The sequence below is a fragment of the Canis aureus genome, chromosome 12 (assembly GCF_053574225.1).
Source record: "Canis aureus isolate CA01 chromosome 12, VMU_Caureus_v.1.0, whole genome shotgun sequence".
Classification (NCBI taxonomy): Eukaryota; Metazoa; Chordata; class Mammalia; order Carnivora; family Canidae; genus Canis; species Canis aureus.
The window spans coordinates 49590188-49661174 of NC_135622.1; the positions used below are offsets into that span (position 1 = coordinate 49590188).

The 70987-nt window shown below is 47.3% G+C and overlaps 2 protein-coding genes across 10 annotated transcripts; both read right to left on the reverse strand.

Annotated features, from left to right (window-relative positions):
- Positions 1–8751: 8751 nt before the first annotated feature.
- On the reverse strand, positions 8752–10898 carry RHOB (ras homolog family member B). The gene has a single exon (XM_077844007.1). It carries the CDS (start codon positions 10816–10818, stop codon positions 10228–10230), a length of 591 nt encoding a protein of 196 aa, XP_077700133.1. The 5' UTR covers positions 10819–10898; the 3' UTR covers positions 8752–10227.
- A 25159-nt stretch (positions 10899–36057) lies between these two features.
- On the reverse strand, positions 36058–51269 carry LOC144281173 (b(0,+)-type amino acid transporter 1-like). Of its 9 annotated transcripts, none has more exons than XR_013349657.1 (7): positions 50467–51269; positions 45919–46052; positions 45614–45743; positions 44296–44443; positions 42612–42699; positions 37754–37820; positions 36063–37121 (listed from the first exon to the last, which is right to left on the reverse strand). XR_013349657.1 is itself a non-coding variant. In XM_077844013.1 (7 exons), exons 1-6 carry the CDS (start codon positions 51217–51219, stop codon positions 37779–37781), a joined length of 1272 nt encoding a protein of 423 aa, XP_077700139.1. In that variant the 5' UTR covers positions 51220–51268; the 3' UTR covers positions 36668–37121; positions 37754–37778. The 9 variants fall into 9 exon arrangements, 8 of the variants coding, with proteins under 8 accessions (XP_077700141.1, XP_077700137.1, XP_077700139.1 ...); XM_077844013.1 differs by having other exon boundaries at positions 36668–37121; positions 44319–44443; positions 50467–51268; XM_077844010.1 differs by lacking the exons at positions 36063–37121; positions 37754–37820 and adding an exon at positions 41857–42099 and having other exon boundaries at positions 44319–44443; positions 50467–50562; positions 50686–51266.
- Positions 51270–70987: the final 19718 nt, after the last annotated feature.

A 70987-nucleotide genomic window follows, 5' to 3' on the forward strand; every position in this document is an offset into this window, starting at 1 on the left:
CCTGGGCCCCACGTGGTGGGTACTTCCTTCGTGAGTGCCAATCCATCCTGTGCAATCCTGAGAATCCCCAGTTTATCAACGACCCTCTGAGCTCAAGCTATTATTTAGTAACCTCTCCAAGCATCTACTATGTACCAGATCCTACACCAGGTGCTGGGGTTGCAAAAATGGGTACAATGTGATACCTCGAGGAGCTTACAGTTGAAAGAGTCCCTGACAAACAAAAGAGTTATTATTATACATCCATTTATGCAGCAACATTTATTCCAATTCTGCTTGGCGCTTACAGTGCTAAGATGAACCCACAAGAGGGAACGTAACCAAGATTTATTGAGGACTTAGGATGAGCTGGGCTCTGTGCCGAGTACTTGGGTTGATCTTATTTAATCTTCAAAATTATTTCCATCCTACAAATAGAAAACCTGAGGTGGGAGAGAATAAAAGTAATTGGCCCAAAAATGCACAGATGGTATAGACAGAGCTGGAGTTTCTGCCTGCAATCCTTGATTTTCCCACTAAACACACTCCTTGTCCTGCTGCTGGGGTGGTGGGGAGATGAGCAATAGAGCGGGGCAGGTGCTCTGACACACCTTGAACCACTTCCCCCCACCCCGTCCCCTCTTTGTTGAGGTTCTCGGCCAGCTCCATGAGCCCCAAGCTCCTCCAACACCCAGCTGAGGACGAGAAGGTGACACATGCCCAGGAGGGTCCATGGCCCTCACTGAGGCTACTTCTGAGGCCTCCTCTGCATCCCGCTTATGACGGTGCTGAGCCTTCTGACTTTTCCTGGCTCACTGGGAGGCTCCTTGCTAGTTGGCCACCGCGTCCTGGGAGGAGGCTGGACCACACTAGCCTGCTGGAAAACTCAGGGCTTTCTAAGTCTGATTAGCAACCCTTTTCCCTTTGAGTTGTTTCTGCCTTCCTTGCAGTTCATCTTGATTTGTTCTTTCCAACTTGGCAGGCCACCAACTATACAGTCTGTGCTTCCTACCATTACCCATGAAGTAAAAACTTTGAACAATTCTCCCTTGGCACAGCGAAACGCACCTTCCGAGAAACCAGGCTGGCTAATTTATGTTGGTGTTATCTTGTGCTTGGAGTCTGGCTCTCCATGTGGCCTACAATTCTAGACTTCCTCAGAGGAAGTTTGTAGCCACAAGATGGCTCAGCCTAGAGACGGGGGATGGATGGTTAGATGGACCCTACCGTGGACAGAGTCAGCTCGGTTATGTGACCAGATATTACCCTTTCCCTTATTTGGCCATTGCTGAAGAATGTGTATTTTACAAGTGACTTTTTGTTAGCACTCATATAAATAATACTTTTTATTCTGTCAGAGTCTCATTTATAATCTTTCTACCATTAAATAGCAAATGCATTCCTGCATTCCTTTTAGGTGCCTCCAGAAGGTTCCAATTGTTTATCCAAAGGTCAAACAAGTTCTGGAATGAAATGACATCAATCATTAACAAAGTGATGAGAAACTTGCTTCTGGTAACATTTGTTTCTTCCCTTTTCAGCATTCAAGAGAGAAGGAAAATAGCTCTAAATGACGACCAGGGGACAGAAGTCAGAGAGTTCTAGAAGCCCAAGGTTTGGTTCTATAACCTTTAGAATGGTACTTTCAGGTCACGATTTCTAAATTGAAAAACCTGGGCCAGTCGTGCCAAGCTCCCAACCCAGAGTCCAAAATGACCCAGCTTCCTCCAACGCTCCAAGCTCAGCCTACAGTGACTGTGGTTGAGCACATCCAGCCACCCAGGCGGTCCTGGAGAGGGTGGCCCACAGCCTTGGAAATGTGCTCCAGCTACTGCCAGCTCATCCCAGGATCCCTGGGAGTACTTCCCCAAGAGCTTGTTGGGCCAAGCACCCTGTGGGATCCAGAGAAGGCCTTCTCTCAGTTGGTATTGTCAGCACCCAAAGCCCTGCCTTATGGGAGCACTTTCTTAACCTCCCTGGACTCAGCCCCTGTGAAAAAATAGTAGGTCACTCATCACTGCTGCGTCACATGAATTCATGTCAAAACAGCAATTTCCCTGCTTCCTTCTTTTCCTGGCACCTGAGGACCGCTGGAACCTCCATGCACCCCAGCCACTCTTTAACAATCCTTCCCCTAGATCCCCACAGCAGCTGTTTCCAATCTCTGTCACTTCCTTGGCTCTCTTAAAAGTTGGTGCTCCCTAGGGAGCAAGGCCTGACTAGCACACACTGAGGTGGTTCAGTCAGTTAAGCATTCAACTCTTGATTTCGGCTCAAATCATGATCTCATGGCCATGGGATGGAGCTCCACTCTGGGCTCTGTGCTCAAAGGGAAGCCTGCTTGAGATTCTCTGCCCTGCCTCTAAAATCGATCAATCAATCAATCAATCAATCTTAAAAAAAAAAGTTAGTAATCCCTAAATTTCTGTCATTTCCTTCCTTCCTTCCTTCCTTCCTTCCTTCCTTCCTTCCTTCCTTCCTTCCTTCCGCTGCTTATTGGGGTACCAGTATGTGCTAAACATCATACTGGGTGTTAGGGACACAGCAGGGACACAGCAGACATGGGCTCTAGTCTCACTATGGAGATTCTGATCTCGTTTACAGAATCTTCCTCTACATACTCTTCCCAGGGCATCTTATCCCTTCTCCAAGACTTCTGCTGCCACTTGTGCTCTGGTGGCTCTCTCTTTGCTCAGCTGACCCATAAACCCATTCAACTATGTGCCAGACAGTGCCACCTAGGCATCCTGACTTGTGGCTGGCCATGAGGAAACCACTCTCCATGTAGAGAAGGACAGTTGACCATCACGACCACAAATCTTATCCCAGAATTCTTTTATCCTGAGGAGACCTGTTCTGATTCCAGATGAAACCACCATGATGGGAGCCCCCAGATGTGCTGCCTCTCTTTTCCACCTGCCCAGACATGAATGACGTTCTTCACAGCAGAGCTAAAGCCAGGCTAGAACATTTGGCCAGACTTTGTTGAAGGTTCTAAAAGAATAGAAGGGAATTTGAGGCACTAGTGGTTGAGCGCCTAACTCTTGGTTTTAGCTCAGGCCATGATCTCAGGGTCATGAAATCAAGCCCCATGTCAGGCTCATCACTCAGAGTCGAATCTTCTTGAGATACTTTCTCCCTTTCTCTCTGCCCCTCCCCCCACTCACGCACACTCTCTCTCCCTCTCAAATAAATAAGTAAATAAAATCTTTTTAAAACAATAAAAGAACAGGGACGCCTGGGTGGCTCAGTGGTTGAGCGTTTGCCTTTGGCTCAGGGCGTGATCCCAGGATCTGGGATGGAGTCCCACATCGGGCTCCTTGCATGGAGCCTGCTTCTCCCTCTGCCTATGTCTCTGCCTCTCTCTCCCTTTCTCTCTCTCTCTGTCATGAATAAATAAGTAAAATCTTCAAAAAAAAAAAAAAAGATAAAAGAACAGAGGGAACTTTATAATCTACCAGTTTTAAGTTGCAGTTGGCTGTTGGCTAAAATTTCTCCTGAAGCCTACTGACCTGGATGGCCCATAGGATCTCTGTCTATCTTGGCCACCCGCTTAGAGCAGAAGCCTCCTTCTCTCCCCACATCCCATCGTCACACAGCAAGACCTTAAAATTACCTAAAGCAACTCCTCAGGGAGACAAAGGAGCTCCCTTTCCTCATGACCTAAATTCCACTTTCTAAAACCTATCTTCCTTCCACAGAAGTTTGATCTGATGAATGTCTCTTCCCTTCGGGGGAGACTTTTCTCATCCATGTCGATGGCAGCCTTTCCTCATGGCCTGAACAGCACACACTAGTCTAACTGTACAGAAAGTACATGGATTGTGGTCTGAGAAGGAAGGTGAGAATGAGAAGGATAGTGTTCATCCAAAGGTACCCCATACTCTGTGCATATAAGACCATACTCAACACAGCCATCTGGTGCCCTGCCTCCAAATCTGCCCATTCTCTGTTTATTTTTGCCTTAACTAATAGCATCAGCATCCTCAATGGCACCCAAGCCAGAACGCTGGTGGTCAGCATAGCGCCTCCCACTCCTATTCCCATACCTTCTACCTCCTGGATGCTTTTCCGATCTACCCTCTCCTCCTGTTGGTGCCTTGGTTCAGGCCTTCTCATCTCTATCTGAAACAGGGAAAAGTCTTCCTCATTGACCTACTTGCCTCTGGCTTTCCCTGCTCTAATCCATCCTCCACACGGCAGTCAGGGCGATTTTTCTCGAATCGTTATTCCACCATATATGTGAGGTTGTCGTCCTGGACCCAGACAGCCTGGATTCAAATATGTATGAGTTCTATGACCATGAGCAAGTTGTCTAACCTCTTATGGCTCAGTTATCCCACCAGGAAGTGAGGAAAACAGTACCTACCTGAGCACGGTCATAGAGATTGTGGTATACTGCTTCTAAAATGGCTCCCAAGGATCCCACCTTCTTGTGTGCATGCCCTTGGGTGATGTCTTCCCACCGAGTGTGCTTTAGACCCAGTTACTTGCTTCTAATAAATAGAATACAGCAAAAGTAATGGGATGTCACTTCCAAGATTAGATTATAGAAGATTTGGATGCCTGTCTTGCCCCTACTCTCCCTTCCTCTGGCTCTTCTCTCTCACTTGCTCTGATAGAGCGAACCTCCATGTTGTGATTGCCCTACGGAGAGGCCTACATGACAAGGAGCCGAGTGTGGCCTCAGTCAGTGAGAAACTGAATCCTGCCAGCAACCAAGTGAGTGTGCTGGAGAGCAGATGCTTCCCCAGGGGAGTCTTGAGATAAATCTAGCCCCAGCCAATACCTTGGTTACAGTTTTAGGAGGAACCCTGAGCCAGAGCACCCAGCTAAGTAAGCCGTGTCAGGATTCCTGACTCATAAAAACCGTGAGTAGTAAATGTTCTGAGCCACTAAGTTTTGAGATGATCCGTGATGCAACAACAGATAACTAATACAGAGATTACATAAACCGATACAAATTAAGGGCTTGGAATAGGACCTGATGCAGAGCTAAGAAATATTAGCTCTCACCATCATCATTATTATTGCTTGTTCAGACCTCTTGCTAGACAGAAAGCTCTAGAAGGGGATGGAGGATGCCTGCCTATTTGTCTACTGAGTCCTAAGCTCCTGGCATAATGCTAAGCACAGAGAGAGACTTTTCGTCAACAGGAAATATTCATTTTTTTTAAAGATTTATTTATTTACGAGAGAGAGAGAGAGAGAGAGAGAGAGGCAGAGACACAGGCAGAGGGAGAAGCAGGCTCCACGCCAGAAGCCTGACCCAGGACTCGATCCGGGGACTCCAGGATCGTACCCAGGCCAAAGGCAGGCACTAAACCGCTGAGCCACCCAGGGATCCCCTCAACAGGAAATATTTATAAGTAAAGAATAGGCAGGAAGAAATGAACTGGGTGCTCCAGATGCTTGCTTACCTCTCAGGCCAGGAAAGGGGATTCTGAGAGTTGGGGGCGGGGGGCGGGCAGCCTGAGTGCCCAGGTGCTCCCTCCGAAAACGGACCAAGGAAAGTAGGGAGGAACTGTCCCCCTACAGGCTGGAATACAAGGTCCCTTTGTGGCTGGAGCCCAGGCTGCATGTTTCCCGGGAGCAGTTACCACAAAGCTCGCCCTTGTTTCAGCCCCACATCCCTGGAAGGCACAGAGAAAACAATGAAACGATCATCACCAAACTTCTCTCCTGGCCTGTGTGTGGACAGCGAGGGCAGGGGAGTGGCTCTGTGTGACTTGGCTGGGTCACATCATTTTTCTTTGCTGAAGAAATATACGCCAGAGGGCCTAAAAGTAAAAGGTAGTTCTCACCCAAAAGAGCTTTATCCCCCAGAGGTTAGGCCCCTTAGTAATACAAAGAAGCTGCATCTCCTACCTGGTACACATTACTGGGTCCTGCTTTAAGACTCAGATCCAATGCTCCCTCCTCCATGAAGTCCTCCCTAACTTCCCAGGCTTCTGTTGGATCCTGGGCCTAATGCCATTTGAGCAGGCTGTGTTCAAGGTACTAGCAAATGCATTTCCTGGAACTGCCAAGCCCACCAGGCCCAGGGCCTTACCCTATTTGCCTTTGTGCTCTCATCTCGGCAACACTGACGAAGTAGGTGCCAACGTTGAATGAATTATAGAGAGCAGTTGCATTTTGAATTCAGGAGTGGCAGAAATAAATCTCTAGGAGGGCGTGAAAAGCCCTTTGCACAAGAATGTAAAGAAGATAAGGGGTGTGTGTGTGTGTGTGTGTGTGTGTGTGTGTGTGTTCGGTTTGTCCTAGAAAGAAATCACTGGGAAAGTGCTGCACTCTCTGGGGTAAGGAAGTCTGGACTGCAGGGAGAGCACCCCAAATCTGAGGAGTTCCAGCTACTTTCCTACTAGATGACTTCCCTCCTCTGCGGGTGGACAAGGACTCTCCCTTATGTCATGCCAGTAGTTCTCAAAGTGTGGCCCCCAGACCAGCAGTGTCAGCATCACTTAGGACCTTGCTAGAAATTCAAATTTTTTGACCCCACCTTAGACCTACTAGATCAGAAACTCTGGGGGCTAGGCCTAGCCATCTGGGTTTTCACCAGCCCTCCTCCACGTCATTCTGGTGCATGCTGAAGTTTGAAAACTGCTATTCTAAGTACACTATTAAAGAAGTACTCATGTGTGAAAAAAAAAATTTAGAAATACAATCCAGATTTATTTAGAATTAAGATTAAACGAAAACCTGCACCAGTGCCCCTTGCTATGAAATGCCCAGGATCAATGAAACACCCTACTATTCTCTATGAAACAGCTCAACAGGCAATTAGATGAACTCAGCACATTTATTTTAAATGTGCAAAATGAATTTTCATATCCTAAGAGTAACACCAGATGTTTTACCTCTTTTTCCTAATTGATTTTCCAGCCTACAGCAATTCGTCTTTATATTTTCCAGTTGGATCCTAATGCAGCAAGAAGAGTGTGTTCCGGCAGGATTATTAAATCCCATGCATTTTAAAACAAGCATAACTCAGGCCGCCATGCGTCATCTGGGTGGTTGTCTCCCCAAAATATTCAAAAAATAAAAAAACCAGATTATAGGTACCAGGCAGATTTGAGCAGCCAGAAAACCCAGAAAAGGCCCTTTCAGAGGGCTGGGTCTCCAGGCTCTTGGCTGGATACAAAGCTGAGTCCTGGGCATTGAGCCCAAGCCTGAGCTCTTCACAGAGTCCTGCACTCCCTGGTACAGAGGATTTGCTAGCTGTAAAACCCGCAAATCAACATTTTGTTTTTCAGTGGGAAGTTCTGTCTTTAAAATGAAGAAGGAAAAGAAGGCTCTGGGGATGGAGGTTGAGTGGGGCTAAGGGGCCAAGGAAGGGGGCAAGCCGTAGCCCAGGGAAGAAGCCAGCCTGGGGACCATCTCCCACTCTGCACTTGGGAGAAGCCCAGACAATTCCTGTCTGTTGGCTGATGGGCCTGGCTGCGCAGGAGGCCCTGTTCTGGCCAGGTTTAAGTGGGTGAAAGGCCACCGGCAACCAGGTTTGCCTCACACAACAAAAGCCCTTGGGAGTCTGGGGAGAAACAGGGAATAGAAGCCCCAAGCTTTAAAGCAAATGACTTCAGGGACGCTTGGGTGGCTCAGTGATGAGCACCTGCCTTCGGCTCAGGGCATGATCCCAGGGTCCTGGGATCAAGCCCCACCCACATCAGGCTCCCTGCAGAGAGCCTGTGTCTCTGCTTTTCTCTGTGTCTCTCATGAATTAAAAAAAGAAAGAAGAAAAGAAGAAAAAAGAAGAAGAAGGAGGAGGAGGAGGAGGAGGAGGAGGAAGGAGAAAATGACTTCAAAAAGAAACTTCTGGGTCTCTGCCCTGAGTGGAGAGGGAGATAGGGAGAAGTAGCAGCTAAGTGCAAGAAAGCCAGAAAGTGCTGATTTCAAAAACAAAACCACACCTCTTAGGTAGATGGGGAGGGGAGCCACTTTCCCTGGCAGCTGCTGAGAGTTGGCAGGTTTGAGCCATCACACCCAGAGCAGGATTCTCATGTGGCCTCCAAATATAACTGCCCTGCCCCACTGGTTCTGAGACCCCCTGCAGCTGGCTAGGTGTCTGAAATTGGAGCTCATCTTGATCAAATCTCTAAATGTGGCTGCCCTAACCTTAAATAACAGCCACCCCAAACATCCAGTGTTCCGTCCATGATGTGGCCATTCTCTGAACTTAGAGTACAGCATTCTAGGTTCTGTATAGACATACACGCGGATCAAAGTTCAACGATTGAAGAATCCGGTCACGATTGCGGCTCTCCCCCAACTTCCACCCCAGAGCTCCAGTCCCAAAAGCAACCACCTATAATCTTGTATGAGGTGCTGTGGAACCCTTTGAGGATGTGAAGGGAACCCCATAACCAGCCTCCTAGACAGGCCCCACACCTGTGATTAAGAAAAAAATGTGAATTAAATTTAAAGTGCAAAATTTTAAAAATTTTCAAGTTTCAAGAAGTAGGAGGCAAAGGCCCCACAGATTTAGACGCGGTGTTTTAAAGACATACAGACAGTGCACATTAAGTCAAAGGCTTGGGCACTGGGTGGCTGGGCGCCCCAGTCAGTCACCTACCCCTGGGATGGGGACGGGAGTAACTAGTCTCCCCTGGCCACCCAACCCTCACTCATCCCCCAAAGGGATTTTGGCCTCATTTACCACAAATGCTATCAGGGAAATGGGAGTGGTAGCCAGAGAGTATCTTGTCTGGCAATAGTCACCCCTTGCCCCAAATTCAAGAGGATAAATTCTTACACACTATTAAATCACAGGAGCCATTTTATAAATGTCATCATCATAGTCTTTTAATATTTTACATAAAAAACTGTATACACAGCTTATAGAACTTTTATGTAAACATCATAAGCTCACCACTTTGTCATTTGTCAGTTTATTTAAAAAATAAAAAAACAAGACAACAATTTAGTAGAAGTACCACTGGGTGGGGAAGGGAGGGTAAGAAAGGAGAGGCTAGGGGCAGGTTCATTCTCTGTACAGAGATGCAGAGAAAATTTCACATAGCTTTTGAGACTGCCTTGTGAAGAAAAAAAAAAAAAAAAAAGGAAGGGGGAGTTAAATAGGTCCCAATACTTGTTACTGCCCTTTATCAAAATAGTGCGCATACCTGCACAAATAAAATCGCAAAACAGTGTTGCCACTTTTTCAAGAAAACAAAAATTAGTGGTTTCTTTTTTCTCTTTGTTTTTTAAAAGTCATCATCTTTAAAAAAAACAAAACAAACAAAACATCAGAAGTAGATGAGGTTACAGCGTACAGGGGTGGTCAGAATGCTACTTTCTTATGCAAATGACAAGTGCATTAAGTGTCAAACAATAAAACAATTGTGCAAAGAATTCTTTCCAAAAAAAAAAAAACCCGAACAAGTTTTAGCTTTTAAATAAATCAAATAACATCAGTTTCTTGGACTGAACGATTTCCACTTGTATGACAGGCACAAAGTTCGCTTATGGCAAAAGAAAGACCCAAAGCACTCTCTCCCTCCTCCGGCCCAGGGCTGGTGAGGGGTGCGCCCGGGGCTGGCCCGCAGGAGACCGGAGTCTGGAAGCTGTGTCCTCGCAGCCCCACGGCAGTCGCAAAGGTTTTCCCAGGGGTTGGAAAGCTGGCCAAGTCCTGTTCACGCTTGGATGGGCGCCCGCCCCAGGGTGGGCCGGAGCTGTTCTAGCGCCCTGTCACTCCACCCACCGCCACCATTAAATAACACCATCCTACCTTCGAAAATAAAATTATATCTATATTTATAGAACACCCCGTCCTCCCCAGCCCCCCGCCCCCCGGCAGTTCCCGCGGTCTATGTTACACACAAGGGACAGCGGCCGCTCGCCGCTTCTGGGCGAGCATCTGCTGGGGCGCGGCCGCACCCCGGCGCCAAGCTCTCCTCCGGGGACCAGAGGCGGGGGCGGGGGGACGTGGGGCGGGGAAATCGCACACACACACGGCCGCACGCTCCGAAGCGGCTTGGCTCTTCGGGAAAGGGCGCTCAGGGGCCCTCGGCACTCAGCAGGCGCCCGGGCCCGTGCAGCACAGCCGGGCGCGCAGAGACGCTGGAGAGGGGGCGCCCGCGGCCGGGGCCCGAGCCGCCGTCGGGCGGTCCGCTGGGGGCCTCGGGGAGGGCGCGGGTCTCCCCTTCTTCGGGCTCGAGGCTGGAGGGCGGGCGGCGGGGGGGGCGGCGGGGGCGGGCCCGGGAGGGGGCGCCGCGCCGGCGGGGGCAGGGGCAGGCGGGGCGGGCGCGGCCCTCATAGCACCTTGCAGCAGTTGATGCAGCCGTTCTGGGAGCCGTAGCGCTTCTGCAGCGCGGCGCGCGTGGCCGTCTCGAAGACCTCGCGCACGCCCTCCTTGGTCTTGGCCGAGCACTCGAGGTAGTCGTAGGCTTGGATGCGCACGGCCATGGCGCGGCCGTCATCCGTGCGCACCGGTTCCTGCTTCATGCGCGCCAGCTCCGTGCGGACGTGCTCGTCGCTGCGCAGGTCTTTCTTGTTGGCCACCAGGATGATGGGCACGTTGGGGCAGAAGTGCTTCACCTCGGGCACCCACTTCTCGGGGATGTTCTCCAGCGAGTCGGGGCTGTCCACGGAGAAGCACATGAGGATCACGTCGGTGTCCGGGTAGGAGAGTGGCCGCAGGCGGTCGTAGTCCTCCTGGCCCGCCGTGTCCCAGAGCGCCAGCTCCACCTGCTTGCCGTCCACCTCGATGTCGGCCACATAGTTCTCGAAGACGGTGGGCACGTACACCTCGGGGAACTCGTCCTTACTGAACACGATCAGCAGGCACGTCTTGCCGCACGCGCCGTCGCCCACCACCACCAGCTTCTTGCGGATGGCCGCCATGAGCGGGCCGGGCCGGGCAGCAGGAGGGGCCCGCGGACGCCGCGCCGCCGTCCCGCTCTCCGCTCGCCGCTCACCTCGGGCTGCGCGCTGCGGGCGGGCGTCGGCGGCTGCACCCGGGCCCCGCGGCGGCGCGACCTCTCGCTGCGCTCGGGCTGCCGCGGCGGGGGCGCGGGGGCATAGGGCGCGCCGTGCGTCTCCGAGCCGCGCCGCGCCGCGCCGGGCGGTGGCCGCTCTCCCCGCCCCGGGCCCGGGGTCCGCGCCTTTGTGCGCCAACGGCGGCGGAGCGGCGGAGCGGCGGAGCGGCGGAGCCGGCCGAGTCCCTCCCCGGCCTCCTCTGGGTCTCGGCCCGGGCCCCGGCAGCGGCACCCGAGAGCCTCGCCTACGGCCGGACTGCGGTGGCAGATGCGGGCTGCGGCCCTAGCGCCCGCTATTTAAAGAGTTCGGCCACTTTCTTAATATAGCCGGCCAATGGGAAGCGAGCCGGCTGAGCTCATCGCTGCGGAGCTCGGCTCTGATTGGCCGCCCGCTGCAGCCCAGGGGCGGGGCCTCCGAGCTTGATTGACGGCCCAGGCCGCGGGGCTGGGAGAGGCGGCGATTGGGGAGTCTGCGCCTGGGCGGGCGCTGCGGGGCTGTGGCCGCAGCGGCCGCGTTCGCCCCTTTTTGCCGCGTTTTCTGCGCGCGGGGCCGGGGCCCCGGGCTGGGGGGCGGGGTGCTGGAGCCCGCGGGGCCTGGGCGAGCGGTTCCGAGACAGGCAGCACTCTGGGGGGCGTTGGCGACTCCCTCCCACGCGGAATTGTCCCGCTTCCGTGCAAACTCCCAGCGGCGGCCGGACCCGTGGGGGAGGGAGCGGCCCCTTTAAGCGGGTTTGTTTTTAAATAAACACACGCACACACGCATACACACTACACGCTTGTTTCCAAGGAAGGTTTTGTTCTCTGCTTTCAGAAGCGGCCCCTTCCCTCGTCTAGGCCACCTCTCCCAACTCCTCCCCCCCACTCCCCCCCACTCCTCCCCGCCCCCCCCCACCCCCACTGCCGCGGTACCCTTCCAGGTTTGGACCCCGGAGGCCAGAGTGGGCCTGGGCCCGGCCTCCAGCTCTTCCCAAGTCCTATCAGTCCCCCTTCCTCCTCCACCCCCCACCCCCCCATCTCCAGGTGAACATCTGGGAAGGGGGGGACCATGAAAAAGGGAGGTTGGGGCTGCTTGCAGGACTTGATGTCCACTTGGAGGAAGTTACCAGGCAGAGAAAGGCAGCTTCGGCCCTGGTTTGCATGATGAATTCGGATCCTGGTAGTCAGGCTGAGAACTGTGCTGAAGTAAATAGCACAATAAAATCAACGGCCTCCCAGCCCACTGGGCAAGAAGAGGATGAGGCCAGAGGCCGGGGAGAGAGGGGCAGACAGGGAACTTGCAGGCGAGGACACAGCAAATCAGTGTCCGGTGGGGTGCTAGTTCTTCTGCTAGTTCTTCTTCTGGGCTTGACTCATCTAGCCCAGAGTCTAGTATAGAAGGACCTAAGGCAAAGGATTTCACAGGACAGAAGAAGGAGGCAGGGGGACAGGGAGAGGGCTTGGTGCCAAGAAGGAAGAGCTTGAAAAAAAACAGAACTGTGGGAAACAATAAGACAAACTCTAAAAACAGAGACTAGGTTGATGTGACTGCACTTGATGGAAAGAGAGAGGGAATTGAAATTCAGGTTGAGGCCAATCATGGAGGGCTAAAATGCCAACTGCACAGATTGGGCCATGTCCATCAAGACACAGTGGGATGTTTTATTGGTTTTTTAGCAAAGGAGAACCCCACACATCATGTTGAAATTAAGGCTTCATATTTCTGCCTCTGTCTCTTAAGACTGGAAGCTGGTAGAGAGCCAAGATTTTGTCTTAACCTCAGCATCCTGAAGACCTACATGGCTGCGCCTATGAAAGAATCCAGTAAAGGACTGTGGAGAAGAATTCCACTTAAATGCTCAGGAACTCAGAACTTTCTGGCATCTCCTACCTCAGGTTCCAGGCTCTCTGTTAATAACCATCCAACCAAGCCCATGGAGCCAGCTGTAACTAAGCTGTGGTGTGTTTTCCCGTATGATTTACATGTTGAGTTCTGGGTCTCTACGTGAACACCAAAGATATATCAAATTAAGTAAGACAGTAGTGCCCTAATCCCTAGAGCCTGTCCTGTGGGGAACAAATTGAAATGCCCAAAAGGGCTTCCCTCACACTAGATATAAGCTCCACTGTTTTCCTTTTTCAGATCTAAGGAACTAAATTATCAGCAAGTAAATGATTTTTCGACAATGGGTTTCCATGGAAGAAAAGAAGGGGTTTTTGATCATTGGTTTAGGGCTCCTGTCCGGAAACTTTTTTTTTTTTTTTTTAGCCTATTAAAAAAATCTTATCTAAATTTTTCTTCTTTTAGTCAAAACCTTTTATAGGTGTATTGTTAACACGGCTTTCCTTTATCTTAATATAGCTTGGGAATCTTGGTGGTGTCCTTAAGCTTCAAATATTAAACTATCAAACAAAACTTTGTACCATGTCTTTTTTGAAAAACCAAAATACAAAGAATCAGGAAGAGGGATTCGATTCACTCATTTCCTGATTCTCAGACATAATATATGAGTGTTCCAAGCCTGAACTTGAGTATGGCAATAATTTCTAAAAATACTCAGTTGGTAAATATGCCAAAGTAAAGAAATAGAAAAATCCGTGTTCTGCAGCAAGTTCTCTTCATGGTGTTCATTTTTATGTCCGGGATACGTTGACAGGCTCTTTGGCAACGGACTACTCCGAAGACTGCACCACTCAGAGGATAAACTTTTCCAAACTAGGTGATGTGCCAGGCAGGCTCCTCCCTGCCTCCCCCCTCCCCGCACAGGACACGCCTACTGAAAGGCCAGGGCAAGGATTGGTCCATGAGAAGAATTGTTTAAAATTACCTTTATTAACATACAGACTCACTGTATGACAGATACCTGCACCAGTGAGAGAGAGAAATTACCTCCCAGACAAAAGGGAGATGTTAATCTATCTCCAATCTTCAGTTCAATTTATTTGGGGTTTTGTTTTGTTTTGTTTTTGTCCAATGTTTCCTACAGATCCTGCAAATCACCCCTCAACTGCTCTCAGACAAGATCAGAGACTGGAATGTTCATTAGATTTTAGTGCCACCTTGTGGCAATCTTAATAGGTTTCCCCCCCTTCCCCGCTTTAAAAAAAAAAGAAAAAAATATATATATAGTATATGTATATAGATAATGCATCTATGATTATAAAAAATTTTATCTAGTTAAAAAGCATGCAGTTTATGATTATTTTTATTTTAAGATTTTTTTTCACAGGATGTCAAACTCTAGAGTTTTACAAACAGATTCTTTAGAAATTCTTCACATATATATTTTTATATATGTATATAATCATATCTATTTATACACACCTACAACTATTTTCATATACACTTAAGAAATTAGTTCCTTCCTAAATAGTAACTTCTTTTTTTTTTTTCCATGTAGGCTCCACACAGTGGAGCCCAAACTGGAGCTTGAACTCATGACCCTGAGATCAAGACCTGAGCTGAGATCAAGAGTCCAATCCCTAACGAGTGAGCCACCCAGGCACCCCTAAATAGTAACTTCTAAAAGAGATTTGAGGAAAGAGATTAAAAGCTGTGGAATCTCACTAATTTACGTAACGATGGACTTCATTTGCCCTAAATACAATATACAGAAATGTAAAACAACTTTAACTTCAAAAATCATTTTTCCCCAGTTCAGAAAGCAATTATTGGATATTCTGTTATTATTAGAAGTAATAATGATTTCTTTACCAATATGCATTTACTAGGAAGCAGCAATGCCATAGACAATCCTGACAGCATTTGATTTTTAAATTTTTTCCCACTTTAAGGAGTAGCTTAAAGTCTCTAGGACTATTGTCAACCTTCCATCTCAGTGCAATGAGTTTTGAAAAGGAAAAGGCTCTTCTAAGACTACCCATGCAATTGCAATGTAGGAAAACCAAGATGGTCCCATCTGGTCCATCTGGTTCCATTCAGCCATGAATTACACAGCTGAGTCTTCCAGCTACTTTCTGAGGTCTCCAGCTATGAGCCACAGCAGGTAAAATATCTCTCTCCTACCCTGGGCTTGTGGTTCAATGTGACCCAGGCCTAAGGGAAGGCTGGGCTCCTAGGAGTTTAGCTGTAGCTAAACTGTTAAACTACAGAATGTGTGCAGTGAACTTGGATCAGACACACCTGTCGGTCCAGCCCAGGGCCAACTCAAGGGGAGTAGAAGGTGGGCAGTGGGACAGCTCCTAATCACTCTAAAATTGGGCTGTGTCACAGTCCAGGAGCTGTTAGCTCTATGTGGCTGTTGAGCACTTGAAATGCTGCTCATGCCACCAAAGAGCTAAGTTTTTAATGTTATCTGATTTTAATTAATGGAAATTGAAATTGAAAGACTGATATGCAGGGTGGAGGAAATGGGGGAGATGTTGATCAAAGAGTACAAACTTCCAGTTACAAGATGAATTAGTCGTAGGGATCTGATGGGCAGCATGGTGATTGTAGTTAATAATACTGTATTAACACTTGAAAGTTGCTAAGGAGAGTAGATCATAAATGTTCTCACCACAAAAAAAGAGATGGTAATTATGTGACATTTCGTGGAAGGGTTAGCTAACACTGTGGCTATGGTGATAATCATTTTGTAATATGCAAGTGTATCATATCAACACTTGATATGTGTACACTTAGAACTTACCCAATGTTTGATGTCAATTACATCTCCATAATGATGGAAAAAGAAAGATTTGAATGAATACTGGCATAGGCCACAGAAAACTAAAAAAAACAAACAAACTGATATTTAATTCAGTTATTGGGAAACTTTTACAAATGTTTGAAACAACTTAGGTATGTGAATCTACATTTTCCTACTGGAAATTTTATGAAGTCTAAATACAGATTGGGTATTTTCAATGAAAATTTAGCACCCAAATTAAGATGTAAACATGTAAAAAAAACATGTAAAATAGTCCATTAATAATTTTTATATTAATTACATATTGAAATGATAATATTTTAGATATAGTGAATATGATTTGTAAGTGTATTAGATTTAATATGTTGATATGCTTGGATATATAATTCAAACTAACTTACTTCTTTATGATTTTTAATGTAACAACTAGAAAATTTTAAATCACGCACATGTTTCACATTACACATCTATTGGATGACACTGCTCTAAAATGTCTACAAGTCCATGGAGCTCTGTGGCTACTCCTTCATGCATCATCTCTGGGAGTCACTTTTGTATGAGCCCCCTGAAGCCTGTTAATTTTCCTGTGGGTATGATGTCCTTTTATTTGTGCCAAACTCACTGCTGGATTTCATTTCAGAGAGCCCAGACACTTAGCTGCACACTGTGGTTGGGACCATCTGGAGCCTCCCTACCCGCCCTTCCCTCAAGGCTCTGCAGGCCAGGCACCCGCCCCCCCTCATGCCTTTCATCTGCGCCCTGCCCCCAAAGCAGCTACCCTTCCCTAGAATGTTCAACTCTCATCCCAACCCCAACACCGGGAAGTGTTGTCTTGAACGGTAGAGGCTGTTTGGCGTTTCTCTATGGTGACATATTTTCCTTTCCAAAAAAGAGAATAAAAATCTAGTCCTTTTCCAATTTTGGTAGTACAGTAGGGGCTGTTGGTTGTTCTCTGGAACTCTCACATCAAACCTCAGTCCTCTCAGTGTAATGCAGCAAACACGGATAGAGGAGGGAATGGGGGAGGGGAAGTGAGGGCACAAAAGATGAGTAAAGCATTTGGACCATCCTGTAAAGACACACACACACACACACACACACACACACAGAACCCCCACTGTGGGTTAAAATATCACTAATATGTAAATAAAGGGTGGAGAGGACTTCACACAGGAGGTCACATTTGAGCATGGCCTTGACAAACAAGTAAGGTTTTTCCAGAATAAAGAGATGCCCATTGGCACCATCTAAAGCACTGACTGTGTAGCTATTATGTGCACAAAGCTTCCCATCAGAGCCATTTGATGAGAAGGGAGAAGCAGCAACGGACAGAAGGAGAAAAATATTCCTCCTTCTACACATAAGACTTGCCTATGACAGCAGCCCTGTGAGGCCTGCCTTGCCCTGAGGACAGGAGGGCAGAAAGGAAAGAGAAAGGTCACAAGAACCTCCCATTATCTACCAAGGTCATTACAGAAACCGCCCCAGCAAATGCTTGCCAGTTCTGTGGCATATGCTGAGATTGCATGTACATTTGTTACTTCAGCAAAAGCTCTGGGAAAGTAGTGTGGGGATGCAGTAAGCTGAAGGGAGGGGAGCCTCACACTGGGAGGCTGGAGACCTGCCTTCCAGACCTTCTACTTTCTAGCTACCCAGCCTTGGGCTCACCCTCTCTTCTGGGACTCAATCTCCCCATGAGGCATTGAACTCCAAGGCTAGAAACTCAGGTGTCCACAAGGGTCCTGCAGGTCATATAACTGTGTAAGACACTGGGGAGTGGTGGAAACTGGGAGGAACTGGAGACCAGGCTGTATCTAAGTTATCAAAGTCCAGGGCACCTGGGTGGCTCAGTGGTTGAGCGTCTGCCTTGGGCTCAGGACATGATTCTGGAGTTGTGGGATCGGTCCCATATTGGGCTATCAATAGGGAGCCTCCTTCTCCCTCTGCCTATGTCTCTGCCTCTCTCTGACTCTCATGAATAAATAAACAAAATCTTTGAAAAAAACAAAGTAAGTTATCAAAGTCCAGAATTGAAAAGCAAACTATTGCATTGCCCGAAAAAGACAAGCAGTGCAGGCTAGATTTGGCCAGCAGAACCCATTTATGAACCCTGACTAGATAGATTTCATTATTAATGACTCAAAGGGGGCTTACCCACAGAAAAGAATATCATCAATCCTTTCGTAAAGTGAAAAAAACTTTATAAAGCAAAAAAAAAAAAGTTTTGTATTTAATTTTGTTATCCAAGAACTTATTTCTCTGAATTGCTTAAACAGAAGTCCAAAAGATGAAATATTCCAAAGTATGCAATCTAGGGAAATGTGGTCCGACATAAGAATAAGTTATTCTCACAGCCGAGAAGGGGGTAGCATTCAGTTGAGGGGGGAGGAGGTGTTACCCCCTTATAACAAACCAGAGAGCTAAAACACCAAGGTTTTTTTTCTCTTCCTTGTTTCCAGTCTTGAAAGCAAATGATCTAATAAAAGTATTCATACAGAGATGATTCACTTCTTGTTATCTTATGATGTCAGAATTTTGCAATAGGGAGGAGTTGAATTCACAATGGATTTCCACACTCCAATGTGGTTCCAGTGAAGATGTGCCTGTGGCTATTTATAGCATGAGACAGAGCCTGTATTAGGAGCCCCTGCTCAGAACCGGAATGTGGGGAGCAGACCACACAATCGTGAGGAGGCAGTGATGGATATGCTTCATCCAGCCCTCCCTGGGCCTCTGCTTCCACTCCAGCCATGCAGTGGGTGGAACATGGCTCAATAAAAGAAATCATTTCTTCTTGAGGGCCTCCCATCAGAAAGAAGCGAGTGGGAAATCTCTCTCTTTGACAGCTCTGTTGAAACTGCTCCATCTTTGAAATGTGGAGTTGTGTGATTGCTACTCATCTTGGTCACAGCTTGGTATGCTAAAGAAAGGAGTAGATACATTTATAGTTTGGAAATCTCAGTGATATGCCTACAAAGTGAATGAATTTCATTCAGTCCACTACTATGTGTTAGCTGCCTCCCACATGCCAGGACCTAGGGTATGGACCTGGCTGCCAGGCTTTAAGGAGCTCAGGGACTTAGCATATGTGGCATCTCACAGCTGTTGAACTTCCAGTGTCTCAATGAGGTAGAGGCAGGGCTTGAACCTAGCAGATATGATGACATCCACTTCTGTCATTCAATCATTTGTTCTGCAAACATACTCAGTGCCACCAGTGGGACACAGGAGGAATCTGTGCAGGAGCTCCAGTCCATAAATATGAGTGGCAACACTCAACAATAGTTATAACAACTAAGCTGAATACTTCAGTCTAGTGTGGTAAGTGCTACAATGGGTGGGCACGGGGGAGGCGCCTGAGGAGGTCAGAGAAGGCTTGAATTAACTGGTACCTTGACACTTTGGTGGCCTTCAATGAACCACATCCCCTAGTATTCATCGCTTTGTGTGGTCCCCTCCCATGATGAGCCTGAGTTTGGCCATGTGACTAGATTAGGCCAAGGGGACATCAGCAAGAATGATGTAAGTTGCAGCTTGATAAGTACTCACACATTCTTTTTGGAACCTGGCTGCCACGTTTTTAAGGAAACTCAATCCACCAAGTGGACAGGACTATATAGAGGAGAACTGGACCCCTGACCAACAATCTCAGCTAAGCTCCAGCTAGTGGTCAGCACCAACTGCCAGCTATGTGGGTGGGGCCATTTGAACCTTCCTTCCTGACACCTCAGCCAACACCATGGGAAGTAGAACTGCCGGAGTCGACCCACAGAATCCTGAGACATAAATTGTTGCTATCTTAAGCCACTGTGTTTTGGGGTGGTTTATTCCACAGCAATGGATAACCTAAACAAGCTGAGTCTTGATGGTGGCACAGAAGTTAGCCAGGCCAAGGCAGGAAAAGAAGGGCATTCTAGAGTATGAAGGCATGAGATAATATAACATATTCAGGTACTGGGCAGATCAATATGGCAGGCATATGGGGCATAGAGTAGAGAGAAGCAATTGCTGGAACTGAGGAGACTGGCTGAGCTCAGACCAGAGCATCTGCAGATGAGTGAGGAATTCCAAAACCACCCCTGGGTTCAATGATTCGCTCAGGGGACTCACAGGACTCAGCGGACGGCTGTACTCACAGCTGTGATTTATTAGAACAACAGGATGCCAAGCAAGATTAGCAAAAGGAAAGATATATGGGGCAAAGTCTGGGGGGAAACCAGGTGCAAGGGAAATTGTCTTTCTTGAGGGTGCTGTGTCCTCTCCCAGGGGGTCACACAGGACACACTCACTTCCCCCAGCAGTGAGTTGTGACAACACATGTAAAACACTGCCAACCAAGGAAGCTTGTTAAATAATCAGTGCCTGGGACTTTTGCTGGGGGCCATGATGCTTAATTTTTTATGTCAACCTGGAGAAGACATGGTGCCCATTGTTTGGTCAAACACCAATCTAGAGGTTGTAGTGAAGGTACTTTTCAGATGTGATTAATATATAAATCAAAAGATTTTAAGTAAAGCTGATTACTCTCCACAATGTGGATGGGTCTTATCCAACCAGCTGGGAGACCTTATGGAACAAGCCCGAGGTTTCCCGAAGAACAGAGAATTCTCCTGGAGACTGCAGCAGAGACGCCCAGCCTGTGTTTCCAACCTACTGCCCTGCAGAATTTGGGCTCCACTCTGAATTTCCAGGCTGCCAGTCTGCCCTACAGATCTCAAAGTTGCCAGCCCTCACAACTGCATGAGCCAATTCCTTAAAATGAATCACTCACTCTCTCTTTATATGTATGTGTATCCCGTTGGTTATTTTTCTCTGAAGAACTGTGCTAAGTATCCTCTGCCCGGCATGTGCTCAAATTCCAGACTCCCAGAAGAAACCAGGTATTTAGCATAAACTATAGTGTTTGCACAAACAGTCTAGGCAGCATGTGGGGGATGGCCCAAAGAAGGGGCAAGTAGGGAAGTAGGCTTCCAGGTCTCAGGCCTGTCTGGTCAACCAGGCAGGGCAAGGATGGAGAGAATGGGGCATATTTAAGAAAACAACAGGATATGTTGAAGGTATGTTCCCACTTCCAGGCTGTTACTTCCCCTCCTAGTCAGTGAGAGCCTCAGAGAGGGTGAGGGTGTGTGTGTGTGTGTGTGTGTGTGTGTGTGTGTCCGTGTGTGTCCATGTGTGTCTGTGTGTCTGAGTCTGTGTCTGTATCTGTGTGTTGGGGCCTTCTCACCTCCCATACCAGCCCTCCTGGGACAGATCTGTGTCCATTGAGGTTCCTCTCTGGAACCCTGAGCCCCCCAACCCCCCAAGGGCCTTGCCCTGTCTCTCTCCTCCCACCACAACCCACATGGAGCTCGAGGAGCCCTAAATGCCAGGAGGGCCCAAAGACACATAGGGAATCTCAAAGCTGAGAGGGATTCTAAGAATACAGTCCTAGGCTTGTACTACTCCAAGTGTGGTTCATGGACCAGCAACATTAGCATTTCTTGGAAGCTTGTTGGAGATAGAGAGTCTCAGGCCCCAGCCCACCCCGGGCCTCTACAGAATCAGAACCTAGAGCTCTACAAAGTATCCAGGGGATTCATAAAAACAGTCAAGTCTGAGAAGCACTGGCCTCGGCCTGTCCTCCGCCTACAGAGCTAGAGGAAGCATGGTGGTGGTGGTGGTTCAGGTGAGCACATGCTGTGCGGCGGGCCTGCAGCTTCACCTGGGTCTGCAGCTTACTATCTGGGTAGTCCTGAGCATCATCTCCTTCTGCGTCAGTTTCTCAGCTATGAATCGGGGCGTTAATAGTGCCTCCCTCACTGGGCTCTTGTGTGTTAAATGAGTTATTGCATGTAAAGCATTTAGAACAGTGCCTGGGGATCCCTGGGTGGCTCGGTGATCTAGCACCTGCCTTCGGCCCAGGGTCTGATCCTGGAGACCCGGGATCAAGTCCCACATTGGGCTCCCTGCCTGGAGGCTGCTTCCCCCTCTGCCTGTGTCTCTGCCTCCCTCTCTGTGTCTCTCATGAATAAATAAATAAAATATTAAAAAAAAAAAAAAAAAGAACAGTGCCTGGCACATGCTAAGTACCTGGAAACTGTTAGCTGTCATTCCTGAGGGGTCATCCAGCTTCTGCTTGTCCTGCCCCCACCCATCAATACATGCACACGTACTCCCCCACTGACAGGCCAGGGGAACAGCCATTCCTCACTTAGACTGTGTGATGGGAGAAGACCCGTCCTGTAGCTCCTGGAAGCTGTGTCCAAGGTGACACAGAGGAATCTACAACCTCGTCATAGGACAGCCCTTCAATTTTTGGAAAATGACTCATTCTCCAAGTCTGCTCATATCCAGGCAGTTCTGGTCCATATAACCCCTCTCTGCAGGCTCTGGCTGCCTTCCTAGGAGTCTGCCTCTGAACACACAGTGTTTTGCCTATACCCTTCTTAAGGGACACTCCTGAGGTCAGGTCACTACTCCAAGGATAGTCTCAACCCTGCCCCTTCAGACTGGATAGTTGTGCAGGACAGGCCACAGAATGGGACTCACCAGCAGAGGTGGTGTCACCACAGTATCATGGGTGGAATGGATTCTGAGCTGCCCAGGAGAGTCCATATGGAGCAGAGAGAATGTAGAACACTCCAACATCCAGGCCAGCACCCAAGGGAAGACCTGGGGAAAGGCAAGGCCCTTCGGTGGGCTCCCAGAATCATGAGAGGCTGCCCAACAGTCCCTCCAATCTCTGTGAATCAACTTCCGCCACGTTCCTACTCATGGTTAGAGGAGAGCAGAGGGCAGCACATCTCAAATGGGGAATGCTCTGCAATCTCTTGATCACAGTTGAATTTAGAACTTCCTTTTAAACTTTTGGCTGATGTTCTTGAAATGCAAACAAAGTAAGTCCCTAGAAATAATAATGCCAAGGATGATTATAACAGTAGGTTTCATAACTAAGTTTGGGGACATAGTGTTAGCTACTGTTAAGTTCTTGACATGTGTTATTTCATCTTATCGTCACAACAAGCCTGAGCAACGTGTCAATATTGACAAAAGGTGTTAATATTGACAGCCTATTCAGTAGCCTCCTCCTTCTCACTCCTTTTGAGGGGATTCTGGGTTTGCTTGCTGGACCACAGGCTCTTCCTCTGATCATTAGTGGGGAGTAAATTGAAAGGAGCTGAAAGGCTGAATTGACTTACATTTTTGATGGTCCTGGAGCTTCTTCCAGAAAAAAACAACTTGTCCAGAGGTCAGAAAAGTGGTCAAGAGAGAAGTGGGGATAAGAGAAGAGAATTTGGTGACAGGCAGCCTTGAAGACAGAACTCTGGGGAATTTGCTAGGTTAGGAGGACGTTTGGGGGGGTGGGGGGGCGCCTGGGTGTCTCAGTGGTTGAGCATCTGCCTAAGGTTCAGGTCGTGATCCCAGGGTCCTGGGATCAAATCTCACATCGGGCTCCCTACAGGGAGCCTGCTTCTCCCTCTGCCTGTGTCTCTGCCTCTTTCTCTGTGTGTCTCATGAATAAATAAATAAATAAAATCTTTAAAAAGAAAAAAAAAGAGGATGTTTAGGGAATTTCTATTATGTGTTTTATACTATAGCTCCCCTTTGGCACTTCTTTGGGAGATATATTTATATTTATATTTATCTTCAAAAATCTTTTTCAGCTGGAGTTATGTATCCTCTAGAAGCGACAGAGCTGAGCTAGAACTGAGCCAGCCAGTTTTATTTGTACTAAACTATTATTATCCTACCAGTTAGAGATAAAGAAGCAGAGATTAGAGAGTTTAAACCACTTGCCTAAGGATGCACTGCCAGTAAATGTCAAAACCAAATTCCATTGAGCAATCTGTGCTGGTGGACAGCTACCACCTACTACGGTGGTTGGAGGACCATGAAAACGCATTGCTATTTCTAGGCTCGTCTGGGTCAAGGGTTTTCTAGTTGCCCCATCACACACAGGAGTGACTCCAGAACTCTTGGGTTGTGAATACCATTTCGTTCACTCCCTTCCTGAAGCATGTTTCCTAAATCGTCCCCCATCCTCCTTTCCCTCCCCACTTCCAGAAGCAGGCCTCTAGATGTGCTTCTCCAATCAGGCAGTGTGTCTGCACAAGTAAACACTCCCTGATGTCTTCATCAAGCTTTGACCTTGCACCTTACAGCCAGTGGCTGCCATGGCTAATGAGAGCCTGGCAGGCCTCTCAGGGCACAGCCAGTACAGGAAGTCCTGCCAGAATCATTCACTCCCTCTGTAATCATTTCTTGAGCTCACACTGGGAAAACAGCACTCCCTGGAGGCAATTCTCTTTCCTTTCTCTCTGAAACCCTCCCTTGACTTAAAGCTCTATTGTCATAAAATAAAATTAGGCGTGCCATGGACCTCTTATGTTGTATTACTTCACCCCACGTGGTGGCAGAGGGCTGCCAGGAAGCCAGTGTTGAAGTGATTAGACTGTAGGAAAGATAGAACTGACCGATAGGAATAGGGAAGGGGGGGCTTTTATATTTTTTATCACATAATGGTTCAAGCATAAGAAAAATATAAAGAATAAATCTGCTACCCAGCTTTCGGCAAAAAGAAAAAAATCTGCTGTGAATTTCCCTAAAATATACCAAATCATTTTGGTACAGATGACACTACGGGGTACCCCTCCTCAATCCTGCTCCTCACCCTCCTTCTCTCAAATATGTTGTTTAATATCCCCACGCATATATTTATTCATTTAGTAGACACAAATGTGTCTTAAAGATACATGGTAGTGTTTTGCATGTTTTAAATCTTTATACAAATGATGTTGTGCTTTATAGAACTTCTGCAATTTTCTGTTTTTATTCAGTGCTTTTTTTTGAGATTTGGTTATGTTAATACATGAAGTTCTTATTCATTCATTTTGCCTACATGGTATTCCACTTTGTAAATATTTATGCATTCCCCTGTTGTTGGGCATTTGGGCTATTTCCAAGTTTTTTCTGCTACAATTGTTTTTAAAAAGAGACAACAGCTCCAAATGGAGTTACTTGTGCTTAAGCCTCATGTCAGCAAACCAAGACTTAACATCTAACCTAAATGTAGTTTCAGCCTCTCCAAGGAATGTAACCTTCAGGTTGATCTGAAATTACCCTAGTAATTACCCTAGCACTAGTGAGGTAATCTGCTCAATAGACCCCTTCCAAGCCCCGTAGGGAAGTGACCTTGCCTGAAACAATCCACTCTTTGCTAGAAACGTCCTTTTCCTGCCACCTTCTGCCTGTAAAAGCCTTTCATTTTGTACAGCCCTTCAGAGCTTTCTTTGATCTGCTAGATGGGATGCTGCCTGATTCATGAATTGTTAATTGAAACCAATTAGATCTTTAAATTTACTCAGTTGAATTTTTTTTTTAATTGCTGCACTGACCAATTGGATAGGCCAATATGTACATACAGAAGAGTCTCTAGGAAATAGGCCTTTGTCACAGGAAGGAGCTTTTCTTTTTTTTTTTTTTTTTTTAATTTTTATTTATTTATGATAGTCAGAGAGAGAGAGAGAGAGAGGCAGAGACACAGGCAGAGGGAGAAGCAGGCTCCATGCACCGGGAGCCCGACGTGGGATTCGATCCCGGATCTCCAGGATCGCGCCCTGGGCCAAAGGCAGGCGCCAAACCGCTGCGCCACCCAGGGATCCCGGAAGGAGCTTTTCATAGGACAAGAATCTTAGGTTACATTTCAAATTTAGAAATTGCAGCCAAGGGCATATGAAATGAGCACAACGACCCTGCCTCCCACTTCCACCCTGGGAGCTCCACATCCCTGTTGAGTGAATATAGCCATCATTCCAAGAATATGGTTCCTGACAACACCCTTCCATCCAGACTCAGTGAAAGGCACACATATAGATGCTACTGTGAATCATTTATCTTGTCTGTTTTCTCTTTGGATTTATAATTGGAAATAGTGAAATTCTGGAATGTTCTGATGATTCAGACTGAGTGTGACAGTGAGAGAGTCAGGATGGAGGGCATGACTGTTTAGGGAAAAGGAAATGGATTAATATGCAGAAATTAGCAGGACTAATGTTCCACTCAGCCATTTCTGTGCAATAAGGCACCCAGCAAAGATTTATTATTCTCCCAATTACATGGGTTCCTCTGCTGGTCTTCCTGGCCTTGCTCAGGCAGTTAGTTTCATCAGCTGAGCAGGAAGGCTCAAGAGGGTCCTACTCACATGTCTGGAAATTGGTGCTGTTAGCTGGGTCCCCTTGATTCCTCTCCATTTGGTCCCTCACCCTCTAATAGGATAACCCAGCTCCCTTACACAGTGGTTTGGGACAGCTTTCCAAGAGAGTCAAAGTGGACATGGGAAGGACTCTTGCAGGCAAGGCCTACAACTTACATAGCCTCACTTCTGCCCAATTCTATTTGGCCAAAGAAAGCCACGAGTCCAGTCCCCATTTAAGAAGAGGGCAAGTTGACACCCCTCTTGTTAGGAGGAACAGCAAGGTCCTGGAACATTGAAAAGGACCATGGATTGAATTGCTTCAGCCATATTTGAAAACAATCTCCCACAACTGAGCAATTCAGGCAGAGATGGAAATTTAACACTCACCACTGAGATTTTAGCTAGAGTCTTCTGTGCAACTTCCAAAATAGGTCAGTATGATACCATTCCCATCAGCCTGGCTTTCCTGGCTAGAAGGAGGTGCACAGAGGAATAGAGTTTTAAATTTTTTGATATTGCTGGTTCTTCTCCTCACCTGAAAATCCAATAAGGAACCTACCTTTCACTTTTGTGAATTAGTTCTTTAAATAACTATTTTTAAAAAGATTTTATTTATTTATTTGATAGAGAGAGAGAGAGAAAGAGCACACAAACAGGGGGAACAGGAAAGGGAGAAGCAGACTTCCCACGGAGCCGGAAGCCTCATGCAGGGCTTGATCCCAGAATCCTAGGATCATGACCTGAGCCGAAGACAGATGCTTAGCCAACTGAGCCACCCAGGTGTTCCTAAATAACTATTTTTAAAGCACCTGGCATGTATAGTACATTATGCTAGCTGCAGGGTATACAGCAGTGAACAGGACAGGTATGGTCCCTAGGATCTCAGAGCATTATTCTATGGGAGAGGAAAAAAGGCATTAAACAATGATTTACACAGTCAGAGTTTTTTTTTTTTTTTTTCACAGTCAGAGTTTTAATTAGAATGCTATTAAGCACCACAGGAGGAGGACTAAGGCACGCAGAGAGAAAATATAAGTGGGGGCCTTCAGCGTTAGCATGTCGAGGTCATGGCAAACTCCGAAAGGAAGACACATGAGTGTTTGAGAAATACGGAGGCATTACACAGGCTAAGGCTGCGGGAGCGTAATAAAAGGATATTTCAAGCAGAAGAAACAGTATGTACTGAGGTCCTAGGGAGGGAAGAAGCCTATGTGTTTGAGGAACTGAGAAATACACAGAGAAAGTGGGAGAGTTGAACAGATGAGACTGGCCAGACCAGGCAGGATCTAGCACACCACGAAAAGGACCTTGGTAAACCCTGGACTGTACCTTTTCCCCTGCAAATTTGTACGTTGAAGCTTTAACCCCACAAAGTGACTGTAATTGGAGACAGGGCCTAAGGAGATAATTAAAGTTAAATGAGGCCATACAGGTCATACAAAATGGGTGTTCTTTTTTTTTTTTTTTTAAGATTTTTAAATTTATGGGACCCCTAGGTGGCTCAGTGGTTGAGCATCTGCCTTTGGCTCAGGGCGTAATCCCAGAATCCCGGCATTGAGTCCCATATCAGGCTGTCTGCATGGAGCCTGCATCTCCTCCTTCTGCCTATGTCTCTGCCTCTCTCTGTGTCGCTTGTGAATAAATAAATAAAATCTTTTTAAAAAATTTAAAAAAAAATTTTAGATTTAATTAATTTATTTGAGAGAGAGAGAGAAAGCACGAGCAGGGTGGAGGGGTAGAGGGAGAAGCAGACACTCCACTGAGCAAGGAGCCTGATGTGGGGCTCCATCTCAGCACCCTGAGATCATGACCTGAGCCAAAGGCAGACACTCAACCAACCAAGCCATGCAGGTGCCCATGGGTTTTCTTTTAAGAGGAGGAAGCAGCACCATAGAGCACATGCACAGAGGAGAGGCCACATAAGGACACGTGGCAAGAAGGCAAGCCAAGGAGAAAATCCTCACCAGAAACCAGACCTGCCAACACCTTGATCCAGGGCTACAAAAACAATATGTTTCTGTGTCAGGCACCCAATCTGTGGTGTTTTGTTACTGTAGCCCTCGCAGACCAGCGCAGCATGTGAAATACTGATGTTTATGCTCTTAGAAGAACATTCTGGTTGCTATGTGGGGATGGACCCAAGGAACAAAAACCGTCACTCGAAAAGAAGTTAGGAGGCTATCCGAGAGCTGATGCAGGAGGCGAGGGGGGCCTGTGGCAGGCTGTGGCAGTGGGGATAGAGAGTAGGCGTGTGACAGAGGTAAGGAACATTTAGAGCCAGTGACAGCAGTGGAGGCCTGGCTGGAGGAGATGGGTTGAGGGGTACCAAGGAGGTGAGAAACAGAGAGCAGGGGTCGATTCTTTTAAGAAGTCCATCTGTAAGGAAGGGAAGAGAGACAGGCAACAGATGAAGGGAGGAGGGGAGTTAGGTTTTTTCTTTTCTCTTGTTTTATTCATTTTTCTTCTGAAAAAGTTTAAGTTTTGTTTTCTTACAAGATGAAAGAGACTTAAACATTTTAAAATGCGGATGGGAGGGGCCGGTTGTAAAGGGAAGTGCTGGAGAAGCTTTAGAAAGAAGAGAAGTAAACGTGCCAGGTCCTGCTGGAAGAGGCAGAAGGATCAGGGCCAAACCACAGGTGCTGTAGGGAGAGAGGATGGATGGATGGATGAAATTCGTGCACAGATGAGAAAGTGAGGGAATGAAAAGCTGCCCCCTTTATGCTTTCAACTATCTGGTTGGTTAGAGGTTGTCATGCAGCTGCCACCCATTTTCACCTCACACCCACGTAACCAAGGGAACCTGTCTATGCAGTGAGCTTGGGCCTCTTCCTCTTCCCTCAACGGTTGAGTGTCACTTGGGAGCCTCCGCACAGCCTGGGCAAGAGCCGAGGGAGGGCACTGGTGCATGGTGGTGGGGGCCCTGAAGTTTCTGGGCTCCCCGCTTGCTGTGCCCTCTGGTCCTGCTCACACTTGGAGCCGCACCTCTGTCAGCCACCTCTTCCATCCCGCCGGGGGTTGTCGCTCGGCCTCTTCTACCTTATGATGTGGTGGCTCGGACAGGACTCAGTTCATGATGGGTAGTTTTGGCTGCATGGTCACTTGGTGTTCCATCTGTTCCAGGGCCCAGAAGCATGCCAGAAATTGTTTTTCAAAAGGCATTTGTTCTTAACCCCGGAGGGCATGGCCTTGCTCCAGAGCCCCAAAGATCTGCACTGTGATTCTCCCAAGTGAACCTGGCCACAGACTCCACAAGGCATCTTTTCCCACCACGGACACCTTCACCTCCTGTAGGGTCTCCTGGACCCTACAGCCCACAAGGCAGAGGTGTCTGTGACTACAGCCAGGCTGTCCGGTGTATGGGCCTGCAGCCCTGCCAGCCCTTCCCACCCCTCTGGTGACACATGGTGCCCTGAGGGAAGTAGCCAGGAGAATGGAATGTACGTGAACTTTTATTTATTTATTTTTTAAGATTTTTTTTTTTAAAGATTATTTACTTATTCATAGAGACAGAGAGAGAGAGAGAGGCAGAGACACAGGCAGAGGGAGAAGCAGGCTCCATGCAGGGAGCCAGACGTGGGACTTGATCCAGGGTCTCCAGGATCACGCCCTAGGCTGCAGGCAGCACTAAACCGCTGCGCCACCGGGGCTGCCCTATTTTTTAAGATTTATTTATTCATGAGAGACAGAGAGAGACAGAGACACAGGCAGAGGGAGAATCTGGATCCCCACAGGGAGCCGGATGCAGACTAGATCCCAGGACCCCAGGATCACGACCTGAACTGAAGGTGTATGCTCAACCACTGAGCCACCCAGGTGCCCTGAATGTGAACTTTTTTTAAAAAAAGATTTATTTATTTATGATAGACAGAGAGAGAGAGAGAGAGGGAGGCAGAGACACAGGCAGAGGAATAAGCAGACTCTATGCTGGGAGCCTGACGCGGAACTCGATCCCAGGACTCCAGGATCACGCCCTGGACCAAAGGCAGGCGCTAAACCGCTGAGCCACCCAGGGATCCCCCCTGAATGTGAACTTTTAACAGCACCCACCATGGGCTCAGTTCTCAGCAGCTTCCTAACACTTACTTATTCCACCTTTATAATTTCCCCGTGGAGCAAGACTTAGCCTCCTTGTCTTACAGATGAGGAAACTGAGTCACAGAGAGGCGAAAAACTTGTTCAAAAATGTTCCACCATGTGAGGTAGAACCAACAGGAATCTGAGGTGCCTGCCAGGAGGCTGTGAAACCTTCCAGAAACAGGGTAAGTGGAATAGACAGGAGCAATGGCAGACCCATGGCAGTGGGTGCTGGTAATTAATTTTACGTATCAGCTTGACTAGGCTAAGGGACATCCAGAAGCTGGCAAAACATTACTTCTGGGTGTAGCTGTGAAGATGTTTCTGGAAAAGATTAGCATTGGAATCAGTGACTGAGTGAAGGACATCCTCGTGGCCAATGTGGTAGCATCCAATCTGTCGAGGGTTTGAATGGAACCAAAGGGTAGAGGAGAGGCAAATTGCTCTGTCCTGGAGCTGGACGTGCATCTTCTCCTGCCCACAGATACCAGCGCTCCTGGTTGTCAGGGCTTCAGACTCCAACTAGGACTTCTTGGTGCTCAGACCTTCAGGTTTGGACTAGAACTTCACCACCAGCTTTCCTAGGCCTGCAGATTGCTGTCAGCTGACCATGGGCCTTTCTCTGCCTCCATAATCTCATGAGCCAGCCCCTCAGAACAAATCTCTCCCTATGTATCTGTGTATCTATATTGACAGATATATCCGTGTCTTTCTGTATATCCTGTTGGTTCTGGGGTTTTTTTGTTTTTTGTTTTTTGTTGTTGGTGGTTCAGTTTTGCTGGAGAACCCTGGCTAATCCAATGGCCTCATAAATAAAAAAGCCAGTCCCAACCCAAATTACTGGAGAGAAGTGTAGCCTCAAAATGTGCCCTGATTAAACTAAGGCTAGTCCTTAGCACACAGAAGTAGATGGCACCTCCCTCTGCATACCCCACCCACCTACACCCCAATCTGAGATATTTAGAAGCCCAAATGTCCAGGACCCACTTATAGGGTAATCAAACCAAGCCTAATGACCAGTAAAACCCACGGGTAGCAGATTGAAGAACTCGGTCAAGGACTTGGAGCACTCTCTTCTACCCCAATATTTGTTTTGAAAAAGTAATTCTCAACTTTCAATGAGCAGCTGAACTTCCTGGAGGGTTTGTTTAAAAATTCAGACTGGGGCAGCCCCGGTGGCTCAGCGGTTTAGCACTGCCTTCAGCCTGGGGCGGGATCCTGGAGACCCAGGATCGAGTCCCACGTTGGGCTCCCTGCATGGAGCCTGCTTCTCCCTCTGCCTGTGTCTCTGCCTCTTTCTCTCTCTGTCTCCCATGAATAAATAAATAAAATCTTTAAAAAAAAATTTTCAGACTGATGAGCCCCACACCAAGAGCTTATGATCCAAAAGATTTCATTAGGGCCCAAGAAAATGCACATTTCTCACAAGGTCCAAGGTGATGCTGTATTAGGGTTCTCCAGAGAAGAGTAGATAGGAGATGTAGATCTGTAACAAATATATATATATACATATATATATATAACAAATAAGACATATAGATCTCATGTTTGTTCTAAGAAGTCTCTCCCTCTCTCTCATATATATATGAATATATATGAGTAATATGAATATAATATGAATATTATATATATAATTAGGGTATGTGCTATATATATATAATTACTCATGAGTAATATGAATAATTATATATGAATAATAATAAGAAATATATATGCTGAGAAATTCCATGATCTGCAGTCAGCAAGCCAGTATGAAGGCCAACAGACTTGATACCCAGGACAAGCCAACATTTCAATTTTAGTCTCAAGGCAGGAAAAACCAACATCCAAGCCCAAAAGCACTCAGGCGGGAAGATTCTCTTATTTGTGGTAGGGTCAGCCTTTTGGTTCTATCCAGGCCTTCAGCTGATGAATGAAGCCCACCCACGTTAGGGAAAGCAATCTGCTCCATCTTAGTTAGGGCCACCAACTCAAGTGCTGGCCGCATCCAGAAACACCCTCCCAGACACACCCAGGATAGTGTGTGACCAGATGTCCGGGCGCCCCACGGCCCAGTCAGGCTGACACAGAAAACTCACCATCACAGATGCCATTTACTGCTGGTTCAGGACAGGTTGTGGAGTCACCGCTGCGGAGCATGTGCCCCTTGCTGCAGCAGGGTTGGACGGTTACCCCTCTTCCACTGGCATCCTCTGCCCTAGAGGGCAGCAGGTCACAGTGGTGACCACGCTCAACCCACGTGCAGACTTCAGGATGAAGAGAGCCCTTGGCTGAGTGGCCAAAACCCCATCCTGAGTGGTCCATCCCCAGGACCCACGCAGGCCATGTCACTCCCGGGGCTTGAGCACTTTTGGAGTTCGCATATAAAACACAGCACATATGTACCCTAAAAGTATTTGTTTTTAGATTTTATCCATTTATTCATGAGAGACACAGAGAGACAGAGACACAGGCAGAGGGAGAAGCAGGGAGTCCGATGTGGGACTTGATCCGGGACCCCATGATCACAACCTAAGCTAAAGGCACTGAGCCATAAAACTATTTGTTTATCTGAAATTCAAAGTCCATGAGGCATCTTTTTTATTTCTCTTTGCTAACTTTAGCAACTTCATTTCTTTCTCTGTGAAATGGGGAGCCCCCGAAGGCATGGGGATGTGAGCAGGCCATCGGGCAGGCTGCACAGCCGGTGGTGGCTGCTGCTTTTGTCAGGCCTCAAGGGAGGGGGAAAGGAGCAAATGGTGCCTGACTCAACCTGCCAGGCTGTAGGGAGCACAGGCCTCGAAGCCCTGGACCAGGTGGGGTGGGGGAGGGGAGGGACGCCAGCCTGAGGGGGGGTGGGAGAGGGCAGGGCCCAAGTTAACCAGAGAGGAGCATGTCCCTCTCAAACCCTCCCTGACACCAGTAAACAGGAAGTTCCGTGCTCTTCTGGGAGGCGTCGGGGGTTGGGGGGGTGCGTCCTGAACTAGGACTCCCAGTAGTAGTCAGTGGTCGGTGCTGGCATTTAGCAGAGGTGCCCCTGGTTTTCCAGCCCCGAGGCCAGAGGAGGCCCCTACACCCATTCCCCTCCCCATGCTGGGGCCCAGACCAGAGAGAGAACCTCAAGTTTGGTTGGCAAGAGGAGGAGCTCCCCCCCAGGCCAAAGAAGAACTTCCCAGCTCACAGCATCAAGACCCAGGGCAGAGAATGGAGCCACAGTCCTTTTCCCCAACCTGGCATCTCTCTGGGAATTGGCTTCTTTCTCTGGCCGACTAGCTTCTCCCCTAAGCCCCCAGCATCTCCCAGCTTCACCTCCCAAGAGGCTCCTCCCTCATCTATGAGTACCAACCTGAAAAATCCCAGAGAGAGTTCTCATTGATCCCACTGGGGTCCCACGTCCACTTGTGCAATGTTCCACAGCCTCTTCTAGAGCTATATATTTGGAGAGCTGAGAGGCTCAGTTTACCAAAAGAAAAGAGCTTATTATTCCCTAGAGGGAAACAATGTGATGGAATGCTATCTACTATGGAAGTAATATTGTATCAAGGGTATGATTGTTGGGGTCCCCTGGGTGGCTCAGTCAGTTAAGCACCTGCCTTCAGCTCGGGTCGTGATCCCAGAGTCCTGGGATAGAGCCCTGTGTCAGGCTCCCTGCTTAGTGGGGAGCCAGCTTCTCCTTCTCCCTCCACCCTGCCCCTCCACATGCTCATGCTCACTCTCTTTCTCTCTCTTTCACTCTCACTCTCTAAAATAAATAAATAAAATCTTTTTTTTTAAGAGTATGATTGTTGTCATTGTCATCAGGATAAGTTGGCCACGTTTTTCCAATTCCCATTATCCTTGGGCTCTATTATCATAAATAGTGCCTAAGGCCCCGGGCTCTGGAACTCAGACTGTCTGTAATTCAAATTCTGGTTCTAGCACTTTTTAGGTGTGTGACCTTAGGCAAGCTGCTTAACGTCTCTGTGCCTCCATTTAATGTTTGTGAAAGACTAAATGAGTTGATGCATGTGGAACGTGAAGAAGAGCTCCAGGTACCCGCCAGGTACTCAATAAATATTAATCATTATTACTGTTGGAGAAAAAAAAAGGCAGTGCCAACTGTTTGAGGGGGAATTGGGCATAAAACCAACACTCCCCACTTAGTCTCCAGCTTTCTTCCAGGGAGCACTCACAACCTTGGGAACACGGTTCAGCTGAGACTTCCTGGGAAGTTCACAAGTTCCCAAAGTCTCTCTCCTCCAGAAGCTCGCAGCCACGTCAGGGTGGCACACAACTAAGGACAGTCTTCCCTGCAAGTCGGCTTGTGCTGGATAGAAGAGGGCACAGGGCTCCATGAGAAACCAAGAGGGCGCTGGGTCCAGAGGAAGCTGGCTTGAGTAAACCACACCTGAGCTGTGACCTGAGGATGGGCAAGAGTTTGCCAAGCAGAGGAAGGTGGCAGGGCACAGCGCTAGTAGTCCCAAGCTCTAGAGTCTCAGCTCCAGACCCACGCTTCCCTGCTTCGTGCAGCTGTGGCTGGAGCTCTGCAAGTTCTGTCCTTCTCATCAGCTGGTTCCTGTTGGGTCCTGCCAACAGGGGGCTCTAGAAGCAGACTGGCAGGCAGAAGGACAGAAGGGACTTGCTCCTTCTTGTCTGTTCGGTGTCCTGCCAGCCTCTCCCTGGCAAGAGCCAGGCAGCCCAGAAGCATCAGGTGAGGCCTCCAGCTCTCTGTGGCCTCAGAGCAGGTGTTGAGAGGCTGTGTGCAGGAAGCAGCCAAGTAAGCCAGTGGGCAGGAAGCATCAGGAAGTTTCCCAGGGAACAACAAGGCAGGTGTGCAAATGGCCCTCGTGTCCACCATGTACCAGAGAGGAGCAGCTGGGGACGAGGACCAGAACTGGGGTGGTTCAGAAACAAGACCCCAGGCTCTGGGACGTGCAGCCCAACACGCAGGGCCTGAGCCAGGGGAGCTCTGGTGCAATGTAGGGAACCAAACCACCCCCACACTCCAACACCCCCTCTGCCTTCCAAGCCCTGGTGGTTTGTTCAGATGTCACCAAAGCCAGACCCAGGGCTAGGACTCTGAACATGGGAGATAAGGGGATGGGGTGGCAACCACATGCCCAGACAATGAGGGAGCTGGCTATTGTCTGAGTGACTTGGAGGTAGCACAGACCAAGTCCCCACCCCTGGATTAAGAGGAAATTCTCTAAGAATTCCTCTGAGTGATGCACTCTCGATTCTTCAGCATGGGGCATGAGCGTTGTGACTCATATGTGAGAAGTACAGGTATGTGTATATGGGGTGGAGGGTGGGGTGCTATTCAGACAGGCCTGGTAGATTTCCAGGAGCTCGGTCAGTCAATAGCTTATTTGTGGCATCGAGAGCTTGTCTTCAACCCTCTTCTTCACTGCCATGGCTTCAATTTCCACCTTTGCTTTCTAGCCAGGGCTTTTGAGCTCCAAATATGCAAACTCACCCTACTAAGTCCACAGGAAGATTCCATGACGTTCCAAAATGAACAAAACTGAAGACTTCCTTTCCTCCAAATCTGTCCCTCTTCCCTATTTCCATGGACCATAACACATTCACCAAGTTCCCCAGGCTCAAAGCTTGAGAGTCATGGTGACATCCCCTTCCCACAACCCAGACCAGGCCCATCTCCCTCTGCTGTGCGTCTCAGACCCACCCGTGCCCCTCACACCTCCTGCTGCCTCCCCAGCTTCCCTGCAAAGCCACCTGCATCCTCAAACCCTTTCAGCACCAGGAGGCAGGGGCATCTCCCGAGGGCCACTGTCCTCTCCAAAGCTGCAGCTGAACTCAAGCCCGAATGTTTCCCTTGGACCCCTTTACCTGAGCCAGAGGTCCCGCCACCCTTCCCTCCCTGGGTCCTGCATGTGCTCCCTGGCCACCCGTCAGGCCCTGTCATACTCCTGGAGCAGGCTGGCCCGAGGGCCATCACTTGTCGGAGCTTGAGGCCAGGGACCCAGACTTCTCCGTTTCCCCAAGAGATGGTTGGAATCTCCCCACCTGGGGCTACACTCAGGGCCACTCCCTGGGCTGCGACAATGAACAGTCGTGAGCAGTACCAGCATCAATGAATCCCAGGCAGAGATGGCCCCTGGAGCTGGTCTCAGGATCACCCAGCCTCGTGTGTCCCCCTCACAGCCCCCAGGGCCCGAGGGAGGGCTCAGGACATGCCTGGGAGGCCCAGTGACAAATAGCTATCTTTTTTTTTTTTTAAAGATTTTATTTATTTATTCATGAGAGACACACAGAGAGAGGCAGAGACACAGGCAGAGGGAGAAGCAGGCCATGCAGGGAGCGCAATGTGGGACTCAATCCCGGGTCTCCAGGATCATGCTCTGGGCCGAAGGCAGGTGCAAAACCGCTGAGCCACCCAGGGATCCCCAAGCGGCTATCTTTCTATTCAGCTCCAGTCTCACCATCTGTTTCTCTGCCTTTTCATCTGACCAGATCACCAGGAATTGCTGATAGACTGATCTGACCGCCCTGAATGGGAAACACTCTAAAGATGCCATTTACTTTTACACTCAGATATATGTCTGCGTGGGACACCTTGGTGGCTCAGTGGTTGAGCATCTGCTTTTGGCTCAGGTCATGATCCCTGGGTCCTGGGATCAAGTCCCGCATGGAGCTCCCTGCAGAGAGGCCTATGTCTCTGCCTCTCTCTGCATCTCTCATGAATAAATAAATAAAATCTTAAAAAAAAATAAATCTATCTTTTCTGTTCTACTTTTGCATTATGTTTTAAAGATAGCTTTGTTTCTGGCCTTCTTTCTGAGGGGCTTGAAAAGGCCTTTGGATCAAAACAATAAGATTCTAACTTTTCTTTTATGTGTATAATATCACATAATTTTCCACCTCTAAAAACTGTATAGCATTTCTGGATCTAAAATGAAAAGCATAGATATACAAATCCAAACCTTATCCCAAGAAAAGATGTTTCCTAAGGGGACATAGAGATGGCTTGCAAAATGTTTTTTTTTAATTTATTTAGCAATTTTAATAGCTCCCAAATGCTTTATACTGACTCCCAAGAGTGTGACAATGAACAGTCGTGAGCAGCACCAGGATCAATGAATCCTGATTATATAACAGACCCTGGCCAGGTGGCGGAGAGACAGTGTAAAAGATATTTTAAAGAAATTTCTGAGATTCTTCATTTTACAAAAAGTTTCAATCCAGAGCATGTATAAATGAAGCAAATCAAAAGTGATGATGTCAGAGCATCTATATTCCATAGACATTCTGTAGTTCACAAAGGTCACAGTCCATGTCACAATAGCTTTATGGTTTAGATGTATCTTCCTACACCTAAAACATAGATTTCATTTATAGCAAAAAATAATGGCAAACAGTAATTCAGGAGGAGGACTATAGCATAGAACAAACAAAGATGATTCGGGAAGAAAGAAGGTGCCTGCTTTTGGATCATCACTTTTCTATACAACCAAGTGGTCCCTCTAGCTTTGCTTGTATTGTAATAAGACCAGAGAATATCCATGGACAATAGGCCAATAATACCAGGCATCCATTAAAAAGAGATGATATAAAAGAGAGATATAAAAATACTTTTTTATACAAAAAGTCTTAAAAAGTTCTCCCACATTAAGCATTAAGGAATTTTTAGAAAACTCTAGAGTATAGCCCATTGCTATCTTAAAAGGAATAAGGGATGCCTGGGTGGCTTAGCAGTTGAGTGCCTTCGGCTCAGGGCATGATCCCGGGGTCCAGGATCGAGTCCTGCATTGGGATCCTTGCAGGGAGCCTACTTCTCCCTCTGCCTATGTCTCTGCCTCTTTCTCTCTCTCTCTCTCTGTCTCTCATGAATAAATAAATAAAATATTTTTTTTAAAAAGGGGGGATGTGTCAGTTTATGCTTATCTGTGTGCATTGGAGTTATGTCTCAAAGTAATGATCTGCTGGCTTTTGTAATGTATGTTTACCTCCTTCTGTCTTCCTCACTGGTACTCAAGGGCAGGGCTGGACAGTTTTTCTTTCTTCAGTGCACACCTAGGCAGGAACAAAGATTCAAAAGCCCTCACTAGCAAAACTTCTTTTGGGCATATTTGCAGAACCAGTTTTTCTTCCCCCAGAGGCAAAATAAGACTGTGTGACTGTGGAAAGTAAGGAAAGAAAATGAGGGCAGGGGCAGGGGGAAGGTGGCCAGGAGCAAAAGGACAGGGAACACAAACGCAACCAAGGAATCACTGATGTGAGAGGGATGAGGAGAGACAGCCCGGAGACCAGGGAGAGGATGACCTCACATCACATGTGGTCTCCTTGGCAACTCTCAAAGTGAGGCCCATCTCAATTGGTCAGCAGTCCTGGGCACTTGTAAGCCTCATGAATAGAGGAGGGATGCACAGTCAGGACGGGCCAGATTATGCTGCAGTAACAAACATCCCCCAATCTCAGTGGTTTAAATAACAAAAGTTAATTTTGCTCACACTCCATGCCCAGGTAGGGTTGGCTGTGGGCTGGCCCTGCAGCATCCCATCATTGTATCAGGACCCAGGCTAACAGAGCAGCCATGAGAACACTGCCAGCCACCAAAGCAGAGGGAAATGGAAAATGCAGGAAATTGTGCACTGGCTCTTGAAGCTTCACCCTAGCAGTAACGTTCGTCATTTCAACTCACATTTTATAGACCAAATCAAGTGCTGGGGTTACATCTAAACTCCAAGGGGACAGGGAACTCTACAATCCTACCATGTGGTCAGAAGGAGAGCTAGAGGATAGTGAACAGTATGAATGATCACCACAGGGCACGCTTGGGTGGCTCGGTGGCTGAGTGTCTGCCTTTGGCTCAGGGTGTGATCTTGGGGTCCTGGGATCAAGTCCTGCATTGGGCTCCCTGCATGGAGTCTGCTTCTCCCTCTGCCTGTGTCTCTGCCTCTCTCTCTGTGTGTGTCCCTCATGAATACATAAATAAAATATTAAAAAAAAAAAGAATGACCACCACAGTAGAGGACTCAGACTTCTGGTCTGGGGACAGAGATATGAAAAGAGAACTGCTTCCCCTCAACAGGTAGAATTGAACAGGTTGTGATTACTCTAACAAGCAAAGAAAGCAGCAGTGGAGTCTACCATGGTTTATGTGCACGTGCAGAAGCTTTCTGGAAGTAAGCAAGGAAACTTTTTGCACTGGAAATGGGGAGTGTGGAGTAAGAAATGTTGCCTTTTTACTTATATCCTTTGTAGTGTGAAAATTTAACCATGACATTCATTTGTATGGATTGATTTATGAAACTCAGTTTCCACTATTCTAAGTATTCAGCACAAGACAGTGTAATTGGTCAAAAGGAAGTCCAAAGAATTGAGTGCTTATAACTGGGAATAGCCAGGCTCTGACCCAAACAGAAACATCCAGATGTTGTTGGGTGGACCTAGGGTTAAAGAACACTGCCCTTCCCCCAGGAACCCAGCCAGCACCTGCCCCACACATTTCCTGGAATTTATTGCTTCTCTAGAAGAAACAGTGAGGACTCTGACCTGGTCCCCAAGACTCAGAACAGTTTTTTTCCAATCCAAAGGCCAGCATCATGACATTTACTATGTCATCTCTGATTATAGAAGATAAGTAACAATGGAAATCATGGTCTTGACTTGGAGCAAGGAAGTCCAATATACTAATTTCTTAAGAAATCTCAGATTTCCATCAAGGATCACTTCCCACTACTATTCCGGGACCCAGGAGGGGGGGTCTGGGGCAAAACAGGAGCTCAAGGAGGATGTCCTGGGAAATTGCAAAGAGCAGGAAGCTGTCCTCTCAGAGCCTGGCCTTGGGGACCCTTTGCACCATCACAAAAGGACTGTGAGCCCAAAGGCAGTTGGTTATGGGAAGGATGAGAAGACTGAGTCACAAACTGAGACACAGCCTAACTGGAGGGCAAGACCCAAGGCCAAGCCTGTGATGGTTCAGCTCCCCTCTCTGTTTCCCACCCCTAGGCATGCATCCACTGCCAGCTGGACGCGATTGCTCAAGGCTTGGGAGATGTCCCCGTTCCTTAGAGAACCTTCTCAGGATATGGTCTGGGAGCCCAGGGCAGACCAGGCATGATGGGGAAAAAAGCCATGCATGCAAATCCTAAAAAATATAACTGTGATGCATTCCCCCATTGTTCAGTGTGTACTGGGGGACAGCACAGATAAAGAGTTCACAGTTCAGAAGGGAGGTATAACAAAAAAGAAATATTAGGTCTTTGTCCCCAGTTCCTAGCACACAGCTCCCAAAGCATTAGAATCTCTGGAGTGATGGTTGTCTTTTGTATGCTATTGAAGAGGACTAATGGATAGGGGCCCCAGACAGCTTCCGGATGGGGGCTGGTTTCCAGAAAGTCCAAGACAGATGAACGGTTGAAACTTTCTGCCCTACCCCCATCTCTGACCTCTGGGGAGGGCCAAGGGGCTGGAGATTGAATTCAATCACCATGGCCAACGATTAATCCACCTACATAAATGGAACTTCCATAAAAACTTCTAAAGGACAGATTTCAGAGAGTTTCCAGGTTGAGTGGACACATCAAGGCGCCAGGAGGGTGACACAGCCAAAGGGAGCATAGCATGGAAGCTCCACACCCCTTCCCCTGTGCCTTCCCCCGTGCATCTCTTCCACTGGGCTGCTCCCCAGTTGTATCTTTCATAATGAACTGGCAATAGCAAGTAAGGAAAGTGTTTTTCCAGAGTCCTGAGTCATTCTAGCAAGTGACTGACCATGGAGGGAGGGGCTGTCACCAAGCTGGGCAGAAGCACGGGTGATCGAGGGACCCGATGTTAAGACCGGTGTCTGCACCTGGTGCCTGAGTCCTTTAGCTTTGGGGGTCTGTATTACCTCAGATAGTGCAGAACTGAACGGAATCACTGGACACCCGTTTGGTGTTGGGGAAAACGGAGAAGTGGTTGATGTGAGAAGAAAACTTAACAGAAAGAGCTTGTGGGAGCCTTTTCCATATCCGGGCGGTAAAATGAAAGCCATACACAGGTCTCTTGGCCCAGCTGGGTGGGGGGGGGGCCGGGGGGGGGCTGAGCAGAGTCCCTGCCCCTCCTCTTTTGGATGCCCTCCCTTCCCTGAAGGACTCAGAAGCTGCACCCCCAGCCTTTCCAAGCGCTGCCGTCATCCTTCCTGTCCCGTATTTTCACCTGGGCAGCAAGATATCTCTGCCCTCTTGCCTCTCTCTAGTCCTACAACCACATTGGCCTGCTGAGGTCGGTTCTAACTTTACATCCTTTCTTCTAGAATTTTGACTGTCCTCCCTTTCACCCAAAGCCAATAGAATCCCTCCCTCCCAGGGATCCGGCTCTTGCCTCTTTCTCTGTTCAAGCTGGTTGGCAGCTTTAAATAGGAACTAAAGTAGCACGTCTTCCTGAGGAAGTTTTTTCAGACTCAGAGCTTTTCCATTTGCAAGAAACAAGAACTCACTCCAACTCACCTGAGCCAAAATTGGAAATTTATTACAAGGTATCAAGTTGTCCTAGACAATCAAAAAGCAGGAAGGGCAGTCAGATGGCAGCTGGGCCCTGGAAGGACAGAGGCCAGAACTGGAAAGCAGCCAAGGAAGGAGGCTGTTGCCTGCTCAGATCGTTCCCCCAGCTCGTGGGGATCATATAATTTCTCAACACTATTTCGCGATGTATCTCCATTCCTCTCTCCACAGGCGCTTTCTCTACTCTGCCCAGATTATGGAAGATGGTCCCACACAGATCCCAGAATTTACCATTGTCAGGTCAGGCAACCATCAGAATTCTAACTCCAAAATCTCCAAGGAAGGGAACGTATTTCATGCTGCCCACCTGGAATATCAAATAGCTATACCCGGAAAGGCAGCCCTGCGATACCAATGTGGCTATGAGATCCCCTTGCATTGGAGGAGCAGTTCTTAGAGAAAGGGGGATGCTGTCCTGGTTGGATACCCCCAAAACTTCGCGATAGCTGTATTTAGCATCCCAGTCGCTTATTGGAATTATGCATAGTCAACCTACAGAAAAGCTGGCAAGACCACTTGTGTGGGGGTAGAGGTGTTGCAGCAAGGAGGGCAGTGCACACCTGTCCAGTCCTTTAGTCAACGTTTTTAATGGCTGGAGCAACTTCCAGGAGCAGCTGGAGGTACATGGTGGCCATCTGCAACCACTTGGGCTGGCACCGGAAGTGGACAAGCAGAAAATAGACCGGGATGCCACTGAGCAGGAACAGGAAGATGTATAGGAACTCAATCTGGGGGTGGTCGATGATGGGTGCCAGCACCAGGTAGAGAGAAGCAAGGAGCATGATGACAGGGATGACGGTGGGGACCTGCCAAGGACACAGAGACCTGAATGATGGAGAGGTACTGGACATGGTGTATGGCACCTGGGCTCTGTCCCTCCTGCCTGCCTGCCTGTTGTTTCCACCTGCCACCAGTTCCCTTCTTCCAGTCCCTGCCATCATAGCTTGGCTAGCCAGAAAAGCCACCTGCCAGCTTACAGGGGGCCATCCAAGGAGCAGGAGCTTTGGGACCCAGCTTGACCTCCTCTCTGAGAGGAGATTCTTGTGAATCCTACTGTGTGTGAGCATCCTCTCGGCATGTGTCTCCTGCTATTCTCCCTCAGGGTCCTCCAGAGAAGTGAATCCCCAATAAGCAGAATCGATGCCTTGTGATCCAGCTGTCCCTCACCCGCCAGGAAATACAGAAATTTTCTAGCAAATATGACAGTGGCCACCTCTTACATTCTTTCTCTAGGCCCCATAGGAGGCTGTGATCCAATAATCTGCTTCATGCAACAGCCTAGGGTTGAAAAAAGCCCAATGTTTATTCCAAAGTCTACCTTGTAAGGTCGAGGAAGGTTCTTCTTCTTCATCCGCAAGTACAAGAGACAGCTAATGGTAGTTCCATAGGTGATCCAGCCAAGAAAGCTGAAAGGCAAACAGAAGCTGCTCACTACTGGGCCCTGCCCGGGGTGGGCCTAGCAGATGCAAACCTGGGGCAGAAGTACAAGCCCATCAGGGGCCTTTCAGCCACCTGCAGGTGCCCTTGTCCATGCAGACTAAGGAAAGAAGATGGCAAGGCTGGAGTTCCAAGGACAAGAATGCCCTGGAGGGTATTCCTGCCTCCTTCATCTTCAGTCACAAAGTGACACGTACACAAGCCCAGACACTCACTTAGCTTCAGATCAGGCCTTCTTTGTCCCTGGCTGAACAGAAGAGGACAGTTTTCAAAGGAAGGGAGGAGTATCTGCTTGTCCAGAAAAAAGAGTGATGGAATCTCAAGAAAGTCTGTGCTCTCCTCAGGGACCAGCGCATTCACAGCAGGTCCTCCTACCTTAGAGTTGGTGATAGGGAGGTTGAGCACCCAGACAATCCCCTGGCCTCTGCCTTCTCCAGGGTAAGTAGTGGAGTGACTGATGTAGGTCTGATGAAAGCTTCATCGACCTTGGAGTCAGGGTCCAGACCAGGCCATCTCTTGAGGTGGTCAAGACCGGGAGACTTTGTGTTCTTATGGGGATGGATCATCCCAACAGTCTCACTCATTCTCAGTCACATTCCCCAATCTCAGCCTAAAGAAACCCTGGGCTCACCGTGGGTTTGATTTTATTCTCACCATGTAATGATCTTATCCTTTCTCATGGGAAAAAGACAACAAGAAAAACCAGGTCTATTACTTAATGTTCTGAAGAAAGTCACATCAGGCACCACGTATCCTGTTCCAGAAGATTAGTTTTACTTATGACAACAAGGAAGAGAGCACACGATGCGTGAACAATTACTCTGAGAACTCCCTCTGCACCCCGACACTCGCTTGCCTGTTAGTATGAGGACATGCCCGCTGAACCTGCTTCAGATGAGGTCATAAAATTATGGCTGGATGGCACAATAGCCTATCATTTCTACCCCAGGGAAGGTAATAAAGGGGATCAGAACATCTCCCCACTTCAAGGCAATCACTGATTATACCTTCCCAACTTGCTTGTGGGTCTGCCTTGAGTTTGCTAGAGATATGCTGGGTCAGGGTCCTGAGCACAGATCACACTACAAAGGGAAGATCACAGCACAACCGAGGGCTACAAGTAGTAGTGAGTAAAGCCCAAAAATAGCTTTAACACGACCCCAGCGACAGAATAATGGAACAAGGTGGAATAAAACATGACAAAGATAACACAAGCCTTTTACTTGTCTGCCTCTTGGTCAAACATTTGTTTCATTGAATTTTTGGAAACAGGGCAAGAGAGGAGGGAGCTACATTTAATTTTGGAAATATAACTGGGAGGGAATGGCTGAAATGTGTGTGCATGTGCTGGAACCCTGAGCTCAGGCTTCTAGAAGAGTGCATGCACATATGCATGTATATATATAGGCATATATGTCATAATTACATGTAGGGGCTTCCAGAAGTGTGCACGCGCGTGTTTACATACATACATGATTGTGCATGAATGTGCACACAGAAGGGACTTCTATATACATGCATGAGTGTATGTGAGTATGCACACAAAGGGGCCCTGAGATACCCACCATGGGAGGACAGTCTCACTTGCCTCAAGAAGTTCACGATGGTGCTGAAGTTTCCTGGGATGACCAGGACCAGAGCCACTGCGGCGGTAAACATCAGTGCCGGAGTTGGTGTGAGGCGATGCACATGAACCATAGACAGAAGTTGGGGCTGGGAGCAAAGCCGGGTGTCAGGCAGCCCCCCAAGGCAGCCACAGCAGGTATCGGCTCTGGAAAGCTCCCAGTCCTCCTCCCCCACCAAACTCTCTCTGGACACCAGCAGGCCCAACCTCATGGTCCCCAGTCTACACAGCTTCCTGATGTAGGCCCCACTTGGAGTGACACCAGGCCCGGGGTGCAGTGTGGGGGGCTTGTCTCTCCAAGGCAGCCAAGACCCAAATAGCTTAGGATGTGGGCTGGAGTGTAGAGAGCTGAAGCAGGGGCCTGGCCAGGTGGTTCATCTTCTTATTGGTCATCCCCAAGACAGGAAGAGGGACCAAGGGTGGGAAGACAGAAGAGTAGGGAGGAGAGGGGAGGACAGTTAGGGACGGAGCATGGAGTGGGATTGCGGGTTATTGTGGTAGATTGTATTATTACTCAGCAAATAGGCTCCATCTCCCACCTCTGTAGGGGAAAGATGTTCTAATTCCTCATCCATTGATGCTGGGCTTGGCCAATGAAAGGTGAGCAGGAGTAACACAGCAGAGGCTCAAAATACGCTTTGGCTTGGTCTCTTGAACCCCTGCCACCTGCTCCAGGCAAAAATATGCTTTGGCCTGGGTCCCTGGGACAAGAACAGCCTCACAGTGCCAAACGAGAAAATCTGAACAACAACCCCAGCCTGGAGCAGAGCCACAGTGGCCCCAGGGACTGATGAGCACCATGAAATGTTTGCTGTCGTAAGCCCCTGAGATCTGGGCGTTATCTTTTATTGAGCATCATTGCTGCAAAAGCTACAAGAGGGACAGAGTCCCTGGGGGAATGGCCTGAGTGTACACATTGACTCTGCTCCTGTGGCTCTGCCCTGCTGGCCCCACCCCCCTGGAGTGCACCAAGATCTTCGTCACCTACAGACTCCACAGTGTGACCCAGTATGGTGATCTCCCAAAACCTGAAGTCAAAAGACTGGAATTGAGATCGAAGATGCGTGGGATGCTTTAATCCCATTCTTAGAGAGAAGAGGGCTATGTCCTGTAGGGGAAGTCCTGGGGGCAGGGGGTGGGGTGGGGAGCGGTGCGGGCTAAAGAACTAAGCTCAGGCAGGAGAAAGCTTAGCCTTTGCAGCCCTTCCAACGCCCTCCTGCAGCCCCACCACCTTGCCCGGCCCGGACCCCATCTCTCACCATGTGGCCTTCTCTTGCAGCCACATAGCACACACGGCTTCCACCGAAGAATGTCCCATTGGTAGAGCCAAGTGTCGAGAGGGTGACAGCCAAGGGTACCAGCCAGGCCCAGTCCCCCAGCACCTGGTTCCTAGGACAGTAGAGGAATCAAGGGAAGAAACTCCAGCAGCAAACTGGAAGGCAACCACAAGGAAACAGAGCAAGCAAAACCACTAGTGGCACGTTGAAATCCACACAGGGCACTGTCCTTCCCCAACCTGGATTGTCTGCCCGGGGCCAGGGAACGCGTCACTTGACTCACTCACCCCCAGCTCACGGCCATAGCATCAGAGGAAAGGAGTTCATTGGGTGACAACACTAGCAGGTAACTGATGTTGACCAGGAGGTACAGGCTGGTGACCAGAGGGATGGCGATCATCAGCGCCCACACCAGGTTTTGCTGCAGAGAGCCGGGAGAAAGGCCACATGTTAGCAGATGAGTTCCTTCTCAGGCCCCCAGAACGAGCTGGTCAGTGCAGTGCTGAGCTCATCCTGGCTACAGGGAACATGCCAGGCCCTGGGGACCACTCGGGCTGTGTGCTCACAGTCCCATGCCATGGACTCACAAACAGTGGGTGTGCTAGGAGGCCATGAGGGACACTAGGCAGTCACAGCAGTGCAGGGACCCAGGAGCTGTGCCCAAAACTTTCAGAATGAGTAGGGCCTTATACTGGGCTCTCCTTGAAGAATGAAAGAGATTCAGGCAGGTGGGAATGGGAGGCATTCCCAGGAGGGGCAACCGTGAGAGCAGAGGCAAGAAAGCTAAAGGTCTTCATTCCTGGCTGTTTATTGAACTTTGCAACTGGAATATTCCAAGACCACCATGCCAACCCTGCCTAGTCTCTGGGTCTCCAGGACTCAGACCCGGACTGAGGGCCACGACTCCCAGGGGTTCCACCCTGTGCCCCCAGTCTCCTCACCAGGAAATTGGGGGTCACTGGGGATCTGTAAAGTGGGACTTCTCACTGCTCTGCCCCTCTGCAAGGGGTGAGGGTCAGCAACGAGGAGGGGAAAGGAAGGGCCTGGACACAGTGGCTGTGGGCACTCGGAAAGTCTATACTATTGGAGCCTCAGTGCCAGTCTGACCCATGGGCTCCCAATGAAGGTACTGAGGGGCGCCTGAGTGGCTCAGTAAGTTAAGTGTCCGACTTTTGGTTTCAGCTCAGGTCATGATCTCAGGGTCATGAGATCGAGCCCTGTGTTGGGCTCTGCGCTCAGTGCAGAATCTGTTTGAGATTCTCTCCCGTTACTCTGCCCCTCCTGCTTGTGTTCATTCTCTAACTCTCTCTCTCAAATAAACAAATAAATACTTTTTTTTAAAAAAGGTACTGAGCAACCATTCAATAAGAATGGAATAATCCATGAAAACTGGGTAAATCAGAGTGTATTCCCTCCTGCTTCACACCCTCAGCCCTAGACGTCATTCCGGAGCCAGAGGCAAATAGAAAGAAGGGGTCTCCCCAGGACCCAGAGATTCCCCAGGCGTGGGCCACACTGGATAGACATCTTTAGACTCCAAGGTAGAGCCCACTTCAAAGTAGGAAAAGCATGTCTACAACACCCCCAGCCTCATCTTTCTCTAGATGTCCTTTAGCTTACCTTGTGAGGGGCAGGCAAGCACTGATGAGCCCAGAGCCTCTCCCCTCTATACCCAAAGGGACACCAGAACCTGGCATTTCTGTTACTGACACAGTGTAACACGAAACGAAACAGAGATGAGGTCATTCTGCACCAAGAGGCAGGGAGGTCCAGCACAGAGCTGCCCCAGGAGGCCTGTACCACAGTCCCACTCAGACCTCCCTGCCCACCACGAGGTAGGGCCCTCTCCCATTTAAGCACCTGCCCCTGGTTAGCGTATCTTCTACCCTCAACATTATATAAAAACCAATTTCCAGGGCACCTGGAGGCTCAGTCGATCAAGCGCCTGCCCAGAGTCCTGGATCATGCCCCACATCAGGCTCCCTGTTCCTCTGCCCCTCCCCACCCCTGCTCATTCTCTCTCTCTGTCTCAAAAAAGTAAATAAAATCTTTTAAAAAATAAAAAAATTGGGATGCCTGGGTGGCTCAGTGGTTGAGCGTCTGCCTTTGGCTCAGGTAATGATTCTCGGGTCCTGGGATCGAGCCCCGCATCGGGCTCCCCATAGGGAGCCTTCTTCTCCCTCTGCCTTTGTCTCTGCCTCTCTCTTTCTTTGTGTCTCTCATGAATAAATAAATAAAATCTTTTAAAAAAATAATTAATTAAAATTAAAAAATTTTAAAATAAAAAGCAATTTCCAGATCTCTCTGCCAGGACTAAGATCTCCCCACAGAAAACTCTGGAGGTGGGCATGGGGGCATGGAGGATAGAGTAGTGATCTCAGGGCCCATCCTCCATAAACACGCCCTGCATTTGAGACTTTCCAGGTCTCCTGCTTCCTGTCCACACTGCTTCCACGTGGCTGTTTGGCCACAAACCTCAACAGCCCTCAAGGCTCAGCTCTAGCTCTGCACTTGCAGGAGGCCTGCTTGACTGCCCTGCCTCACGGGGATCTCTTCTTTCTGAGTTCTAGCAGCAAGTGGAGGCAGCGCCCCAGCAAGCCTTATGATATCCAAGCCTCTGTCCCACCCTATCCTGTCCTCTAAGGGCAGGAGCCAGGTACGGTGACCAATTCAACCCAGTTTGCCTAAGACTTTCCTGCTTTTAGCACCGAAGTCTGGGATCCTTGAGAACTCCTCAGTCCCAGGGAACCAGGGTGGTTGGTCAGCAGCCCTAGCAGGTCACGTGACAAACATGTTCAAGTGAAGCCAATAGGACAGCAATGGCTTCTCACATAAAATGGGTCCTTCCGGGGTGCATGGGTGGTTCAGTGGTTGAGTGTCTGCCTTTGGCCCAGGTCGTGATCCTGGGGTCCTGGGATCGAGTCCCACATCGGGCTCAACACAGGGAGTCTGCTTCTCCCTCTGCCTATGTCTCTGCCTCTCTCTGTGTGTCTCTCTTGCATAAGTAAATAAAATCTTTTTTTTTTTTTTCAATGACTCCTTTCAGGTCCCCTCCAGCTCTCAAATCTGGGGACCTGGAAGCAAAAGAATTGCCTCCACCAAATGGTCATGGCCACAAATTTCTCATCTTCCCAGTCCTGAAAATGTGTCGTGCCTGGGTCCAGAAGAGGCCACTTATAGCAAAGATGGGCCAGTGAAGCAGAATCCTGGGTTGCCCCTCCTGAGGGCCCCATCATGGAAAGCCCTCAGCAGGCAAGCACCCACCATGCGTGACCCAGCCATCTGCCAAGTCACAGGGAAGGGGATCTCATATGCTTTTGAACTTGACATATCTTGGACAGCCCACCTGCCAGCTAAGCCCCAAGGTGCACCACAAGAACAGTGAGATTTTCTGGTTTCGTTCTTGAATACCTTAACTCTTTACTCAAATCCCAGGGCACATGGGCACAAACCTGGCCCAGGTTTGGCATAGGTTCAGCAGTTTCTTGAAAAAAAGTGTGAAACAGAGATATACTTAACATGTGCTTCAGAGAACAGAGAGCCAACATTTCAAATGCCCAGCATTCAGAGGCACGGCTTTGTTTTTGCTTTGAAACCCATATTCGTCAAAAATGCTCTACATACAGCTGAGTTCAGCAAATCACAACCTGTGGACCAAATCCAGCTGGCTGCTTGTTAATAAACGTTTACGGGAGCACAGCCACACTCATTTGTTTACCTATAACTTTTTCATGCTACAACAGAGTTGAGTAGTCTTGACAAAGACCTCAATGGCCCACAAAACCTAAAATATTAACTCTCTGGTCCTTTACAGAAAAAGTCGGCTAATCCACGCTATGTGGTGTGGGAGCTTGTCTCACTCATCTTTGGGCTCCATGCTCTTTCCTGGGATCAGCTTTGAGCCCAGGGCCTGGGTTCCGAAGGAGAGTAGTCTACACCTGTGAACTGAATGAGCCAGTTGGTGTCCCCACCCTGTAGCCCATACCCTGCCCCAGAGCCAACCTGAGCACACACTAACCATTCACCTGAACTGACAGCTGTTGATGGCACTCCATCCACAATGATTATGCCATTTGATACCTTAAAGCCTCATCAGGTAAATGGAGCAGCTAATTATGATCCCGTTTCACAGGTAAGGAACTGAAGCACAAGAATTTATATACCAGAATAAAAACTTGGTCCCAGGACTCTTGGCCCTCACTCATCTCTCTCTGCTCTTGGACTTCGGTCTCCAAGCTCCTTTTTTCCTCCCAAATTCTCCCAAACCTCACCCCCACTCCCCAGGGAGCCTTTATTGAGAGCTGAGACGTGTAATGACCCCTGAGCCAGCCCTGAGAATGTGGAGGAAAAGACTCAGTTCTCATTCTCTGAGAATTAAAGACTCTTGCAGGAAATAACAGAAAACAAGTAGCAAGCTAAGCAAATATATTTACAGCAAAGGGTTAATTACCATAGTAACTCAAAAGTCCACATGTTCAACTATCAGGACAGATAACAAGCTGAGTCACCAGCATGGCCTCTCGCTGGTGGTATGACCTCAGAATCACTTCCCCCTTTCTACATCTCATGTGAAAAATAGAGGGGGACTGTACCTACCTCACAGGGCAAATGAGACCCTTGGTGTGATCCGATAAAATTCTGTGCCCACTTGAGAAGTTATGATTCATATAATTCCACAAACAAATTAAGCTAGACAGTGGGCTGGCATGCATGACTGCAAAAAGGGAGCCCCCACTTTCAGCTGATTTCTCATGGTTTTAGTCAGCTCAAATAACAATAATTGGAATTGCTGATGTTTGGAGATTTCACCCTCTGAAGAAGGATCACGGACTCACCTTTGGATTCTTGAGCTCCTCCAATACATAGTTGACATTATTCCAGCCATCAAAGGACCACAGGCCCTGGTAGAAGGCCATGCCGATGCGCCCGGCCTGCTGCGTGGTATTGTGGAAGGCAAACAGAAAGGCTTCCGTGTAGCCACGGCCCTGGCCCAGCACCACAGCCCCACCCCCCACGATGACCAGCAACGAGAATACTTTGGCAACCGTGCACACATTCATCAGCATGGTGGCCAGCCGCGAGCTCCAGCAGTTGACCAACGTCAGCAGCAGGATGCAGATGGCAGCCACAGCCTTGAGCACGGCTTGGGGCATCGAGGAGCAGCCCGGGTAAAAGGGAGCCACTGCATACTCAGCAAAGCTCAGAGAGACGGCGGCAATGGCAGCTGGCCTGACCAACAGCACAAATGTGTAGATAACCAGGAAGGCTGGCAAGGAACCAAAGATTTGCAAGATATAGGCATACTCCCCGCCAGATTTGGGAACCAGGGCCCCCAGCTCAGCATAGCACAGGGCACCCATCATGGCCAGGAGACCACAGACTGCCCAGACCACGAGACTGGCCCCAGGACTGCCCACATAGACCAAGACCCCCTGTGGGGACATGAAGATGCCAGAGCCGATCATACAGCCTGCAATCAGGGACACGGCACTCCACAAGCCAATCTCCCTCCTCAGCCTTAGCCCCGCACCGTCTGGCTCCCGTCCTGCCACCCCCTCACCACCATCTCTTTCCTGACTTCTCTCCATCTCAGGACTTCAATAGCTGTTGTGTCTAGTTGAGCAGAAGCAGATGCTCTGATAGGTAATTGTCTTGTGGGCTTCCTGCAGGAGTTAATGATTACACAATGCTTGGGGAAGGCTGAACCACAGACCAGACGATCAAGGCATGGCATTTAGAAGGGACTGAGCCTTCACTGATCTACCCGTCCCTGTCTGACTCACACTCCAGCACAGGCAATTTGCAGGAGCTATTTGCCAATGTAACCCAGGAAAGATCAAGAAAAGGAGAGAGGGATTTGGTAGAAATCCCTGCTGCTGCCCAATTCCACAACACTGTGTGTGGAATAAGAGTTGGATGAGTGCTCTGTGCCAACAGTAAGAATGCTGAAAAACTGCACATCAGGAACCTAAAAAAAAAAAAAAAAAAAATCTCTGCAGTAGTTTATCAGCCAAGCAATACAACCCCTATTTTATGAAGATTCCAATTAAAATTTCATGAATCCTAAAAATAAAATAAAACAAAATTGCATGAATCCTGTTTTAAGAAAGAACTAAGATGATCAAAGAAGAGGATTCACATAGTGCAGAACAGAGCCTGTGCCCCTAGCAGGAAGGGAGCAGGTGGTTAAAAGTGAAGTACAAGGTCTGAAATGGGATCCTGCGTTCAAATCCCAGCTCTAGTCCCTCACAGTTGTGTGAACTCAGATGAGGTCTCTGAATCTCACCCTCCTCATCTGTCAATTAATCACAGTATCCACCACACATGGTTACTCTAAGGATTAAATAGCATAGTCCATTCAAAGTAGCTCGAATAGTAGATGAAATATAGCAGCAGGCTTTCCTTAAATGTTACTCATTACTATGTGGCAAAGAGTATCATTAGTTCCCTAGTTTCAAATATATATATATAATATATATTATATATATGAATATTATATATGTATATATATTTAAATGCATATTTCATTGGTTTATAAATAACGTTCATTTTAGGATATAGTATATAACTTTTTTGTTAACTCTCCCTTATATTTTTAGAATCTTGAGTTCTAGAACCTTTACCAGTGTTGTGATAGAAAGGTCACTGAGGACCACCTGAGTGGCTTAGTCGGTTGAGTGTCTGCCTAAGGCTCGGGTCATGATCTCCAATTCTGGGGATTGGGCCCCATGTCCAGCTGCTCAGCGGAGAGTCTGCTGCTCCTTCTCCTTCTCCTTCTCCCTCTCCCTCTTGTTCTCTCTCTCTCTCTGTCAAGTAAATAAATAAAATCAAAGAAAAGAAAGAAAGAAAGAAAGAAAGAAAGAAAGAAAAGAAGAAGAAGAAGAAAGAAAAAGAAAGAAAGAAAGAAAGAAAGAAAGAAAGAAAGAAAGAAAGAAAGAAAGAAAGAAAGAAAGAAAGAAAATGTAGGGCCATTTTCTTCAGAAGATCCTGAAGAGAAGGCTGTCCAAGATTCAGAAGGAAGTCCTTCAAGATTCCTACCCAGTAAGAAGAGAGAGGACAAGGCAGGGAAGTAATTAAGAAGAAAAGGAACTGGGGATGCCTGGGTGGTTCAGCGGTTGAGCATCTGCCTTCAGCTCAGGGCGTGATCCTGGGGCCCCCGGAATTGAGTCCCACATCAGGCTCCCCACAGGGAGCCTGCTTCTCCCTCTGCCTGTGTCTCTGCCTCTGTGTGTGTGTGTGTGTGTGTGTGTGTGTGTGTATGTCTCATGAATAAATAAATAAAATCTTAAAAAAAAAAAAAAGAGCTAGAAGAATTAGGAAAAGAAGATAAGAAAGAACAGAGTCCTGGAAGCTCAGGAAAGAAAATCAGCTTCCTTCCTGGCGATAGCTTATGTAACAAATAACCCCTTTCTTCTCCAGGAGCTATTGACAGCAGATACCAACTGCAGAGTCAGAGGACAGTGCACAAGACCAGCCTCACATCTAACACCAATGGAAAGTTTGGAGGTTCCCAAGACATCCTTACGTTCAATAATTTGCTATGAAGCTTCACAGAACTCACAAAAAGCTTTTTATACTCAAGTTATGTTTTATTACACTTAAAGGATCCAGATTAACGTCAGCCAAGGGAGGAAACACAGAGCGGAATCCAAGAGAATACAAACATAGAACCTCTGGTTCTTTTCTCCCTGTGGAGTCAGGACAGCATTATTCTCCGGGCATTAACGTGTGACAATAAGCACATCACATTGCCAACCAGGGAAGCTCACCAGAACCTTGGTGCCCACTCTTTATTGGGCTTCTATCACACAGACAGAGTTGACTGCTCGTGTGGCTGGCTTCAGTTTCTAGACCCTCAGGAGATCAAGCTGATATTTCATGGCCCAAAGCCCTCATCCAAAAATCACATCGTTACTATCTGGCTTGTCCAAGGCCCCCTGGCAAATAAAGACACTGCAATCAAGCATGGCATTCCAAAGGCTTAGGGATTACCTCCTTGAAGCTGAGGGCAAGGGCCAGACCTCTCTTTGGGCAAGGATAAATTCTTTACTACAGAGATGTAGAAGGACCTGAAGAACATTATGAGAACATAAAAATTGCTTTGAATAATTCATCTTATCAAGTAGTGTGTCTAAAGAGGAGGACCCTAAATGCCAGGCTAAGGAGCTTGAACCAGCCAGCAATGGAGGAAAGAGGACAATGAGTAGAAGCAGTGGGGAGGGCTCTCCTCTGGGCTCTTCCTAAATAGAAGGAACTAGAGACTCTGAAGTTGTGTGGGCTTCAATGAGCAATTCCTGCTGCTCTTCCAGAATCTGACAAGTATGGTCTCCAGCTCCAGAATCAAGCCTGCCTGTAAGAAAGGGACCTCTGAAGCAGAGCTGAGCCTTATTTGGCATCCCTCTGCTGCTACCATAGGTGACAGGGTAGCTGATGGACCCAGTCAGAGGCTCAGCCAAACACATATTTTAGGAATAAATCCAGCACCCAAGAGCTAGAGAACTAACTGTGTTTTACATCACTGTGCCTTCAATGAGATCTTTATTAGTTCCATTTCCCATTAGGAAAATGGGGCTAATGATCTCCCACAAAAGTGTTCATGAGAATAGACCAAAAGCCCTCATGTCCCATTATCCTGTGGAGAGGAAGAAGGTTATGTTAACTTCAAAGAAATAATGGCTGAAATTTTGCCAAATTTGATGAGTAAACATTAATTTGCATGTCCAAGAAGTGCAACTCCAAATAGAATAAACTCAAAGAAATACACAGACACTTCATAATGAAACTATCAAAAGTCAGACCATGCAGCAAGAAAGAAGCAATTCATCCTGTACAAGTATGTACAAGATTAACAGGTCATTTCTCATCAGAAATCATGGAGGCCAGAAGACAGTGAGATTGCATTTTCGAAGAGCTGTGGGGAGGCAGGGAGGTCAGCCAAGAATTCCATTTCCAGTAAAACTCTTCTTCAGGATAAAAAAGAAATGAAGAAATTCCCAGATAACCAAAAACTGAGACAGTTCATTTCTAGTAGACCTGCCCTCCAAGAAATGCTAAAGGGAGTCCTCTGGCTGAAATGAAAGGCCACAAAACAGTAACTCAAATCCACACAAAGAAATAAAGAACATTGGTAAAAAGTATCGACATAGACAAATATAAAGATGGTACTTATGTATTTTTTGTCTTTACCTCCTCATTTTTCCTAATTAATTTATTTTTTAAAGATTTTATTTATTTGTGAGAGACAGAGAGCATATACAGCAGGAAGAAGCAGAGGGAGAGGGAGCCTCCAGCAGACTCAACACTGAACACAAGTCTGATTCGGGGCTCCATCTCACAACCCCAAGATCATGACCTCAACTAAAACTAACAGTCAGGTGCTTAACCAACTATGACACCCAGGTGCCCCTTTCCTATCTGATTTATTTTTTTTAATTTTTTAAATTTATTTATGATAGTCACACAGAGAGAGAGAGAGAGAGGCAGAGACACAGGCAGAGGGAGAAGCAGGCTCCATGCACCAGGAGCCCGACGTGGGACTCGATCCAGGGTCTCCCGGATTGCGCCCTGGGCCAAAGGCAGGCGCCAAACTGCTGCGCCACCCAGGGATCCCTCCTATCTGATTTAAAGAAAACCACAGGGGCACCTGGGTGGCTCAGTGCTTCAGAGTCTGTCTTTGGCTCAAGGTCATGATCCCAGGGTCCCTGGAACAAGCCCTACATCAGGCTGCCTGCAGGATGATTTCTCTGTGTTTCTTATAATAAATAAATAAACTCTTAAAAATAAATAAATAAATAAATAAATAAGAACCACAAATACTGCTGGAGCACAGGATATCTCACATTACATATAAAAATTTATTCAGAATGGATCAAAGTCCTAAATGTAAGCTCTAAAACTATAAAATTTAACAGGAAACATAGTTGCAAATCTTCATGACCTTAGATTGAACAATAGTTTCTTAAATATGCCACCAAAAGCATAAGCTACAAAGTAAAAACATATAGGACTTCATCAAAGTTGAAAACTTTTGTGCATCAGATGGTGTCAAAAAAGTGAAAAAAAAATCCATAGAAAGGGGAAAAACATTTGCAAACCTGACAAGAGTCTAGTATTCAGAATATATAAAGAAGTCTTACAAATCAACAACAAAACCCAAACAATCCAATTTAAAAATGAGCTGTAGGGATGCCTGGGTGGCTCAGTGGTTAAGCATCTGCCTTGGCTCAGGGCGTGAGCCTGGCATCTCAAGATCGAGTCCCACATCAGGCTCCCTGCATGGAGCCTGCTTCTCCCTCTGCCTCTCTCTGTGTGTCTCTCATGAATAAATAAATAAAATCTTGGGCAGCCCAGGTGGCTCAGCAGTTTAGCGCCTGCCTTCAGCCCAGGGCCTGATCCTGGAGACCCAGGATGGAGTCCCACATCAGGCTCCCTGCATGGGGCCTGCTTCTCCCTCTGCCTGTGTCTCTGCCTCTCTCTCTCTCATGTCTCTCATGGATAAATAAATAAAATCTTTAAAAATAATTAATTAATTAAATATTTAAAAATAATAATAATAATTAAAATAAAAATGAGCAGCTGCCTGAGTGGCTCAATCAGTTAAACATGTGCCTTTGGCTCAGGTCATGATCCCAGTGTCGTGGGATCAAGCCCTGCAACGTGCTCCCTGCTCAGTGGGAAGTCTGCTTCTCTCTCCCTCCGCTCCTCCCCTCACTTGTGCTCTCTCTCTCACACACATTCACTCTCTCTCTCAAATAAACAAATTAAATTTAAAAAATAAAAATGGACAAAGGATTTTAATAGACATTTCTCCAAAGAAGACAGACAAATGGCCCCCAAGCACATGAAAAGATATCCAACATCATTTATTCATTAGGGAAATACAAATCAAAACCACAATAGAGGGGATCCCTGGGTGGCAGCGGTTTGGCGCCTGCCTTTGACCCAGGGCGCGATCCTGGAGACCCCGGATCGAATCCCACGTCAGGCTCCCGGTGCATGGAGCCTGCTTCTCCCTCTGACTGTGTCTCTGCCTCTCTCTCTCTCTCTCTCTCTCTGTGACTATCATAAATAAATAAAAATTAAAAAAAAAAAAATGGGGGGCAGCCTGGGTGGCTCAGCAGTTTAGCGCCCCCTTCAGCCCAGGGCCTGATCCTGGAGACCGGGATTGAGTCCCACGTCGCTCCCTGCATGGAGCCTGCTTTTCCCTCTGCCTGTGTCTCTGCCTCTCTCTGTCTCTCTCTGTCTCTCTCTGTCTCTGCCTCTCTCTCTCTCTCTCTCTCGCTGTGTGTGTGTGTGTGTGTGTGTGTGTGTGTCTTATAAATCAATGAAGAAAATCTTAAAAAAAAAGAAATAAAAAATTATATATTTATGATATAAAAACAATTGTGGAAACACTGTGGAAACAATTTGCAGTTCCTCAAAAATTTAAACATAAACTTACCATATGACACAGCAATTCCATTTCCAGATATATACCCATAAGAACTCGAAATGTATTTGCATAAAAGCCTGTACACGAATTTTTATAGAAGCATTATTCTTAATAGCCAAAAGGTGAAAGCAAATCCAAATGTCCATCAGTTGATGAATGGATAAACAAAAGGTGGTATATCCATACAATGGAATATTATTCAACCATAAATAGAATAAAGTACTGATACACACTACTACATGGATGAACCTTGAAAGCATTACGCTAAGTGAAAGAAGTCAGACACAGAAGGCCATATATTATTATATAACTACATTTCTATAAAATGTCTGGAATAGGTCAATCCAAGGGACAGAAAGTGGGTTAGTGGTTGCCAGGGGCTGAGGGGATTCCCAGGGGCTGCTTCATGGGAATGGAATTTCTTTCAGGGCAATGAAAATATTCTGGAATTATACAGTACTGATTGCCCAGTATTATGGATACACTAAAAACCACCGAATTAAACCTTTAACATGGTTTAAATGGCAAATTTTAGGGATGCCTGGTTGGCTCAGTGGATGAGCATCTGCCTGTGGCTCAGGTTGTGATCCCGGGGTCCTGGGATCGAGTCCTGCATCAGGCTCCCCAAAGGAAGTCTGCTTCTCCCTCTGCCTATGTTTCTGTCTCTGTCTCTGTGTCTCTCATGAATAAATAAATTAAAACTTTTTTTAAATAAATGGCAAATTTTATGTTAATTTTTTCTCAATTTTTTAATGCGAAAAAACAATTAGCTACAGGACTTTGGAAGGAGTGAGTGCAAGGGAAGAGTCAGTCTCAAAGCCTGAGTTCTGTTGCCTGTAAGGGAAATCTACCTCTGTCCCCAATACCAAGGCAGCAAGAAGTCCAGTCTTTCCCCATGGTTCTCCTCCTCTAGTATCCCCAAGTCCAAGGCCCCTGGGGGTGCTTACTCTGTCTGTGAGCCAGTCTTCCTGTTAATCTGCTCCACCAGGAGAGCAGAAGTGCAGACATGCTACTTGAGGCCACACCCAACAGTTCCTAGCTTCTAGAGAGCCCCATCTGCTGGTCTTAGCTCCTTTCAGTACATGATGTACACCGAGTACCCAGAAAATACCATGCTGTGGGTACATGAGAGACTGTTTATAAATGCAAACTTTTTATCTAAAACTAGCTAAATATTAACCTACCCCCCATGAGGTACAAAAGTACCCCCCACTAAGCCACTGAAGGGATAGGCCCTAGAGATGAACTGGTCCAATACCTTCCTGCTTACTGGTGAGGACATGGAAGGGCAAGGCAGGGCACTCCAGGGCCCAGGCCACAGGGTCAGCCAGTGATTCCAGCCATGCTAAGTGATGACCACAGCCTTCATGCACGTTAGGGAACCTCATTCCCAGTAGAGTTGGTCAAGACCAAAGGAGCCATGTCAATGGCCCTTCCAGAGATTTCCCTCTCTTCAGTTGCCTCGGTATCCTCTATGGCATTTGGCCCCTTCTCTTTCATTTCCTGATTATTTACTTGCCTTTTTAGCTTCCCCTCTCACCAGGTGAGCTCCTGGAAGTGAGAGACAGATCTCATTTGCATCTATACATTTTACAGTCAAGCCCAGCAAAAGTGATGCAGGAAATGTTTTCTGGAGGGATGAGAGAATAAGTAAATAAACGAATGAATGAATAAATATGAATAAGAGAATGTGTGAACGAACAAAATCTCACCAAGCTCTGAAGCCAGAGATCAGCCTGAGGACCAAGAGATTGGTGCCTATGGTCTGGCTGGGATTTCACAACAAGGGTCCCCTGGGCATGGTGGGATGTGGCTCAGAAAGAGCTTTTAGCACTACATAGGCCTGGAAAAGAGTCCATGAGAAGTTCAGAGTATAGAGAACCTCGAAGGATGCTGCCTAGAACAGTCTAGAAGAGGGTCAGCTGGTCATTCTAATATCACTGATTAAGCACTGGGATCTCATCAGATGTTCACCTGTGTTGTCCCTAGTCTATGTAGCATGGTTGATCTACTTTGCCCATCCACAAACTCCAAAAGTCCTCATGCTCAATAGAAGTTTAAGGAAGGCTCTTGCTGGGTCCTTGCACACAAGCACAGACTCTTCTTCCCTGTCAGGGGTCCTGATCTCTGCTTCTCTCAGCCTCCAGAGGGCCCCACCCCCTCTTCTCTTTCATCTCTGACCCCAAGTACACAGAACCTCTAGGTTGACCTGGTTGAGGGGACCAATCGGTCTTCACCTCTCTGCCTGCCCAGGCCCCCATTAATCCATTCCAGCCCCCACCTAACCCTTCTTTTTTTTTTTTTTTTTAAGATTTTATTTATTCCTGAGAAACACAGAGAGAGAGGCAGAGACATAGGCAGAGAGAGAAGCAGGCTCCTCGCAGGGAGCCTGATGTGGGACTTGATCCTTGACCCTGGGATCATGCCCTGAGCCAAGGCAGATGCTCAACCCTTGAGCCACCCAGGCGTCCCACCCAATCTAACCCTTCTGCCCGGCTCTGGCTAGTGCTTTGGACCTTCCCAGAAGGAGCATAAAAAAGAATAAGAAAGATGCTAAAGACATCCCACCTCTTCCATTGATTAGAGCCCCACTGCGGCTATGAAGCTGGCCTGTGTACTATATATAAGGGGGGCTGGGAGGAGGCAGGGGGTCATAGCTGAGGCCTGACTCTGGGCAAGCACTCTGGTCCTCAACCTGCTATTGTAGTGGGTTCCCTCCCAGGTCATTCTCTTTTTCTTCTCCTCAATTGGAAAAAGTTTTTCTTGGCCTAACCATGCCTTCAGAAATGCAGGCCCGAGCACAGTGCTCAGACACAGTCTCTCTGAGCTGTGGTCACAAGAGGCCTTTCAGAAATCCGTGGGACTCAGACCTGGGCAACCAGGTCCCTGCAGCAACCCAGGGACCAGCCCTGGGGTTTTTGACACCCTGGAGAGAATCTGAGCCTGTTATTTCCAGGAAAAATCCTTTCAACACCCTGGGATGCAAGCAGTAGGAGTAAGGTCTAGCCACAATTTCTTAAGGTTCATGACGGAGGAGGGGAATGTGATTGTCAAGTCAGAGATCTCGAGTAGGTCCTGGCCTTTCTCTGGGCCCGGGTGTCCCCGGGCGGGCCAAAGCAGGTACAGGGGCCACCAGGCCTCTATGCTTCAGCAAAGCAGGGCGAAGAAGCAGCAATTCCCGCCCTCCCTCCTGAACGCAGCACTTGCACCATGACAGCCCTGTGAGTGCAAGCCTGACCCGGGACAGGGGCCCCAGGCCGGGAGCACCCCCAGCGCCTGGGCCGTGAGCTGCTGCCCTCTAGTGGTCGGGGGCGGGAAGGCCAGAACCGGACCGCCGAGGAGCAGCAGAGAGAGGAGAGAGAAAAGCCCTGGAGCCCAGGACAGGTGGACGGAGCTGAAGGGGGGAGGGCATGGGACAGGGGTGTGCTGAAGGGGTGAGTGACCCCGGGGGAGCCTCCTGTCCCCCGGGTGGTCCCCATGCCATCACTACTGCCACCTGACTTGCACATCAGCATGGGGAGCTGTATGGGGTGAGTGGGACCAGGGCTCTCACTCAGCTCCAAGACCTCTGGCCGAGTGGGGAATTCCTGAACTTACTGGTTTTTTGCTGATCTTATCCAGATGTCTCCTCATGTGAGGCCCCTCTGAGGACCAGCTGCCAGACGGTGAGCTCAGGTTTCATCTCTCCTTGACTCCACCTGCCCCGATGGGTCCTCTGATTGCCACTCCATTTTCATGTTTCTGTCCTTGACCTTCTTCCAGGGCTTCAGACCCTATACATCCAGCTGTCCACTGGACACCCCCACCTGCCTATCCCTTAAACCCCGAAAGCACAACACGCCCAAAATGGAACTCCTGACCCTCCCTGGACCTGCTTTTCCTATGAGCCCTACCACATGTCCTCACTGTGGTAGACCCAGCGACAGCCCTTCCGGATCCCCCCTCAGGAGTGACAGGATTAGTTCTCCAACTGCTGGGAGTGCTGGTGCTGGAAGGCTCTCAGATATCATTCTCCAGCCACAGGGAGCCACCCCACGGAAGGCCACTCCTTTCCCAAGGAGGTCTTCATCCAAAGGCCCATGGGTGTGGGGACATAAAGCCCAGCCCTGTTGCCTAAATTGACACAGCTCTGCAGGGTCGTCTATGGAGAGTCAGCTGAGCTCTCCACTGAGGTTGCATTGCGTCTCAATGTTCCCATTTTCCAGATCGTTCCATCTTCCCTTCCTTGGGGGTTGATTCCACAAGAACAGCCTCGTCAATCTCTGGAATGAATCTGTGTCTCGGAGACTTCTGGCCCGGGGAATGCAGGCTGCAACACTGGTCACCAGGACTCAACCTTCTGAACCTTGGATGAATCCCCTTCCCACAACCCAGACCAGGCCCGTCTTCCCTGGCTATGCGTCTCAGACCTACCTGCGCCCCTCACACCTCCTGCTGCCTCCCCAGCTTCCCTGCAAAGCCACCTGCGTCCTCAAACCCTTTCAGCACCAGGAGGCAGGGGCATCTCCCGAGGGCCACTGTCCTCTCCAAAGCTGCAGCTGAACTCAAGCCCGAATGTTTCCCTTGGACCCCTTTACCTGAGCCAGAGGTCCCGCCACCCTTCCCTCCCTGGGTCCTGCATGTGCTCCCTGGCCACCCGTCAGGCCCTGTCATACTCCTGGAGCAGGCTGGCCCGAGGGCCATCCCTTGTCGGAGCTTGAGGCCAGGGACCCAGACTTCTCCGTTTCCCCAAGAGATGGTTGGAATCTCCCCGCCTGGGGCTACACTCAGGGCCACTCCCTGGGCTGCGACAATGAACAGTCAATGAACAATGAGCAGCACCAGCATCAATGAATCCCAGGCAGAGATGGGGCCCCTGGAGCTGGTCTCAGGGTCACCCAGCCTCATATGTCCCCCTCACAGTCCCCAGGGCCTGAGGGAGGGCCCAGGACAAGTGAGGATGAGGCTGCTGCTTGCTGCCAAGTGGTTATCTTTCTACTCGGTTACTGTCTCACCATCTAGACTTTTCTTTGTCTTATATCACTCACTGAACTATAAACAGTCTGATTCAGTGACATTAACTAGGTGATATAGTAATCTGATTAGCACCTATGTGAAAGCATAGGACTTTCACCGTGAGGGCCATTTACTCTCAGAGTCAGCGGTTTTTCTTTCTCTTAATATTTTTTGGATTTTCTGAGTTTCTAGCTTTGGGGGTGTTTAAAATTTTGTTTTTACTTTTGCTCTTTACACTGCTTTTTTAAAAGAGCATATATTTGCTCTTTGCTCTGTAGGGTTTAAAGTAGCCTTTAGACGAAATTCTATGTTTTCACCTTCATAAATTATAGATTTTGTTTTTAAATTTAAAAGATATGTATATACAAATCCAAACTTTATTTTCAAAAGAACACTTCATTTTGGGTACCTGGCTGGCTCAGTGGTTGAGCATCTGCCTTAGGCTAGGGCATGATCCTGGGGTCCTGGGATCCATCTGCATTGGGCTCCCCACAGGGAGCCTGCTTCTCTCTCTGTCACTGCCTCTCTCTCTGTGTGTGTCTCTCATGAATAAAGAAATAAAATCTAAAAAAAAGAAAAAAGAAAAAAAAAGAATACTTCATTTTGAAGTGATTTTTCAGAGTTGTGTGCCTCTTTCATTATTCATTTAATTCTTGATGTTGCTCCTAAATATTTTACATTCAGTCCCAAAGATTCTGGTTCTATGCTAAAATTAGGGGTGAGAGTGATTCACTTAAGAAAGTTAGTTGCATTCTTTCACTCTTTTTTTTTTTTTAAGATTTTATTTATTTATTCATGAGAGACACAGAGACAGAGAGGCAGACACAGGCATAGGGAGAAGCAGGCTCTACGCAGGGAGCCCGATGTGGGACTTGATCCCGGGTCCTCAGGATCACACCCTGGGCTGAAGGCAGCTAAACCTCTAAGCCACCAGGGCTGCCCACATTCTTTCACTCTTAGGAAAAATATCCAAGTAGAAGCCCTTTATATCAATTATCAACCAGACCAACATTTAGTGTGATCCTATTTGTTTTGCACACATGCACACACACAAGCATGTATATTTGTGTGTGCTTGGAAATTTCCTGGAAGGATACAGAAGATAATGATAATTTTGTTGCCTCTGAAGCATGAGAATGGGAAGTGCATACATGTTTGTATGGCTGCTGACCTTTCTGCTAGCAAGCATAGTGGAGGAGATGTTTCATTTTCCTGTGGTTGCAGAAACAGAAATCTCTGTTGGTGGCTGGTGCTAGCTTTGTGGTTGCAAACAGAAAGAACATGGGGCATCCAATTTTTTTATGTGAATCACAGTTGAGTGGTCTATCCTCAAGCCAGCAGCTGGGATAATGATTTCCTTGGCAGGCCAGCTGTGTGGTACCGTCATAGAGGAACCATTCCTGGAAGTTCAGGCTGCCCCTCCTGACCTTCCAACGGTTTTGTAATCACCCTATATCAAGTCTGTTTCTACTTCAATTGTATGGAGTCATTTCCACTACCTGCACCCACACCCTGAAGCGACACAGGGGATGGAGGGAGCAGGTAGAGAGGAGAATCACAAATTGCAGAGGAGCTCTTCATATATTTCCCATGCCCCCCCCCCCCATTTCACCACCTGGAGAGGAACACAATGCCTTGACACAGATCCTGTCTCTACACAGCAATACTCATCCTTTCCTTGTCCTTGTTTTTCCACCTCTTCAACAAGCTATCTGTGTTCCTGTCTTAGGACTATTTTGTTGCAAGTGACAAAAAGTGTTCAATCTTCTTTAGGAAAGAAAAATATATTCTCTCCCCCGTGTGTGTGTGTGTGTGTGTGTGTGTGTGTGTGTGTGTGTGTAAGCATATATACATATGTATAGACATATATGCATATATATATAGACACAACCAAAGAGTAATAGGGGGTGGGATGAATTTGTCTTTTCTTCTCACTCTCAATCTCAACCCCCCCCCCTTTCATGCAAATTTCTCTGTGTTATCTTTTCCCTCTTAGTCTGGCTGCCCCCACAAGAGTGTGATTATGACTGCTGGCAGCTCTGGGCTCTTCACAATTTGTAAGAGAAACAAGAGGGACTTTCCTCCCCCGACTTCAGTTTGGAAAAACCCTGGGGAATAATTCTGACTAAATTAGCTTGGTTCATGTGCTTGTCCTTTAGATAAATCACTATGTCATGAGAGTGGCTTAGCTTGATTCGAACAGGTCTGTTACCAGAAAAGACTAAAACATACTTTTTTAAAAACCATGACAATGTGAACTATCGACTTCTCAGCACATACATAACCCTACATACATATACATATACATACATTTCAAAGAAGGGGTATGCTTAAAAACTGTGACTCTCAAATAAATAAAAAATTCACTATGATAGTTTCTCTCAAAACTAGCTGCTATACACTGAGTGTTATACTATATACCGGCAAATTGAATTTAAATAAAATATTACAAAGTTTAAAATTTAAAATATAGCAAGCCAAAAAAAATAGCTGCTATAATTCCTCGCTGTAGCCATGTCCTCAGATAGTCCTAGTGACATACTAATAAACTACCTCTCTGAGAAGAGGGGAAAAGGCCCTGGCTTGGAGCATTTGCCGATTTTTGTGGTGTAAATGTTCCCACGTTGGGGCCAATTTTCAATTTTCAAGCTGGGAGCAATTGAACATGGGACTTGCAAAATTTCTGGAAATCTAACAATTGACTTTCAAGCTGTCCCCTCCCGTACTAGCTCCAGATGTGTCCTCATGTCACTTCATATGACATAGCAAACTTGGAGTGAGCAGACTTTATTTATTTTTTTTATTTTATTTTATTTTTTTTTTTTGAGCAGACTTTAAAAGTGCTTCCATTTTTTTGTTTGTTTAAATTCAATTAATTAATGTATAGTGTATCATTAGTTTCGGAGGTAGAGGTCAGTGATTCATCCATCTTATATAACACCCAGTGCTCATCGCATCACGTGCCCTCCTTAATGCCCATCACCCAGTTACCCCATCCTCCCCACCACTGCCCCTCCAGCAACCGTCAGTCTGTTTCATATTATTAAGAGTTTATTATGGTTTATCTCCCTTCTGATTTGTCGTGTTTTATTTTTCCCTCCCTTCCCCTATGCTCCTCTATTTTGTTTCTTAAATTCTACATATGAGGGGCACCTGGGTGGCTCAGTGGTTGAACATTTGCCTTTGGCTCAGGTCATGATCCACATCAGCCTCCTCGGAGAGAGCTTGGTTCTCCCTCTGCCAGTGTCTCTGCCTTTCTCTCTGTGTCTCTCATGAATAAATAAAATCTTTTTTTTTAATTCCACATGTGAGTGAAGTCCTATAATTATCTTTCTCTGATCGACTTATTTCGCTTAGCATAATACCCTCTAGTTTTATCCACATTGTTCCAAATGGCAATGTTTCATTTTTGATGGCTGAGTAATATTCCACTGTGCGTACATATATTGGAACTGACATCAACCATGTGGATGAGCTGGATAGGAAGAGACAAAACCAACTGCCCTGTTTGCCCCAGGCAGCAGCTAGAAATGTGAGGGGACCATTGACTAAAAAGTTTCCAAACTAGAGGAAAGCCACAGAAATTTGAGTGAGCCAGCCAAGAGCAGAGGAACTGTCGCAGGCATCCAGCCCAAGTTGCTGACCTACAGAATCACTGGCTGATAGGTGATGACTATGATCAGTCACTGCACATGAAGGCAATTTGTTACGAAGCAAAAGCAACCTGCTACACTTATCCCATTTTCCAAAGGGAAGCAACCAAGGACTATATCCAGTCACTACACTCCAGTGAGTTCAGGACCCCTTAGTGATCTCTGTTCTCTGAAAGTTTAAGATATGGTTCATCATCATACAGCAACCTGTATGGTGAGAAATTCGGTCACCTCCAAAACATCTGGCAAACAATGATGGAGAAAAAACAAGATTGTCTTTCAGACAAGAGAAAAAGAAAAGTAAAATATCTATATAACAAGATTGCCATTAGTTTTGGCTACCTTGCATTTGAATTCTTTTTTACATGCAAGGAGTCCCTCACCTTATGAAGCAGAGTCTATATCCCACTACTGAGCTACAAAATATTCCTCAGACTTCCTTCCAGCTTGGGTATGGGCATATAGACTTGGCTCTGCCATTCAGATGCATTTATATTTTGAATCAGAAAACTTCGATGTGAAGAAACAGAAAACCCATTTGGTTAGTGAGTGGTGGCAGTAGTATCAGTTCAAGGGACAGTGACCAATGCCAGTCTCAGGGGTGTAAGCAGTGCAACCTTCACGGTTTCTTTCAGTGTCCTCACTACATTGTTTGTACGTTCTTTTTTTTTTTTTTTTTTTTTTTTAGATTTTATTCATTTATTCTTAAGAGAGAGAGAAAGAGGCAGAGACACAGGCAGAGGGAGAAGAACCAGGCTCCACGCAGGGAACCTGATGTGGGACTCGATCCTGGGACCCAGGATCACACCCTGGGCCGAAGGCAGGCATTAAACCGCTGGGCCACCCAGGGATCCCTGTTTGTACATTCTGATCTGGAATATTGCTCCTGATTTTATATTCTTCAGGCTGTGTCTTTTAGTCCTTCCCCCTCCCCAACACACACAACACTTCTATCCCCAGTTCCCCAGAGTGGATGACAGAGAAGCTCTGGAGCCCATCCAGCTGGTTTTAAATTCTGGTTTTTATCAGCCATGAGTTGGGTGACTGGGGTAAGTTCCTTAACTTCGGTGCCATTTCCCCATCCAAAATGTGCAGTTGGGGCACCTGGGTGGCTCAGTCGGTTAAGCACCTGCCCTCAGTTCAGGTCATGATCCCAGGGTCCTGTGATCAAGCCCAGTCCCTGGCTCTGTGCTCAGCATGGAAGTCTACTTATCGCTCTCCCTCGGCTCCTCCCCCTTGCTCATCCTAGCTTGCTCTCTCTCAAATAAATAAAATCTTTAAAAACAGCAACAACAAAATGTGCAGTTAATCACAGAATCAATCTCAGACATGCTATTCTGTTGTTATCAAGTTTGTGAGAAGAATTATATGAGTTTCATACACAAAAAATTTCAAAGAATGCTTGATAAAGTATGTATTCAATAAATGCTATTAGCTATTCAACAATAACTAATAGTATTCACCTCTTAGTATCATATTAATATGTTCCTTTTTCTGTGTAAATCAATTCCTATTGCTTGCAACTAAGATTGCTGGCAGATATAATTAGACACCAATCCAGAGTGTATACCATATCCTGGTAAATAGGGATATGATACTAAGAGGTGCAATTGTTATATTTCAATGAGCCACTTCAGTTGCTAAAGATTCCATTGACCATGGGGATCCACTTTGTACAGTTCCTCCATGGCCATTGTTGAGGTCTGTACACCTTAATGATCAATTTGCTTTGGGGATAGATGAAGGAACATGGGGGATGTTTCATAGCCTGAGCCACACATAAGAGGCCAGAGAGGATGTCTTGAGGCACAGTGCCTAAAGATGCCATACCAACATTTCCACCTTTCTATGCTGCATCATGCTGCCTTGGCTAATGGCAAGGTTCTGCCTTGCATAATGGGGAATTCTAGAGCCTGACATACTTTCCTGGGTTTTCCCCTTGGAAGATCTCCAAATCTATCTGGAGATTCTCTTGCCTTTACATGACTCTTGACCTAGCACATGTACACCTCTCCCACATGTATGCTACTGCAGGCCCTCCAAGAAGCATATACCAAGATAAGATTAAGTGAGCAGGAAATACATTAGAAGAAACCCCAGGAGAATATAAATAATAGTGAAAGGGAATAAAGGGGAAAGGAGAAAAAATAAGTGGGAAATATCAGAAAGGGAGACAGAACATGGAAGACTCCTAACTCTGGGAAACGAACTAGGGGTGGTGGAAAGGGAGGAGGCCGGGGGGTGTGGGTGACTGGGTGGCAGGCACTGAGGTGGGCACTTGAAAGGATGAGCATTGGGTGTTATTCTGTATGTTGGCAAACTGAACACCAATAAAAAATAAATTTATTATTATGAAGAAGAAGAAGAAAAAAGAAGAAGAAGAAGAAGAAGAAGAAGAAGAAGAAGAAGAAGAAGAAGAAGGAGGAGGAGGAGGAGGAGCAGGAGGAGGAGGAGGAGGAGGAGGAGGAGGAAGAGGAGGAGGAGGAGGAGGAGGAGAAGAAGAAACAACCCCAGGAGAGGCAAATGGAGGAGTCAAGAAAGGCTGGCAGATATATATGTCAGCCCATGCTGCAAGTCTGGCCTTGAGTGGAAGAAAAAAGGAAGGGAAAGTGGGGCACAAATATCTTGTTTGTGATGCAGATGGAAGGCAAGTTGACCAGGACATTGAGGAGTCCTTAGGCCAAGGTCGCCTTCAAAGGAATCCCAAGACTCCCAGGAATGGGCCTGCCTTGGTATCCCTGCCACACTCAGTGACTGGCTGGGAGCAGCTGGGAGTGACACAGGCATAGTGGAAATGTAGGGATAGGGATCCCTGGGTGGCGCAGCGGTTTGGCGCCTGCCTTTGGCCCAGGGCGCCATCCAGGAGACCCAGGTTCGAATCCCACATCAGGCTCCCGGTGCATGGAGCCTGCTTCTCCCTCTGCCTGTGTCTCTGCCTCTCTCTCTCTCTCTGTGTGACTATCATAAATAAATAAAAATTAAAAAAAATGTAAGGATGGTTTCAGAGGATGAAAAGTCTATTCAATACATGATTTTGGTATAATTAGCTAAGCACAGTGAAGAAAAAAACAAGTGTCCTTACCTTATGTCATTAAAAATCCAAATGATTTTTTTACATGAAACATGTAAGAAAAAAAACAAACAAAAATTATAAGAGAATGTGAAGAAAATATGAATGAACCAAAAGACAGAAATGTATTCATGTAGAAATAAGAAGTCTAAATGCCGGGTGCTGGGGTGGCCTGGTTATTTAAGCATCTGACTCTCAGTTTCAGCTCAGGTCATGACCTCCGAGTCCTGAGATCTAGCCCCATGTGGGGCTCTCCACTTAGGGGAGAGCCTGCTCAGGATTCTCTTCCTCTGCTCCTGTAGTGTGTTTGCTCTCTCTCTCACTCTAAAATGAAATAAATATTTAGAAACAAAACAGAAAAAGAATTCAAAATGCCAGAAGAAAGAAGAGAAAGTGGTACACTATGGATAGAAGAAAGAGTGGGAAGGAGTAGAACCGGAATCCATAATGTCATTTTTAAACAATTAAATACAAATAAAGATAATTTAAAAAAAGAGAGTGAGAGAACACTATGTACTACTTTTTCTACAAATCTTGAAAATTAGGGGAAAAAACAGATGACTTGTATGCTACTATAACCATTAAATATATTAAATCAGAAGTTAAAAGTTTTACAAGGAAAAAAACAGGTCCACGTGGCTTTATGGGAACATTCTGCCAAATGACAAAGAACAGATAATTCTAATACAGTGCAAACTTCTCAAAAGAAAAAGGTGGAAATATTGTCCAAATCATTTTATGTGGTTAGAATAGTCTTAATACCACCAAACAAGAATAGGACAAGAAAGTAAAAATAAAAGTCAATCCCATTTACTAATACAGATGCAGAATTTCTGAGCACAGTATTAGAAAATTGAATCCAACAATGTATTTTTTCAGTTTATCATGGCAAAGTTGGTTTATCTCACCAACACAAAGATATCTAACTTTCAGAAAATCTGTTATTACAAATTATTTACTATATTAACAAATAAAGGGAGAAAAACATCATCTCAACAGGTGCAAAAAAAATTTACTAGAGTTTAATACTAACATGAAAAAATTTGAAAGTAACTGAAGAGAACGGTTTTAATCTCATGTCAATCTGCAAAAAAGACTACAGTAAACAATGTACTTAATAAGCAAATTAATGTACTTAATAACAGAATTTTTTCAAAGTCAGTAATGAGACAAGAATGACCACAGTCGGGGATCCCTGGGTGGCTCAGCAGTTTAGTGCCTGCCTTTAGCCCAGGGCACAATCCTGGAGTCCCGGGATGGAGACCTGCATCAGGCTCCCAGCATGGAGCCTGCTTCTCCCTCCTCCTGTGTCTCTGCCTCTCTCTCTCTCTCTCTCATAAATAAACACATAAATCTTTAAGAAAAAAAAAAAAATGACCACAATCACTGCTTCTATTAAATATTGTGCTGGAAGTCTAACCAGTGTAGCAAGGCAAAAATGAAACTAAAATTACTTCTCTGCTTCAAACTGAGGGCTTGGGGTTTGGCCGGGTCAGCTCCGTTCCTCCAGTCTCTCACTCTTCAGACCAATGGGTCACAGCTGCAGTGTAAGAACATACCTAAGGGGCATCTGGGTGGCTCAGCGGTTGAGCATCTGTCTGCCTTTGGCTCGGGGCAAGATCCTGGGGTCCTTGGATAGAGTCCTACATCAGGCTCACCACAGGGAGCCTGCTTCTCCCTCTGCCTATGTCTCTCTCTCTCTCTCTCTCTCTCTCTGTCTCTCATGAATAAATAAATAACATTAAAAAAAAAAAAAAAGAGGGGATCCCTGGGTGGCGCAGCGGTTTAGCGCCTGCCTTTGGCCCAGGGCGCGATCCTGGAGACCCGGGATCGAGTCCCACGTCGGGCTCCCGGTGCATGGAGCCTGCTTCTCCCCCTGCCTGTGTCTCTGCCTCTGTCTCTCTCTCTCTCTGTGTGACTATCATAAATAAATTTAAAAAAAAAAAAAAAAAAGAGGAAGAACATACCTAAGACAAAAGCACAAGAGGGCAAGAAGGAACTCACAATTCACCCTAAGACTTGGTCTCTGTATTCATTATATTTTCTGTATTGTTGATGCTCTGGCATATGAAAGCTTTCCAGTCTTGAGAAGAGACTGCTTCTCCCTGGGCTGGCTAACTGCTAATGACAGTAAACAACTTAACAGGAAGCATGTGTCTCATGTGCAAGGTGACCACCACCTTTATCTAAATCACCCCGGGGGCCAC

What these genes read in the sequence shown, in the direction of transcription:
- RHOB (XM_077844007.1), bottom strand. Translation starts at nt 10,818, where the DNA reads ATGGCGGCCATCCGCAAGAAGCTGGTGGTGGTGGGCGACGGCGCGTGC.
- LOC144281173 (XM_077844008.1), bottom strand. Translation starts at nt 51,219, where the DNA reads ATGGAGAGAAGTCAGGAAAGAGATGGTGGTGAGGGGGTGGCAGGACGG. An exon ending in GCTATGGCCGTGAGCTGGGG is followed by an intron (nt 45,744 to 45,918) that starts GTGAGTGAGTCA and finishes CTACTGTCCTAG; the next exon opens with GAACCAGGTGCTGGGGGACT. An exon ending in ACCTTCCTCGACCTTACAAG is followed by an intron (nt 42,100 to 42,611) that starts GTAGACTTTGGA and finishes TGTCCTTGGCAG; the next exon opens with GTCCCCACCGTCATCCCTGT.